This window comes from Lolium perenne, chromosome 3 (assembly GCF_019359855.2).
Source record: "Lolium perenne isolate Kyuss_39 chromosome 3, Kyuss_2.0, whole genome shotgun sequence".
NCBI classification, from domain to species: Eukaryota; Viridiplantae; Streptophyta; class Magnoliopsida; order Poales; family Poaceae; genus Lolium; species Lolium perenne.
In genome coordinates this window covers 177,749,551-177,820,631 of record NC_067246.2, presented here as the reverse complement: position 1 = coordinate 177,820,631, position 71,081 = coordinate 177,749,551, and the positions used below count along the sequence as shown (strand labels likewise).

Below are 71,081 nucleotides of genomic sequence, written 5' to 3'. Positions count from 1 at the left end.
ACCCTGCCGGAGAGGGGAATCATCTCCCGGAGGACTCTTCATCGCCATGATCGCCTCCGGAGTGATGTGTGAGTAGTTCACCCCTGGACTATGGGTCCATAGCAGCTAGATGGTTGTCTTCTCCTCATGTGTTATCATGTTTAGATCTTGTGAGTTGCCTATCATGAATAAGATCATCTATTTGTAATGCTACATGTTGCGTTTGTTGGGATCCGATGAATATGGAATACTATGTCAAGTTGATTATTGATCTATCATATATGTGTTGTTTATGATCTTGCATGCTCTCCGTTGCTAGTAGATGCTCCGGCCAAGTTGATACTTGTGACTCCAAGAGGGAGTATTTATGCTCGATAGTGGGTTCATGTCTCCATTAAATCTGGGGGAGTGACAGCAACCCCTAAGGTTGTGGATGTGTTGTTGCCACTAGGGATAAAACATCAATGCTATGTCTAAGGATATTTGTGTTGATTACATTATGTACCATACTTAATACAATTGTCTGTTGTTTGCAACTTAATACTGGAAGGGGTGCGGATGCTAACCCGAAGGTGGACTTTTTAGGCATAGATGCATGCTGGATAGCGGTCTATGTACTTTGTCGTAATGCCTAATTGAATTTCACGCTACTCATCATAATATGTTTGTGCATTGTCATGCCCTCTTTATTTGTCAATTGCCCAACTGTAATTTGTTCACCAACATGATATTTATCTTATTGGAGAGACACCACTAGTGAACTGTGGACCCCGGTCCATTCTTTACATCGAATACAATCTACTGCAATACTTCTTCTTACTGTTTTTTGCAAACATCATCTTCCACACTATACATCTAATCCTTTGTTACAGCAAGCCGATGAGATTGACAACCTCACTGTCACGTTGGGGCAAAGTACTTTGGTTGTGTTGTGCAGGTTCCACGTTGGCGCCGGAATCCCTGGTGTTGCGCCGCACTACACTCCGCCACCATCAACCTTCAACGTGCTTCTTGACTCCTACTGGTTCGATAACCTTGGTTTCTTACTGAGGGAAAACTCGCTGCTGTACCCATCATACCTTCCTCTTGGGGTTCCCAATGGACGTGTGCTTTACCATCACAAGCAAAGTGGCATCATGCTCTCATGCATTTCATAGAGCACATCTTGTGTAGAAGAAGGGAAACCAAACTATCATACACCTCTTGTGCATAAGAAGGGAAAAAAGAGGAGAAAGCTAAGTGTGGCTCACATGTACACAGATTGGGCAGGGCACGGGGATATACATGTGAGCTTTAGTCCCAGTTGGAGACGACAACCGGGACTAAAGGGGCCCATTTGGTCCCAGTTGTTGTCTCCAACCAGGACTAATGCCTTCCCTGACCCCGTGCGGCGTCATCGATGCTTGAACCGGGACTAATGCTCACATTAGTCCCGGTTCGTAAGATGGTCGGAACTGTTGCTCACAGAGCATCCGAACGGAAGCCATGTTTTCTACTAGTGAACTAAGCAATCCCGATCCAAATTAAACCTTAGCCTCGTTTTAGGTGTAAAAGACATTGACGTGGCAAGTATCAGCCGGGATTCCTGTCCGTTGTGGGCTAGGCACTGTGTAAGGGTATATTGCCCCTATGTTTCGTTTTGGTAATTAATGACAACCCCTATGGACTAATGTTTTCATTGAGTTTATATGAAGGAATATTTCATAGGTACTTCTTGTATTCCATGTGTTGGATTCAAGTATGGATGCCATGAAGATAAAGATACACCTTTTGTATTGTCATCAAGATCATCAATTTAAAAATACAAGGTTGAGTCGGGCAAGTTCAAGATGAGCATCTCAAGTGGATCACATTCTTGAAGCTTGCCGTCCATTTGGTGATATTGGACATGTGAAGATGTGCATCAATGGAGCTTTCCCATCATGGTGTATGGGGGAGCATTTGTGAGTCTTCACGAAGCAACGATGATCAAGTTGAGGCATTCCGGCTTGTGTGGAGCTTGAAGAGCTATCATCAAGATCAAGCGGGATGCGCAAGGCAAAGGTATGGCCTTGCTAGGTTTTCCTTTTACCGGTCTCAAGGTGGTTGATGGGAGACCGGATTATAGGATAGATAGCCGCACTATTAAGAGGGGCTTTCGGTTGGGTAACTTGATCACATCGTCTTAGGGAGCTCAATCCTTTGCGTACTTTGCATATCCCTATTTGCTTCTTGGTATTTCTCTGTGTGAGGTTCTTGAGCTTGTTGCTAGCTTTACAACAAGCCCAAGTTCATCGAAAACGGAATCCGCATGCATCTTCTATTGCGTTTTCGAGGTTGGGTGATTTTACCGGTTATTCATGATATAATGTTCTACCTTTTATATTCATGATAAAATCCCCTTCTACAGATTCTTGTGTTTACACTTTCTATAGGATATCATTTATTGTTATCTTTCAAACAAAATTGGTTTCATTCGAATCGGAGTTCGGGAGCATTTGTTTTTAAAGAAAAAGGAAAAAGGAGAAAAGAATAAAAAGAAACAAAAAGGGGGAAGGGGCCAGCCGGCCCACCCGGTCGAAACCGGCCCGGGCGCCTATGCCATCCGGACGGTGTCCCATGGGCCGAGCTGCCCCGTCCGGCCCAGACGCCGGCCGCCGACCGGCCCACCCGGCGCGCGCCCGGCCCGACCGGATCCCTGGCCTGCTCCCTTACACGCCGCCCACGCGCGGTAGGCGCGGCCGGCTCGCCCCGGCTGGGCCTTTCCCCTCCGCGCGGCCCATGCTGCGGATCCGGCTGCTGATCTGGCTGGGCCGGATACCAGGCCGGCCTCCTCAGCGCCATTTCCGGTCGGCCGGCTGGGCCTGTTTTCTGGCCAGTTTTCTGCCCATTTTTCCTACACATTTTACTGTCTTTTTCCCCCAACGGGTATATTTGCTCTTGGGCTATAAATAGCCCTTCTTCCACCGTGGGCAAGTCTAGTTCTTCTATTCTCTCACCTCCATTGTTGCCTTTGAAGAACTTGCTCTCTCTCTTGTCTCCCCCAATGATTCTTGCTCATTCTTAAGGGATCTAAGAGAGGAGATCTAGATCTACACTTCCACCAATCCATTTATCCTCTAAGTGAGGGGAACTCTTGGGATCTAGATCTTGGAGTCTTTTGTTGACTTTCCCCATTGTTCTTCCTCTCCAATCTGATCCTAGCATTTGTTGTTTGGGTGGGATTTGAGTGTGAAGGATTTGAACACCTCTAGTGTTCTTGCTTTGCATCATTGCATAGTGTTGAGCTCTCCACCACGATTAGTTCGAGTGAGACACCGTGAGCTTGTTACTCTTGGAGGGAGACCTCCTAGTTGGCTTGGCGGTTGGTGCTCCGGTGATCTCTTCAAGAAGATTGTGAAGAGGCCCGGGCTTCTCCTTCGTGGAGCTTGTGAAGTGGTTGTGGAGCTTACCATCTCCGGAGCGGAGGAAAATCTAACCATAAGGAAAGGGCCATTATCCTTCGTGGGTGTGGTTAGGAGAATAGGGTGAGCCTTTGTGGCGCGGGGAATCCTTCGTGGGACCTCCACTCCTCCAAACGTGACGTACCTTCTTGCAAAGGAAGGGAACACGGGAATACATCCTCGTCTCCGCGTGCCTCGGTTATTTCTATACCCGAGCTCTCTTTCCTTGTGATAGCCATCGTGCTTGAAGTACATATATCTTGCTATCACTTGTGCTACATATATCTTGTGCCTATCTTGCTTAGCTCTAGTTGCTATTGTTACACTTAGTTGAGCTTAGCATATTTAGGGTTTGTGCTTGTAAACTAAACATTAGTTTAATTCCGCATTCTTACAAGACAAATCCGCAAGAGTTTTTAATTGCCTATTCACCCCCCTCCCCCCTCTAGGCGACATCTCAATCTTTCAATTGGTATCAGAGCAAGGTCTCTCCTTGTTTAAGGCCTCACCGCCTTGAGAGTAAAGATGTCGGGTAGTAATTTAGTGCACAATGACACAATTATTTTTGTTGGCACAAATCATCTTTTGTGGCGAAATTTCTTGCTTTGCAATCTTCGGACCTTGTGTCCAAACATTGAGCAATTTCTAGATGTAGGTTTTTCTCCTCCGATGAATCCTCAAAATCTATCTTTAGAGGATGAGAAAAACTTACATCTTGAAGCTCAAGTATCTAATGAGCTTTTATTCTCCTTGAGGCCAGATTTTCGTAGGTTCTTGATATATAAAAAGCGAAAGTCGTCTCATGAGATGTGTATCAAGCTTAAGGAAATGTTTGGTGGATCCATTTCTCATTTGGTCGGTGGTGACTCCGAGGAGCTCTCTTCCCCTTCACATCATGAAGAGCTCCAAGTAGCTTCCACCTCCGGCCGTGATGAGTTATCATCTTCTTCCACTTCACCAACGTGTAGCAAGACACGAGGTAATGATATGGTGAGTGGTGAGGAAAATTGCAATGTTGATATTGTGCTCAATAGTGATGATTCTTCATCTCTATCCCATTGCAATGCTTCCTCTTTGGACTTGAACACATCTAGCATTGAAAATAATCTACATGCTTGTGTTGATAGTCCTTGCATATCATGTGTAAATTGCTTACATAGATCTCATGATGATATGCTTACCTTGTCTTGTTCCCATAATCAAAATGCTTCTATTCCCTCTAGTTGGTTGTTGAATAACAATGTAGAGGAAACCGAACACTCTATGGATCAAGACACGATTTCAAATGAGGATTCAAGAATATCTTCATCTTCATTCTCCGGTTTGCACATGTGCCTTATGGCAAAAGGATCAAAGGTATCTCCTACTTTGACTCCTAACACATCCTCTAACGATGAGAATGATTATGATGATAATGATGAAGAATATAATACCTTGGTGCATGATATGACAATGGTTTATGCTTCTCTTCATGGTAATAAAGAAGCTCGTGCTAATCTCGAACACTCTATGGAAACCTTGAATAAATATAGGGAAACCATAGTGGAGTTGGAGTCCCATGTTGAAAATGGGAAAATGAGATTCACTCTCCTCAAGCATGAGCTAAAAGATGAGAAGCATTCTAATTTTATGCTTACACAAAAAATTGAATCCTATATGCATGAAAATGAGAAATTTTTTGTTGATGCTTGTGCTACTAACTCCACTTCTTATGAAGCATCTATCTTAAAGGAGAATGTTGAGCTAAGGTCTCAACTTGAGTTGCTAATTAGCAATTATAGGGAATTGGACGAAAGTCATAAAAAGCTCTCGGGCTCTCATGATGATCTTCTGATTTCCTATGATGGGCTAAAGTTAGCTCATGAGGCAAGTATCACTAAGGTAACATCTTGTGAGCCTCATATGGATATTAGCACAACCTCTACTCAAAATGCTATATTGCCATGTGCTAGTCCTTGTAGTCCATCTAGTCAAACTAGTGACACATCTTGTGTTGGATTACTTTCTTTGCCTTGTTGCTCTAACAATGAAGCTTCTACTTCCTCTAGTACTTGTACTAACCATGTAGAGGAAATCAAAGAGCTCGAGGCCCAAGTCCTTTCTTTGAAGAAAGACTTGGAAAAGCGTCATGAAGGGAAATCCGCACTTGACAAGATGCTAAGTGTGTAACAATCCCCCAATGACAAGAGTGGACTTGGATTCAACTCCAATAACAAGAACAAGTCCAAGAGCAAGAGCAACAAGAAGAAGGGCCAAGACAAAGTCAATGATTCGGCCAAGATTGTTTGCTTCAAGTGCAAAGTTGAAGGGCACCATGTTAGATCATGTCCATTGAGGAAGAAGAAGCACTTAAGTGAGAAACAACAAGGGAAACGGCCACAAAGTCAAGGTCAAGCTCAAGCTCAACCTCAAGTTGAAGATAGGCCACTTCCCAAGAAGAATCAAGATATTGTTCCCCAAGAAAGAAATCAATAAAGAAGAAAAAGGGGAACACTTGCTACTTATGTTGTGAGAAGGGGCACTTTGCTTCTTCTTGCTTAGGTGGTACCTTATCTAACCCTATAATTGTTGATGATGATTATTCTCTAGGGAAGGATAAGGATGGCAATGTGTTCGCTAAGTAGTGGTCTCAAGAAAAGGACCATTTGGGTTGCCAAGCCTATTGTGACTAACCTCTTAGGACCCAACTTCGTTGGGGACCAACAAGCTCAAACTTGATCAATAGGTGCATGTGGAGGTCATTGGAGACTTGGCTACTTCATGAAGAATTAAGGGATCTTCATATATTATATTTTGACCAAGCCAAGTCGTATGGATTATCATTTATATCTTATATCCAATGTTCCTCTTTGAGGTAACTTATACTTCAACTCATCATATTTATTGTAAGTTACTTGCCCCTTTGCATGTTTGGTTTTGTACCAAATATGTGTGTGTATGTATTGTGTCTTACTTACCTATCTTATGTATTCAAGTATGTTTGTTTGACTCATCATATACTTGTGTATTGTTGTGAGCCTAATGCATCTTGATGACATCCTATTTGGCTCTCTTTGAATGATTAATGGAACATCACATTTTGGGGGAGTGATATGCATTGTGCATCTCTCTTTCTTTAAAATGTGTGTATGTGGGTACCACCACTTAGTATTGATATTGCAAGATTATCTAGTCACTATGTGGTATGTCATACTCATGAGAAATTCAAATTCTAAATGTCCATTAATCATCTCTAGTCGAATTTTAGTTGCCTCTTGTTTAGAAGAAATGTTTTATCACATTATGGGGGAGTAATATGTTGTGTACATATCACAAGCCTAGAAAATGTGAACATATGAGGTTATGCCACTTAGAGTTGATGCTCTTAATTATCTTGTTCCTAGGTGGCATGTTTTCTCAAACAAGCTCCACTTCTATTGAAAAACTTTTATTGCTCATCTTATGGATTCTTGTTTGAGTAAGAAATTTTTGGTACGATTTTTCCTCAAATACATATCTCTATATCTTATTTGGGACACCGATTGCTTCAAGTTATTCTAATCATTGTCGTGCGTGATTGTTTTACTAGTTGAAGCTATCAAGAATCTTCATCCGTGCATAGTGCTTAATTCTATATACTTATTCTGTGCCTTTTATTGTGAAGTTGATCCTTACTTTCATTGTCAATACTCCACCGGAAATTATTTCCAATATACTCATTGTCTTTGACAATTGATAACCTTGTATGTGGTTGAATTTTTGGATCATCTTGACCTTGGATTGTTTCTTATTGCCTTATTTTATTTCCAACAAATCCTTGTTGCTCCCATGTGTCTTCCTTGTACCTTTGAAAAAATCTTTTGATAAATTCTCTTGATTCATATCAAGTGTTTGTTTTGGAAGACAAACCTTTTCTTTACGGTACATTGTGCCATTGTGAAAAGTGTAGAGGGTTTGGTTTATTTGTTCGAACCTTGCTCTTTTTGGGAGTTTGCTATCTCATTCTTTCTTACATGATTTATTTGCTTGAATGAGATAAATCCTTCAGCATGTTTGCTTTATTTCATCCTTTATGCTCAATGGTTCCTTCTTAGTTCATTTGTTGAACTTTGTTGAACAAATCTTTTGTGATTTGCGTCTTTGATATAATTTGGACAACAAATTTGTTTGGTCACATATTTATGCCTTCTTCAATTCATTTGGTGTTTTGTCCAAAGTATATTTTTCTTGGATCTTTAAAGTCTTTATGTGTGCTTATATGTAATTTGCTTACATTTATAGCATGCTTTCTTTCTTTGATCCATTATATAGGGTATACTCCATGAAATCCTAAATGTCTAAGATGTGCATGAAATTCAAATTTCATCTAAATATGCACATATTTATATGGAGTGTGTCCTATATATTGTGGTTAGTCTAACCATGTTGGACCCAGTGAGTTTGGGGACCAAGATGTACTTGAATGTTGTTTTAGGTACATTGGAGATGCAATGGAGGCTTGTCTCATCTATAAGGAAGGTGCTGTCACCATATTATAATTGGAGTCAAGCTAGGATGATCGATGAAATCTTATCTACTACATCATGCCATTGCTATCTCGGTAACAAGTATCTTATTCATGCATTCTCATATAGCATCCAACCTCTTGTAGGTTGTATCTTGGCATGAAATTATTTATTTCGAAAATATTGCGGTTCTTGAAAAATCCTTTTTAAAGTAAAACTTCTTATTGTACATTTGAGTAATTTGAGAAGATGCATATGTTGGGAATATATATAAATCATGTTTATGATTCACCTACCCAAATATGTCCTCTCGCAATTTATTGCATATCAATTCCTCAAAGAACTCTTATGTGCAATTTTGATAAAAATTGCAAAATAAATCCCTATTTGTGATACTTGTTGCCTCTCTCAAAACATTCCAACTAGCTTTACTTCCCTTATCGTTAGTTGTGATGTTTTTGAGATTTTCTTGGTTGAAACTCATTCATATACCATAAGTGAAAATTGGAGCCATAGGCTATATATGCTTTTTAAGCAAACATCCTTTGGTATATTTTGTGACTTCATCTTGGATATCTTGTCTTATCTATTTTGTTAACCTCTTGTGTGTGCATGTTTCTTTATGGATCACTTTGTCACTTTAGAAACTCATTACATAAGAGCGTTAATCCATCACCTTGATATCCTTGTTCTTTGCCGACCATCTTTTATCCCTTTGTTTTTAGTGGTGTTGGTAAACAAGATTTATGAGTGCTTGGTTTATTTGTTTTTCTTCATGCACTCATATCTCGTAATTGTTGGGCTCAAGTTATTCTTGATAAGCATATTATCTTTATCTTGGTTGTGTTCTAAATGATATAGAGGGAGTAAGGATTCCATGTTTGTGCATATTGTATTCAAATGCAAACACTATAAATTATGCACGAACCTTGGGGAGCTTCCTTATTTTATTCAAAGCACTATATCTCTCTTATCATGATATCTTTGTTTGTACAATTGGATCTTTGATTGTTTGCTTTATTTGTGAAAACTTTCTCCATCATGTTATTCTTATGCAATCTTTGATCCTCAATATAGTTTGACTTCCTTCAAATATTCGTCATTGGATATGTGCACTTTATTCCACTCAAATTATGAGAAGTGCACACCTTGGGGAGGAAATCACATAATATTGGCTTTCTAAATTTTTCACCCATTTTGGCACTTGTTGCCAATAGGGGAGAAGTTTAGAGGGTTTAAGGGAATGGTTTTATACTTAAGTTTGGTTTGTGCTTAAGTGTTTTGCCACTCATGCATTCCATATTTATATGTCTTGCATAGTTGTATATATATATAGTGGAAATTGTCCCAAAGGTTAATCTTGACGATATATGCAATGAATTCATGTTCATCACACGTGCATACATTGTGGGGGAGTTTGCTCTATATATATTGGTTCTACTCGCATCCCTTGCATTAGTTGTAGTTGTGTGAGTAGAGTTGGTTTTGATATGGGATAGTAGCTTTGTGTTACTTGACCATATCAAATACAACCTCTTGTATACAACTTATTCTCGGATAAGTTGCGTACTTGTCTCTAATATTCATTATATAAACCCTCTTATTGTGGTTGTCATCAATTACCAAAATGGGGGAGATTGTAAGGGTATATTGCCCCTATGTTTGGTTTTGGTAATTAATGACAACCCCTATGGACTAATGTTTTCATTGAGTTTATATGAAGGAATATTTCATAGGTACTTCTTGTATTCCATGTGTTGGATTCAAGTATGGATGCCGTGAAGATAAAGATACACCTTGTGTATTGGCATCAAGATCATCGATTTAAAAATACAAGGTTGAGTCGGGCAAGTTCAAGATGAGCATCTCAAGTGGATCACATGCTTGAAGCTTGCCGTCCATTTGGTGATATTGGACATGTGAAGATGTGCATCAATGGAGCTTTCCCATCATGGTGTATGGGGGAGCATTTGTGAGTCTTCACGAAGCAACGATGATCAAGTTGAGGCATTCCGGCTTGTGTGGAGCTTGAAGAGCTATCATCAAGATCAAGCGGGATGCGCAAGGCAAAGGTATGGCCTTGCTAGGTTTTCCTTTTACCGGTCTCAAGGTGGTTGATGGGAGACCGGATTATAGGATAGATAGCCGCACTATTAAGAGGGGCTTTCGGTTGGGTAACTTGATCACATCGTCTTAGGGAGCTCAATCCTTTGCACACTTTGCATATCCCTATTTGCTTCTTGGTATTTCTCTGTGTGAGGTTCTTGATCTTGTTGCTAGCTTTACAACAAGCCCAAGTTCATCGAAAACGGAATCCGCATGCATCTTCTATTGCGTTTTCGAGGTTGGGGGATTTTACCGGTTATTGATGATATAAGGTTCTACCTTTTATATTCATGATAAAATCCCCTTCTACAGATTCTTGTGTTTACACTTTCTATAGTATATCATTTGTCGTTATCTTTCAAACAAAATTGGTTTCATTCGAATCGGAGTTCGGGAGCATTTGTTTTTAAAGAAAAAGGAAAAAGGAGAAAAGAATAAAAAGAAACAAAAAGGGGGAACGGGCCAGCCGGCCGGACCGGCCCAGCCGCCGGCCTACCCGGTCGAAACCGGCCCGGGCGCCTGTGCCATTCGGACGGTGTCCCGTGGCCGAGCTGCCCCGTCCCGCCCAGACGCCGCCGCCGCGACCGCCCACACGGCGTGCGCCCCGGCCCGATCGAATCCCTGGCCTGCTCCCTTACATGCCGCCCACGCGCGGTGGGCGCGGCCGGCTCGCCCCGGCTGGGCCTTTCCCCTCCGCGCGGCCCATGCTGCGGATCCGGCTGCTGATCCGCCTGGGCCGGATGCCAGGCCGGCCTCCTCAGCGCCATTTTCGGTCGGCCGGCTGGGCCTGTTTTCTGGCCAGTTTTCTGCCCGTTTTTCCTACACGTTTTTCTGTCTTTTTTCCCCAACGGGTATATTTGCTCTTGGGCTATAAATAGCACTTCTTCCACCGTGGGCAAGTCTAGTTCTTCTATTTTCTCACCTCCATTGTTGCCTTTGAAGAACTTGCTCTCTCTCTTGTCTCCCCCCATGATTCTTGCTCATTCTTGAGGGATCTAAGAGAGGAGATCTAGATCTACACTTCCACCAATCCATTTCTCCTCTAAGTGAGGGGAACTCTTGGGATCTGGATCTTGGAGTCTTTTGTTGACTTTCCCCATTAGTTTTCCTCTCCAATCTGATCCTAGCATTTGTTGTTTGGGTGGGATTTGAGTGTGAAGGATTTGAACACCTCTAGTGTTCTTGCTTTGCATCATTGCATAGTGTTGAGCTCTCCACCACGATTAGTTCGAGTGAGACACCGTGAGCTTGTTACTCTTGGAGGGAGACCTCCTAGTTGGCTTGGCGGTTGGTGCTCCGGTGATCTCTTCAAGAAGATTGTAAAGAGGCCCGGGCTTCTCCTTCGTGGAGCTTGTGAAGTGGTTGTGGAGCTTACCATCTCCGGAGCGGAGGAAAAGCTAACCATAAGGAAAGGGCCATTATCCTTCGTGGGTGTGGTTCGGAGAATAGGGTGAGCCTTCGTGGTGCGGGTAATCCTTCGTGGGACCTCCACTCCTCCAAACTTGACGTACCTTCTTGCAAAGGAAGGAAACACGGGAATACATCCTCGTCTCCGCGTGCCTCGGTTATTTCTATACCCGAGCTCTCTTTCCTTGTGATAGCCAACGTGCTTGAAGTACATATATCTTGCTATCACTTGTGCTACATATATCTTGTGCCTATCTTGCTTAGCTCTAGTTGCTATTGTTACACTTAGTTGAGCTTAGCATATTTAGGGTTTGTGCTTGTAAACTAAACGTTAGTTTAATTCCGCATTCTTACAAGACAAATCCGCAAGAGTTTTTAATTGCCTATTCACCCCTCCCTCTAGGCGACATCTCGATCTTTCACACTGAATGGGGGTTAACCGGTTGAACCTAATGCATTGGTCGCTCGCGAGCTAGATAGAGGAGAGGAAAGTGAAACGAAATTGGGGTTCTTACTGGGGAGCGGCGAAGCTGGGCGGTGGAGAGGCAGATATTGGCGGCGACATAGAGGAGAATCTCCTCCGGTGCATCAGCGGCGCCCAAATTCCGTCGAGCCACCGGAAGAAGGAGGGTAGATGAATCGTGGACGGCGTCGGTGGTGTATCAGGCTAACTCGATGGTGTATGAGCCGCCAGAGAGGTTTTGCAACTGCATTCCGCATAGGAAAGCACCCAGGTGGATCTCGTGGAGTGTTCTTAACCCTGCCAGGAGGTACTACGCTTGTATCGATGCACTGGTGAGCACCTTTGTGTCGGTAGCAATTTCTTGTTTGTTCCCCTTTATTTCTCCCTCTATCCAATTGATTTTTGTTGGTATTTTTGTTAGAATGGTCGTGGATGTGGATATGTGGAGTGGCATGACCCTCCATTGCTGAAGTCCTAGAGTGAATTACTTGGAGATTTGCGTGATGAATTTTGGAGGCTGCGAGGGCAACAAAATGTGCCTACGTCTAATGAAGAAAGAGGAAGAGAGGCAATGGTACTTGCTTTGCAAGAAGAGTTGAACGAGAAGAATACAGAGTTGGCTGCAATGAAGGGAAAATTTGAGAGCATTGTGTATTGTAATCCTATTTGTGCTAGGTTTAGTTGTAGGGAAGCTGGTGCCAGCTTAATGCTTAATTCTTGTCTGGCTAGTGACAATAATGCAATGTACTGATAAAGCAATGTGTTATGTTGTCAATGTACTGATGAGGCAAGTTATGTAATGTATGTCTATTGGCAATTATCAATGTTTCCTACTAGAAATCAAGTGAATTCCATAAGTGCAAAAGAAAGCTGGTACATTGGATTGATTGCAATATTACATTGTCTTTGGAAACTAACAAAAGAAATGCAGCATGCCACAATGCTTGCTTAATAACATAAACCTAGAATATGACGGAAAATCTAGGAGATCAATAATGTTTGCAATATTACACTAGCTGTGTTTCCAACATTGCAATATCAACAAAAGGGCATTTCCCAGTGCTGACTAGTAATTTCCACTGCAAGTGAAATACGTGTAGCTTGGCACTGAAGATGTAGACCTTTTTCTTACGCTTTTTGCTCCAGTTCCTCCTCCTGTAGCAGATGGTCCAAGGTGTGCTTGGGCAGCAGATGGTCTAGATTCTGAAGTTGCAAATCTTTTCCTTCGAGGTTTGAAACTGCTACCTATCTTGCTTGAGGAGTTGTTGTAGGTCCAGGTGTTAGAGAAGTTGCAGGTCTAACTTGTGGAGCAGGCGCAGGTGTAGAAGCAGATGCACTACTTTGTCCTTGTTTTATAGTCAAACATATTACAGTTGAGTTAAGCACCATAAATTTAACTCAATGATTCTAAATAGCAGAGATTACCTAGGATTGTAAAACATATTTAGTCAAACATACCTCAGTTGTCTTATCAACTTTCTTCAGATGAGCAATCCTTTTCTTGTCTCTCTCAGGATTTACACCAAACCCTGACTTGTTGTGCTCAGGATTTCCACAGAGAGAACATTTTATGATTGTGCCATGTTTGCTCTTTTTCTTGCCTTTAGGCTTCTCTGTTTCTTCTCTTTTGCTTTTTTAGGCCTTCCAGGCATTCTGACATAATAGGAGCCTGCGGCCTAGGATTTTCAGATACAGGCCACATCTCCTCACCTTCTGCCGGTTGCAAGAAATGACAATAAATATTTTTTAGCAAATTAACAGAGTAATAAGGATCCACGAAATCATCAATCTGTTTATAACACTTATATATAGCACTGATGGCATGGTGGCAAGATAGGCCTGCGAATTGTAAGTATCCACATGAGCATGTTTTCTCCTGAAGACCATGGTCAAAGAAAAGTGTGGTACTTCAATGGTATTGTTATACCTCGGATACTTTCTCTTTCTGTTCACCAATTGTCCATCACTGTGTTCCACATAGTTGTAGTCTTCATCACTTGAATCAGAATTCCAGTCCTCCTTTTCTCCTTCAAGCTGCTCCTCCAGATTGGCAATTAACTCAATTGGTACAGGACTTGTAGCATCTCTTCCAATCTAGCTCTTGGAATCTCTCATCCTTTTCTTAAACTTCCTTGCATGTCTCCTTAACTCAATAACCTCTGAATCTTTTCCATTGTCATCACTATGTGGAATGTACTCCACATCGCTCTCTGAATCTTCTCCATTGTCTGCATTTTCCGTGAGTAACAGAACTTGAGCATGTCATGTAGATTCTGGCATTTCTTCGTTAGCATGCACTATTGCACCTTGAGTAAGGTTGAGCACTTGATAAATAGGAGGTTTGGTCAACATTACTTCATCCTCGTCACTGTGAAGTAGCACTGACATGCTAATGCTTTCTCTCTTCTAGTTCATTGGACTGCAAACAATCTCTGTAATGACACGAGTGAGACCAGATATGTAAACATATGTGTCAGATTTAGCTGGTTCAGTTGTAGTTATAACAGCATTAGGTTCTTCTCCATCACTCAACTCACCAATCTCATCCTTCTCGAAATCACTACCAATGCTACTATCTTAGATGTTTTCTTCTCCATGGTACTCAATGTGGACATCAGCAACTCCACCAACACAAGTAAAATCATCCATCTTCAGACAAATGTTGTCAAACATCAACCCATCTGCAGTCCTTTCCCTAGAATCTGAAAATAGAAGTTCATTGATTCCTTTAGTTCAATGTGATATTTCTCAAATCCTTTCACCTCCTGCAGAGACAACTTATCACTCTATGTAAGAGCAAAATTCATATCCCAAGTTTTGTGTGTTTGATGACAACACTTGAGTAATCTCACCGTGTGCCTTGAGTATCATTGTTAGATTTGCAAGTACACGGTGACCTCGCCGGACGCGTCAAGATCGGAAGACTGAAGCGTAGTTGATAGGTTTTCTGGTTTTGTGTGTGTTTAGCGAGGTAACAAAGTTGGAGAGAAAAAGGGAAGAAAACCAGATTTAGCCAGGCCGGTACTACCGGTACCTGTAGCGGTAGTACCGCTACCCCTATAGGTACCGCTGTCGGTACCGCTCTGAGTCTGCGCTGATTCGCCCTCCAGAAACACGCTGCGGTACCCCTGCAGTACCTGGAGCGGTAGTACCGCTCACGAGCGGTAGTACCGCTCACGGTACCGCTTGAGGTACCGTAACGCGTTACGGTCGTACCGCTCCGGTACCGCCCTGGTACCGCTCTGGATCCAGTAAGGTCTGGACCCTATTGCGGTACCTCGAGCGGTACCACGGGCGGTAGTACCGCTCTGTGTCCTTTGACCAGATCTGGATCGAATTTGAACTCAGAGCGGTAGTACCGCTTACCCCAAAGCGGTAGTACCGCTTAGGCCAAATCTGGACATAACGGTTGGATTTGGAGGAGCCTATTTAAGGGCCCCTTCTTCCCCAACACGATTTTATCTCTTCCCCTTCTCTCTCCTCCATTGTTGCTGAGCTTAATCCTTGTGGATCTCCTTCCCCCTCCAACCAATCTTGCCCTAACTTTGAGGATAGGTGGAGGAGACCCCGATCTATAGTTCTACCAAGAGAGATTTCACAAATACTAGCTATTCCTTAGTGGATCTTGGTGGTAGGGTTCCTTTGGTGGATCTTGGAGAAGAGTTCCTTTGGTGGAGCATTGGTAGGGTTCCTTTGGTGGATCTTGGAGAAGAGTTCCTTTGGTGGAGCATTGGAAGAGTTCCTATGGTGGAGCATTGGTGATGGGTTCCTATGGTGGAGCATTGGAGATGTGCAGCTATGGAGTAGCTTGGTGATGTACTAGATCCATAGGGTGTTGGGAGCATCCTTGTGTGTGTGGAGCTCGCCCCAACCTTGTGAAGGAATCACCGCCTCGACCGGTGCCTTAGTGGAAGAGGGAGAGCACCTCCGTGGAGCTCTCTCGAGGAAGAGGGTGAGGCCTTCCTTCGTGGTGTGGCCGCCTAGTCTCTTGTGTGAGACTAGCACCTCCTCAACGCAGACGTACTTCCTTTAGTGGAAGGAACTGCGGGAAACAAACCTCGACTCACCTCGCGCCCCCCGGTTGTCTCGCTCCTTACTCTCGTTATCTTGTTGATTCCTTTATTTGTTGCACATGCTCTAGCATCATTGTAGGATCACCCCCATTGCTAAAAGTTACACCTTTACCTTCCGTTGCATAAAACTTGAAAAAGACTAAAACTTGTCGTAGCGCCATTCACCCCCCCCCCCCCTCTTGTTCGCTACGATCCATTCAAGTGGTATCAGAGCAAGGTTTTCTTGCTCGGGCTTTACCACCTAAGAAATGGCCGAACAAGAGACGGTTGCGAATGGGTCACCTTCCCTTGAGCCACCCGCTCCATCATCTCCCATCGATAGCACTACGGCTACGTTGGATGACCTCAAGAAATTGGAGTCATCCATCGTTGCCCAAATGAAGGCGATGATGATGGAGTTGGTGGTTCAAAAACCAAACCCTCCACCAAAAGCAAGTGCCGAGGATCCACCACCAAAAGCTAACACCCTTCCTCTTGTTGATTTTGTCGCGGAAGCGACAAAAGATACACAAAAGGAAGGGCTTGGGGATACCGGCACTTCAACAAAAGGGAAGGATGATGACACACCGGTTGAGGAACGTCAAGGGAGTTATCATGCGGTGCCACCACCAAATGATTACACCATCAACGTTCCGATACCGATGCCGCATATCTTGTCGCATGGTTCTCCACCGTTACTCGAGTCAAACAACTTTGAGAATTGGCAATTCTTAATGCGTTCACATGTGCACAACGCTTCTACCGAGCTTTGGCGTATCATTGAGGAGGGCTATTCACCACGAGATCCCAAGAAGATGACAAGAAGAGATGTGATGGATGACCAACTCAACGCCACCGCCATCAACATGATTCATATGGCCATCTCCCCCAAGGACCGCGCTCATATCCGCTCGCTCAAGACCGCCAAGGAAGCATGGGACAAACTTGAGAAGCTCTTCCTCGGCAATGCAAGCATCCAAAGCTCTCAGTTTGATGAAGTGAACAACATGGCCGACAATTTCGTCATGATTGAAGGAGAGACCCCCGAAGAGATGTATCGGCGCCTCATCGCTCTTGCCGTACAAATGCAAGATCTTGGAGCAACGTTCGTGGATGACCATTGGGTCAAGCGCAAGTTCTACAACGCTCTCCTCCCTTATGAGGAAGTGAAGTTGACGGCCATCCGCCAAAACGCCTCCTTCCGTGCTATAACATCCGATGAAGTCCTTAGCGAAGTCATCGCTTTGGACATCTCCAAGAAGAATGCGGAGGATCTTGTTGCTCGCACCCACAACTCCCGCAAGCCCAACCTTGCGTTGAAGATGAAGGTGCATGAAGCTAGTGAAAGTGATGAGGATCCCGTTGAGTGGGGTTCGGATGATCTCAAGCTCAACTACCATGAGCACATGGCTCTCGCCGCCAAGAAGTTTTGGGATGGAAACATGTCCCAAAACACAAGACCAAGAAGATCACGTGATTCTCCAAGAAGACCCTCCAAGAGCCCAAGAGAAAGGACAAGGGGAAGAACATGCTACAATTGCGGTGACAAGAATCATTTTGTCGCGGATTGTACGTTTGAGAGAAGAGAAGATCATGGTGGAAGGCTTATCCCAAAGGATAGGTACAAGCCACTCTCCAAAGGATTCTCCAAGTTCTCCCCAAGGTCCGATGATGACAAGGTCTCCTCCAACAAGAAGCCTAAAGCCTTCATCATCCGTGAAGAGTACACCTCCGATGAAGATGGGGAGCATGAGGACAAGCGCTCCAACAAGGAAGGAGAGGGAGTGGCCGCCATCGCCATTTCCACTCCCTCTACCTCCCTCTTAGACTCTCCAAATGAGAACCTCGTCACCAACAATGCACGGTGTCTCATGGCAAAGGTATCCATGGAGGTAAAATCCCCTTCCAAACCATCATCTTCGACTAACGCCTCATATATTGATGATGCCACTAGTCTCACCGTTAAACGTGAGATTATGGGTTTGGATTCCTTGGATTCTTTTCTCACTAACATGAAGGGGGACACCAAGATTCATGTTGGGGCTCTCTTAGCCCAACTTGGTGCGGCACAAGATCTTATCGAGAAGAGGGAGAAGTTGGAAAGGGAAGTGGCCTTTGAGCTTGCCAATCTCAAGGAGGAGCTTGATGATGAAAGGAATCTTCGCATGTCTCTTGAGCTAGTGTCATTGTGCTTGAAGACAAGAATGAAGCTATTGTTTCACGTCTCACCAAGGATCGAGATCATGCTCTTGAATTGGTTGGTGACCTCAAGAAGAAGATGCTCTTGCTCGAGGAAGCCAACAAAGCAAAAGACGATGAAGACCCCGATTCTTCCCATGATGAGCTTGTGGATCAAGTTACTTCCTTGAGGAGGCACAATGCTCTCCTCTTGGAAGTCAATGCTCTTCAAGAAGAATCCTTGGATGAGTACTACCGCTTGTTCAAAGAGAAGACCTCATGTTGCAACCATGAAGAAGAAATTGCCGCTCTTGAGATCACCAAGGCCAAGCTATTGAGTTTGAGTAGCAAGCAAGAAGAGTCGTTGGTGGAGTGTCTCCACATGAGCAAGGAGAAGGATACGTGTTGTGATCATGAGGAGCAAATAGCCGCCTTAAAGAGAAGGGAAGCCAAGCTCATGGAGATCAACTCCATGCAAGAAGAAACATTGAAGGAGTACTTTCCTTTGAGCAAGGACCGTGCATGTTGCACTCATGAGAGCGATATTGCCAAGATGGAAAATGACAAGCGCTTGCTCATGAAGTTGAACGCTCTCCAAGAAGAAGCTTTGATGGAACACTTCCGGGTGAACAAGGCAAAGGAGGTCCAAGTGTTTGATATTTGCCATCCACACCCGGAGCATGAAGATGAAGTCAATCGCTTGAAGGCCAAGGTTGATAGACTCCAAGTTCAAGCCAAGTATTTGGAAGGAATCATTGAAGCAAAAGATGGAGCCAAAGAGGGCTCGTGCAATGAAGGAGGAGTGGCTACCAAGCCAAAGAGAAAGAGGAAGAGGAGGACCAAGAAGAAGATGGACAAGAAGAACATGGAGACCAACCGTGAAGAGAGCAATGCTAGCTCAAGAAGGGATGGAGTATCCAACTCCGCCTCGACGGGTTTCGCCGGCTCTAACAACCCTTCTCATGTTCTTTTTGTTGATTACTATGGACATATTCGTGCTCGCTTTATTGGTCCTCCAAAGGACAATGTTGATTGGACTATTTGGGTTCCCAAACCCCTTGTTACTAACATGCTAGGACCCATTGAAAAATGGGTACCTAAATCCAAGACTTGATTCCTTGTAGGACTATGCTTCCGGTGGCGCTAAATGGGTGGTTGATAGTGGAGCCACAAGTCATATGACCGGAAGCAAGGATATTGTTGTCGACCTCGTGCCTTCTCTCTCTACCGTTTCATATGGCGACAACACGTGCTCTAAGGTATTGGGTCTTGGCAAGGTGGTGGTAACACCCGACATCTCACTTGTGAATGTCCTCCTTGTCGAGACCCTTGGTTACAACTTACTCTCCGTTCATCAAATTGCTCGTATGGGACTATGCACATTCTTTGATGAACATATGGTGGTCCTCTTGTGGAGCAAGACACTCAATGTAGCTTTTGTTGGATATGTAGAGAACGGTTTGTATGTTGTCGATTTCTCCGGAAAGACAACGTCTTCCGCTCTTTGCTTATTCGCCAAAGGTGACAAGGCTTGGTTATGGCATCGCCGACTAGCCCATGTCAACATGAGGACTTTGCAAAGTCTCCACAAGGGTGGCCACATTCTCGGACTAAAAGAAGATGTCTCTTTTTGCAAGGATCGTGTTTGTAGGGCTTGCGTACAAGGAAAAATGCATGGAGCTCCTCACAAGGCCAAGACCATCATCTCTACCACCAGATGCTTGGAGCTCCTACATGTTGATCTCTTTGGTCCGCCATCTCATGAAAGTCTTGGAGGGAAGAAGTATTGCCTCGTCATCGTTGATGACTATTCACGCTATTGTTGGGTATTCTTCTTCAAGTACAAGAGTGAGACTCAACGGACCATGATGGAGTTTGCCAACCAAGTTCAACGCAAGTACGACAACAAGATTCTTGCAATAAGGAGCGACAATGGAACGGAGTTCAAGAACTACACATTGGATGACTTCCTCGGCGAGGAAGGAATCGAACACCAATACTCCACGCCATATACTCCCCAACAAAATGGGGTCGCCGAAAGGAAGAATCGAACCTTGATCGAAGCCGCTCGAACCATGATGATGGAATACAAGTCCAACTACAATTTTTGGGCGGAAGCTATCTCTACCGCTTGCCATGCTACTAATCGCCTCTACCTTCGCAAAGGTCTTGAGAAGACACCATATGAGATCCTCACCGGCAACAAGCCTAATGTGTCATACTTCAAGGTCTTCGGATGCAAATGCTACATACTTATCAAGGACACGCGCCTATCCAAGTTTGATTCAAGAGCTCAAGAAGGAATTTTCGTTGGCTATGCTACGGATTCTCACGGCTATAGAGTCTTCAACAAGTCAAGTGGACGTGTTGTAGAATCTTGTGATGTGACGTTCGATGAAGATGATAGATCTTTGGAGGAGCGAAGTGCTTCTTATGAGAAAGGAGATGCAATTCCCCCGGATACCGTAGGAAGGATGGGCGTTGGCATTCTCCTACCTCAAACACTACCTTCTATGAGTACCGGGGAAGGACCAAGTTCCACCCAAGTGGAGCCATCTACACCACAAGGCCAAGCTTCTTCCGTTGATCTAACAAATGCAAGTCAACCTCTACAACAACCTCAAGTTCAACCTCAACCTCAAGATCAACCTCGACATCTACAACAACAATCAAGTCCAAGTTCACCTCAACAAGCTCAAGAACAACATACACCGCAAGCTCGTCTACCTCAACACCCAACATCAAGTGACCAAGGTCAAGCTTCAAGTTCTTCTCCGAGTGGCTCGGGGAGAGTCTTCATGGACAATAATACTCCCTATACCCCCGAGCCATCCGGATCTCATGACCATGTTGCCTCTTTCAACAACAATGGAGGTCAAGGCGAGGACCTAAACCGTGATGAAGGCCAAGAGGACTCACAAGAACCATCTCCTCAAGCCGACACTCGCCGTGAAGATCCTACTACAAGACACTTGCGTCTCAAGTCTCATTCCTTGCAAAACATCATTGGTGATCTAAAGAGAAATGTCACCACTCGGAGGCAACTTGCAAACTTTTGTGCACACCATGCCTTTGTCTCTAGGGTGGAACCACTCAAAGTTGATGATGCTCTCAACGATCCCGATTGGTTGAATGCAATGCAAGAGGAACTCAACAACTTCAAGAGGAATGATGTATGGACTCTCATGAAGCGACCCGATCATTGCTGCAATGTTATCGGCACCAAGTGGATCTTCAAGAACAAGCAAGATGAAAGTGGCACGGTCATCCGCAACAAAGCAAGATTGGTGGCACAAGGCTATTCTCAAGTCGAAGGCGTGGACTTTGGTGAAACCTTTGCACCCGTTGCAAGGCTCGAGTCCATCTGTATCCTTTTGGCCTTTGCCTCACATCATGGCTTTAAGTTGCAACAAATGGATGTTAAGAGTGCTTTTCTTAATGGTCCTCTACACGAGGAAGTATATGTGAAGCAACCCCCGGGGTTCAAGGAACCCCATTTTCCGGACCATGTCTTCAAGCTCAAAAAGGCCCTATATGGTCTCAAACAAGCTCCTAGAGCTTGGTATGAGCATATCAAGGAGTTGCTTGAAGACCGTGGTTTCCAAGTGGGGAAAATCGATCCCACTCTTTTTACTAAGAAGGTCAATGGGGAGCTTTTCGTATGCCAACTCTATGTAGATGACATCATATTTGGCTCTACTAACACAAAATTCAACGATGAGTTTGTTATGTTGATGACAAATAGGTTTGAGATGTCAATGATGGGTGAACTCAAGTACTTTCTTGGGTTCGAGATCAAGCAAATGCGACAAGGCACCTTCATCAATCAAGCAAAGTACCCCCAAGACATGCTCAAGCGCTTTGATATGAAGGACACCAAGGGGATCGGAACTCCGATGCAACTCAAGTGTCAACTCACTCTTGACGAGGGCGGCAAGGCGGTGGATACCAAGCTCTACCGTTCGATGATAGGTTCGCTTAGGGCAAACTGTACAGTTGTATATTCCCTTGTTTCCCTTTTTATATATATAAAAAAAATCACACCGTAGGGGCTTCCCCTACGGTAGAGTTGTCGAAAAAAATGATAGGTTCGCTTCTCTACCTTTGTGCCTCTCACCCGGATATAATGTTGAGCGTTGGTATGTGTGCACGGTTTCAAGCAAGTCCGAAGGAAAGCCACCTTGTGGCGGTCAAGAGGATCTTTCGATATTTAGTTGATACCCCACACTTCGGACTATGGTACCCAAGGGACACGGACTTCGCCTTGGTTGGTTTCACCGACTCCGATTGGGCGGGCGACAAGATTGATAGGAAGTCTACCTCCGGAGCATGTCACTTTCTTGGAAGATCTTTGGTGCGTTGGTCCTCGAAGAAGCAAAATTGTGTCTCCGTCTCCACCGCGGAAGCCGAGTATATGCCGCGGCGAGTAGTTGTGCTCAAATTTTATGGATGAGGCAAACCTTGCGGGATTATGGACTCGAGTATAGCAAGGTGCCTCTTTTGTGCGACAATGAGAGCGCAATCAAGATCGCCTACAATCCGGTTCTTTATGGCAAGACAAAGCACATTGAGATACGGAACCACTTCATCCGGGACCACATTGCTCGCGGAGATATTGTACTATCCTATATTGGCACCAAGGAGCAATTGGCGGACATCTTCACGAAGCCCTTGGATGAGAAGCGCTTTATTGAGTTGAGGCATGAGCTAAATATCATTGATCCGTCGAACTTTGCTTGACCGTCGTGCGCACATACCAATCTTACCGTCATATCTAGATGAAAGGCACGCATGGACATAGGGGGAGTGCGGTTTAAATCCATTGAGCTATCACTCCCCCCATAATGCATAAAGAAATCCAAAACACTTGCTATTTATCAATTAAGTGACTTATGAGCTTCATGTTGAGTTGTAGTCCGTGAGTCCTAGATACATCTACGCGACCTCACAACTACTATACTCTTACACGGTGGCTTCGGCCACCAACACCCCCTTTTTGAGGTTTTTTGGTTCTTCATGACCTTGTTTTGTCTTTCTTCTTTGCTTTCTTCTTCTTGTTTTAAGAACCTTCATCAAGCTTGTTTTCTCGTGATTTTTGCAAGCTTGGTTGTATGTTCTTTTTCTCCATCTCTCTAGTTTCGGTACCCTCCTTTTTGGTGTTCCGATGCCAAAGGAGGAGAAGTTCCTAGGTGGATGGAGACCCTTGTTGTTTGTAGCCGTTTGGTTCTAGTTGCTTATCTTGTCTTATGGCTACATCAACAACCCTATGGAGGCATCCTATTGTGAGTTTGGGTATTCTCAAGGCTATGGTATGATAACTTCACCCAAATCTCCGTATATGATCTTATGTTGCCTCCATATTGTGCATATGCCTCTTGAACATGTCATCTATCTATGTTGCATATGTGCTTGGTTTGTAAAAACTAGGGGGAGTGATGTCTCTATAACATGTGTATTTGTATTCAAATACATATTCATGATATGCACATGCGTAGGGGGAGCTCCGTCTAGTTTTTGCAAATCTAATGTTCTCATCATAATATCATTTGTTATTGTCAACTCTTGTGTTGTCATCAAACACCAAAAAGGGGGAGATTGTAAGAGCAAAATTCATATCCCAAGTTTTGTGTGTTTGATGACAACACTTGAGTAATCTCACCGTGTGCCTTGAGTATCATTGTTAGATTTGCAAGTACACGGTGACCTCGCCGGACGCGTCAAGATCGGAAGACTGAAGCGTAGTTGATAGGTTTTCTGGTTTTGTGTGTGTTTAGCGAGGTAACAAAGTTGGAGAGAAAAAGGGAAGAAAACCAGATTTAGCCAGGCCGGTACTACCGGTACCTGTAGCGGTAGTACCGCTACCCCTATAGGTACCGCTGTCGGTACCGCTCTGAGTCTGCGCTGATTCGCCCTCCAGAAACACGCTGCGGTACCCCTGCAGTACCTGGAGCGGTAGTACCGCTCACGAGCGGTAGTACCGCTCACGGTACCGCTTGAGGTACCGTAACGCGTTACGGTCGTACCGCTCCGGTACCGCCCTGGTACCGCTCTGGATCCAGTAAGGTCTGGACCCTATTGCGGTACCTCGAGCGGTACCACGGGCGGTAGTACCGCTCTGTGTCCTTTGACCAGATCTGGATCGAATTTGAACTCAGAGCGGTAGTACCGCTTACCCCAAAGCGGTAGTACCGCTTAGGCCAAATCTGGACATAACGGTTGGATTTGGAGGAGCCTATTTAAGGGCCCCTTCTTCCCCAACACGATTTTATCTCTTCCCCTTCTCTCTCCTCCATTGTTGCTGAGCTTAATCCTTGTGGATCTCCTTCCCCCTCCAACCAATCTTGCCCTAACTTTGAGGATAGGTGGAGGAGACCCCGATCTATAGTTCTACCAAGAGAGATTTCACAAATACTAGCTATTCCTTAGTGGATCTTGGTGGTAGGGTTCCTTTGGTGGATCTTGGAGAAGAGTTCCTTTGGTGGAGCATTGGTAGGGTTCCTTTGGTGGATCTTGGAGAAGAGTTCCTTTGGTGGAGCATTGGAAGAGTTCCTATGGTGGAGCATTGGTGATGGGTTCCTATGGTGGAGCATTGGAGATGTGCAGCTATGGAGTCTAGCTTGGTGAAGTACTAGATCCATAGGGTGTTGGGAGCATCCTTGTGTGTGTGGAGCTCGCCCCAACCTTATGAAGGAATCACCGCCTCGACCGGTGCCTTAGTGGAAGAGGGAGAGCACCTCCGTGGAGCTCTCTCGAGGAAGAGGGTGAGTCCTTCCTTCGTGGTGTGGCCGCCTAGTCTCTTGTGTGAGACTAGCACCTCCTCAACGCAGACGTACTTCCTTTAGTGGAAGGAACTGCGGGAAACAAACCTCGACTCGCCTCGCGCCCCCCGGTTGTCTCGCTCCTTACTCTCGTTATCTTGTTGATTCCTTTATTTGTTGCACATGCTCTAGCATCATTGTAGGATCACCCCCATTGCTAAAAGTTACACCTTTACCTTCCGTTGCATAAAACTTGAAAAAGACTAAAACTTGCCGTAGCGCCATTCACCCCCCCCCCCTTCTTGTTCGCTACGATCCATTCACTCTATATCTCTGAAATGGCATCATCTCCTCCAACATAGTCGCAATTGGGCCCAATACGGACGAACTCCCCTTCTTAGTGAAATCTCACTACCAAAATCTCAGACAGGTCCATGATTTAACTGAAATATAAGAAAATTTGTGCACGAAATTAACACAACAATGCAATTTTAAACACAAACATCACCGAAATCGCACAAAAATCTACCCCTTTATGTCTCCAAAATCATCCTCAAATTGCTCTCGGTAAACCCTAACTCTACTGGCACAACTACAGGACAACAACGACCAACGGAAGAGGAGAGGGTGCACGAAGTTACCTTCGTCTACAAGGCATCGTCGCGCCGTCTTGATCGTCGCACCGTCCACGATCAACCGCAGGTCGCCATTGCCGTCACCAGAGAAGGAAGGCCACGAGACGCAGGGGTGCAGAGAGGACGAGGTGGACTCTTGGGCCTCTCTTGCAAAGTAATCGATGTGGATTGGCGGGCCAACCTGGGCCGGTCCGAATACTCAAATGCACTCATGCTCCCAATAGGCACCAAGCGCACTGAGTCTCGCTCGCCTTTGCCACATCGCCAATCACCATTTGGATTGCACCTCAGGGTTTGATTAGGACCTAAATTGCTTAGTTTAGGGTACAAATGACATGGATTGTGAGTTGAGGATTTAAATCATCGAACCACTACAAGTTCAAGGTTTAAAATAGACTTTTTCATTAGAATCGGGACCTCATCAGACTAGGGGTCTGTTTGTTTGGGTTTCTACTTCTACTTTTAGGGTCCAAAAGCAGCAACCCAAGCAAACAACAACAAATAGGAAAGCATTTCTCCATAGCGCTTCCGTGAATGAACTGGAAACGAGAAACTGGGTCTGGACCTGCTTCCCGAGCCCCACTGGACCAGTACGATCCCTTACACTTTGAAGAAATTACGAGAAAATTTCCACCCCCGTATATAAACAAGGCCTCCAGTGGAAAAAACCCCCCGGTCGCTAGCCCCGTCTCCACTAGTAGGAAAAGGGTCATCTGTGGCGCACCAAATACCACATTCTATGCCGCATGTGTGGTGCGATCGATGAGAGTGTGGTGTGTTGGAGAGGAGGAGAGAGTATGGAGAGCCTTCTCCTCACCACCAATTATGTATCAACCAAAGTAAGTGCAATAAGTACCAAAACAAGTGAAAAGTATGGCCAAAATGGGATGAGAGAGAAGGGGGAGACGAGCTGGATGGAGGAGGAAGAAGAATGACTTGGGTAGTGTGGTAGGTGGGGGTGGTACTTTTCTAGATATAGTTCCCTACTTCTATGGCGCACCAGGACCAATGCGCCACATAATGTCTTATTTCTGTGGCACACCAGGCAAAGTGCACCACATAATACCTTTGCGACGAACAATACTATACAGAGCATGATATTGTTCACTTAAGGGAGTATTGTCTAACCAAACATCTTCCCAGAAACGTATATGTGCTCGATTCTGAATAGTGAAAGTACCATGGCGAAAGAAGACATTTTTTTGTCGCCATGAGACCAACCCAGAAGTGAGAATCCCCAGGTTTCCAAACCACTTGGGATAACGTCTTCAAGCCAATATACTTTCTCTGAAGAATAGTTTGCCAAATCCCATCCTCGGTAAGAAGCTTAAAAATCCAGTTACCCAGCAGATCTGAATTCTTGACCTCCAGGTCATGAACTCCAAGTCCGCCTTGATCTTTGGGACTACAAACTATACTCCATTTAACCAGTCGGTATTTCTTTTTCTCGATGTCCCCTTGCCAAAAGAATCTGGATCGATAATAATCGAGTTTATGCAGAATTCCTTTCGGTAGCAGAAAAAATGATAACATATACAGTACCATATTTGTAAGTACCGAATTAATGAGTACCAATCTTTCTCCCAGAGACAAATTTACCCTTCCAACTACTAAGCCGTTTTTGTAATCTTTCTTCATGCTGACTACTACTTTGCATGGCCACGTCCACCAGAAAAGGGATTAATTTCACCAAGGTTTCAGCCATGGGAGTTGAAGTGCTTGAAGGAAATAGGATAGGGCCCACCCACATGCATAGCCATTAGAGATAACGTGCAAGATAAATACACTAGTTGTTTTTGTTTAGATTTCTTAGTTCCAGTCGGTTTGCTTATTTCCTTTTACGTGTGTTCAGGCTATAAAAACCAAGGGCTACGACCATTCTAAGGTTAGGTTATGTTTTTGAGATTAAACATGATGTGTTGTCTAGGGTAAAATTTCCTTTCGAGTTTCGAGGGAGCTGTCTAATAACCTCCGTGATTGCGATTTCTCCATTGAAGTTGTTGTCGAGTGTGGTGTCGATTTACTTCTGCGCAATGTTCATCTGTGTCTAAGATTGCACGATTAGATCTTGTTTCTGGTCGGGTATTTCTGCTATTTATCTTATCAATCGCCGTGAAAGAGCCAAAAACCCTATTGAACCACGTTGATCCTTGTTAGCATGTCTAGCACTCCATAACTTTATCCGCGATAGTTAATTGTTTGATCTACACTTCTATCGATATGATAATGATGAGAACTATATGTCTCCGGAGCATGTTAGTTCCACATCAGCGAGCAATGTAGGCAATGCTTTGGAAGGGGATCATGTTAGCATGAACAACACTGGTGACAACATGGTAGATGTTTTGTTCGCAGCAAGGGGAGTTGTCTAGACGTGAGAACATTTCTAGCTCTTTAGGGTTTATGTGGAGAAGTCTTGTAATATATATGTAGACGTGTGGAACTTGTTGCTCTTTTGGGTTTATATGAATAATTCTTGTAATATAAATTTCATGACATTCTCGTATTATCTTTAAATATATGCGATATTTTATATTTAATATGAACATGTCAAAATTAACCCTTAAGCATGATAATAATGTTATAAACAATCAGAATTAGCTAATTCATGTCAAATTGATAGTTTATACAACTTTTTAAAACTTCAAGATCATTTCAAATATTTTATCCTTCGTACCAACAACAGCCGTTATTAAAAGCACTCCGGCCAAATATCAAATCTCTGCTTTTCACCTTCGCACCTTCTTTTTCACAGCTCACTGGCAAGGCGGCAGCCCAAACAAACATGGCCTAGGACCAGTAGTCCAGTACGCACTGACGCATGACTGCACCAGGGGTCGGGTCGGGTGGATCGTCGTGCTCGCACCCACATCGCCATTTTGCCACCGCGAATCCGCGACCACCAGCAGCTTCGTCGTTCCGTAGCTCAAATCTTATCCCGCTTCAGCAACCATGGCCGCGGCCTTCCTCCTCTGCCCCAGGCTCGCGCTGCCCCTGCGCCGAGGATCCCGCCTCCTCGTGTCCTGCTCCGCCTCAGCCTCCGCCTCCTCGTCAGGTGTTGGCCTCGTTCTTGGGTTCCATCAGAGCCCTTTCCCCCCAACTGGAGACGCAGCTGCGCAGTGAATGATTCAATGTAATTAACAGATTGTTCGTGCCTCGCAGATGCTGCTGGAGGGGTGGGATTCCAGGGAAAGGTGGGATTCTTGGGCCTCGGGATCATGGGCGCCCCCATGGCATCAAACCTCATCAAGGCTGGGTGATTCCCCCATTTCCTTCCGCCGACAGTTCCTTTCCTTCTTGTTGCTGACAGACAGTTTTACCCTTCAGTACCTTATCTTCTTGTCTTGGGGTTGGGACAGAGGGCACACGAAAAAAATTTAAGTACATTTTTCATCGGGATGGATTAGTAGTTTCTCTACAATTTCGTGGTGATCAACTCTATGGTTCTATGTTTATGCTTGCACTGTGGTCACGACCCATGGCTGGTGTTTGAGTCATCTCATGGTGATTTGCAGTTATGATGTTACTGTTTGGAACAGGACCGAGAGCAAGTGTGATCCTCTTCTCAGCCTCGGTGCCAAGTATGTCTGATCTCAAATATAACCATCTTTTACTTACGAAATGTATGCCACTTCCAAAACAACTACCTCGGCCATTGCCTTATCTATATTCGTAGTACTCTCAAGTCTCAAGTCTGAAGCTTGTGGAACGGCCGAAACCACAGCACCTCATTATTGAAACTGGATAATGCTATAAAAACTCTGACATATTCACTATTTAACACAATTTACATTTTTTCTCTGAATACCTTGTCATTTACTACTTTCTTTTGAAAATATTATGTTTCCCTAAATCGTAAACTCCACTCAAAACTGTTGTCACTTTTGGGAAATTCTTGTCAATTGTACTAGTAGTCTATTACAACCCAAGTTGAGACAGTATTGTACTCCTATGTAACAAAGGATGTGTGCAGCATTCCATTTGATGCTCATACAAGAAGATGGCTTCCTACAGGTTTGAATCTTCACCTGCCGGAATTGCATCATCTTGCGATGTGACCTTTGCGATGCTTGCTGATCCTGAAAGCGCGGTACAACTTTTTTCCTTTCAGAGTTCTTGTTGCCTGTCTTCTATTCATGAAGGCTCAGCGCGATGACTGATCTAATCATGTCTATAAACGGTTTCTTCCACAGGCTGAGGTTGCATGCGGGACCAATGGAGCCGCAGAAGGGATGGCCCCAGGTAAAGGGTAAGTGGTAACCAATTGCGCTAGATAAAAATGTTACAGAAAGCTGTCAGCATATGCAGAATAGTAGAAGTAGAAGTTGAAATCATCATGGTTGTCTGTCATAGGGATGTTGTCAATGTTTCGCTCATAGTTTCTCTTGCTTGCCTGTCATAGTTATGTTGATGTGTCAACGGTCGACGACGCAACATCTAAGTTGATCGGCAAATATATTACAAGTACTGGGGCATCTTTTCTTGAGGTAGTGTTTGGCCCCTGTTGTTGCTTGTACTCTTTTTGTATTTCTGATTTTCTTGTCAGAATGTGTCACTGGTAATGTAATTTCGGTGCTTGTACTATTGGTCATGTGCTCACTTGATGACTTCAGTAGGCTCCAGTTTCAGGCTCGAAAAAACCAGCGGAAGATGGACTGCTGATCTTTCTTACCGCAGGTAAAATATCTGTCGCCATGCTTGATAGTTAAGAAAATGTAGTAGGTGCAACCTTTTTTTATCTCATTACCTGAAAAACTGCCGATATGGTTTCCCAAGGTGATGAATCCTTGTACAAGAGAGTGGCACCCCTACTTGATGTCATGGGAAAGGTTAACATCTCTCGTCAGAAATTAGCACTTGAATTTGGTACCTCATGCTGATCAGGCTATGTGCTTACGTTTCCTTACTCTGAAACCAGTCAAGATTTTATCTTGGGGATGTCGGGAACGGCGCAACAATGAAGCTCGTGGTTAATATGGTCATGGGGAGGTAAGATGAAACCTCATTTATCTGAAATCATATTTGCTTATGTCATATGGAGATTATCAAAACTTTGGATCCTTTTCTTTTTCACCTGATCCATGTAGTGAAACACTGCAGCATGATGGTCTCCTTTGCAGAAGGGCTCCTCCTGAGTGAAAAGGTCGGGTTAGACCCGAATACTGTCGTCGAGGTAGCTCTACTGAAACAAAACGGGGAAAACCTGAAATATCCTAACAAGAAAAGAACCTAACACAGGATGCTCTTCTCCTCCAACAGGTTATATCTCAAGGCGCTATCAATGCCCCCATGTTCTCCCTGAAGGGCCCTTCCATGGTTAAAGCTGCATACCCTACGGCATTTCCCCTGAAACATCAGCAGAAGGTAGCGCCTGCTCGCTTCACACGTTCGGTGCATACAGCATTGAAACAGACATTGCCATTTCGCGCCTCAACTGATTCTGGCACTGAGGAAAAAACTTTGCTCATGCATGACAGGATCTGAGGCTGGCGCTGGCCCTGGCAGAATCGGTGTCCCAGTCCATTCCTACAGCTGCCGCTGCAAATGAGCTGTACAAGGTTGCGAAATCGCTCGGCCTCGCCGACCACGACTTCTCAGCGGTCATTGAGGCGCTCAAGGCGAAAGTGCAGAGCTCGCAGCAGTAGAGATTGTTTGTTCAGCTGGCCTAGTTGAGCTGTGGCCTTTTTGTTTATTTTCCGATCTTGTTCAGACAGTTGTGCCTGTTTATACAGGCAGAATTTATACATAAATATAAAATGAGTGGCGGGACTGGATTGAATATCTCTTTGAGTAACCTGTGCCTGAAGGGTGGAAGGTTTGGTTACAGGAGCCAGTCGTCAGAAATGGTAAAGATAACCAAGGAAATTAATGGTCCAAGCTAACTAGCTGACCATCACCTTTTCGAACGGTGAGCAAATCGTCAAATTTTCGTTTTTGGTCTGTACGTAAATACTGTATGTCTCTTGAAGCTCTGATTTATATAGACCAAGTTTGCATTGTAAGCAAGACTCACTGACATCACAAAGAACGCGCTACCTGTGGAGGGAGGGAAGACAGACCATGAGGGTGAAGAGGTCGGAGCCGGTGCTCGTGCACGCTGCTGCCGCCGCCGCTGCCGACGAAGAAGAGTACTACTACCTCTCCAACCTCGACCAGAATGTGGCCGTGCTCATGAAGACCGTGCACGTCTTCAGGCCGTCCGGCGGGAGCGACGACGCGGCCACTGTGGTCATGGCAGCCCTTGGCAGGGTGCTCGTGCACTACTATCCGTTCGAGGGCAGCCTAGTCGTCAGCGCCGACGATGGGAGGCTCTCGGTGCGCAACGACCGCCGCGGCGTGCCGTTCGTGGTGGCGGACGCCGACTGCGAGCTCGAGGAGATCGGGGACGTCGTCAAAGCGCCCGACGCCGCGGTTCAGGCGCAGCTCGTGTTCGTCGTCCGTGGTAGTAACTCGGAGGAGAAGGCGCCTCTGCTGACCGTGCAGCTCACCAGGTTCAGGTGCGGCGGCTTCGTGCTCGGGCTGGCCATGAACCACTGCCTGGCGGATGGCGTGGCCGCGGCGGAGTTCCTCCGCTCCTGGGCCGAGACGGCCCGCGGCGTGCCACTCTCCGCGCCACCTTTCCTCGACCGCACCGTGCTGCGCGCCAGGACGAGCCCCACGGTCGCCTTCCCGCACGAGGAGTTCGCCGAGATGGAGGACGTGTCCGGCCTCGCCGACCTCCGCGACGAACCGCGCGTGCACCGGGCCTTCACCATCGACGCCGCCAGGATCGCGCGGCTGAAGCGGGAGGCCGCCGCGCGCTCGACCTTCGTCGCGCTGACGGCGTTCGTCTGGCGCGCGACGGCCCGGGCCATGAGGATGCGGCCAGAGCAGAGGAGCAGGCTCATGTTCGCCGTCGACGTCAGGCGGCGCGTCGACCCGCCGCTGCCCCGCGGCTTCTGCGGGAACGCCGTCGTCTTCGCCTGCTGCGTGTCAGCCGCTGGTGACCTCCTCGCCGGGCCGGTGTCCGAGGCGGCAAGGTCGGTCCAGGACGCCATCGGGCGCACGGACGACGCGTTCGTCCGTTCCGCCATCGACCACATCGAGGTCGCCAGGGCACGGGCGCCGTCGATGACGGCGACGACGCTGGTGACGGCGTGGAACCGTCTGGGGTTCGACACGGCGGACTTCGGGTGGGGCGAGGCGGCGCAATGTGGCCCAGCGGAGGTGCCGCGCGGGGAGGTGGTCATGTTTATGCGCGACGCGCGGGACGGCAGCATGGTGGTGTTGCTTGGCCTGCCGCAATCCTGCATGGAAGCATTCCAAGATATGGTACATCTGCTCTGAAGAGTGGTGTTGTTAACCATTCTTGTTTGTTCACAAATCACAACGCACCACCATATGTATGCGCATTGCAACTCATCATCAGCTCATTCCCATTATCCCATAGAAGAGGCGACCTGCATCTGGTAGACTTCACATGCTCAAAATCAGCCCCCAACTCATTAAAATCTAAGAGGTAACCTTTTTTTTTTTTTGAAACAAGGCAAAAGACTTGCCATTTTCATTGATAAAGAAGAAGTTTTAGAGTTTTACATTCCCATACTTGGCCAAAATGCCAAGCCAAAAAACCTAACACCTACTCTCGCGGTATTACATTACTCAATGCTTTCGCTCCCGCCATACTCCACATAGCAACCTCGTCTTTGATCTTCGTTATTACCATGTCCGTGGTGGAAGCTTTGTTTCGGAAAACACGTGCATTTCGCTCCTTCCATATTTCCCATGATATCAACATAGCAAGAGAAGCCATGGCCTTTCTACCTTGCCTTTGCTTATGGATCTCCTCCGTCCACCATTCTTTGACATTTCCTCTAGAATGCCAAGCACTTGGGTCAACATCATGTAGCCCTAGCCAACTTCTCACACTTGACCAAACTCTAATGGTGAAACGACACTTGAAGAGCAAGTGGGAGGCGGATTCATGAACTTTCGTTGCAAAGCTTACACCTTCGACAATTTGGCCATCCCCTTCTTTGGAGCCTATCCGCCGTCCAAACTCTATTTTGGATAATCAACCACGCGAATGTTTTGCATTTAGGTGGAGCCCAAGGTTTCCAAACAATGGAAGGCAAAGATGATTTTGTGTGACCCAAGAATTGCATATTGTATGCCGATTTGGAGGAGTAGCATCCACTATTGGTGACCTTCCAAGAGATGGAATTCAAGGTGTTGGAGTTCAATTGCACCGGTTGAATCATTTCCCAAAGGGTTGCAAATTGCGTGATGTGCTCAAGTGTTAGACCATCATTGGTGTTGATCTTAGAGATCCAAAAATTGGCATCCAAAGCCTTGCCAACGGAACACCTTTTTCCTTGTGATATTTTGTAGACGAGGGGTGCGATGTCTTTCGGTCTTTTCCCATCAAGCCAAGGGTCCTCCCAAAAAATTGCCTTCTTTCCATTTCCAATGGAGATCTTTGTCGCCGCGGCGAATAGCTCTTTATCTTGGTTGTTGCATGGGTTTCCAAGGCCAACCCACGGTCTTGCCTCATCACTCCATTCATGCCAAAGCCATCTCATGCGAAGAGACGAAGCGAATTTAGCGAGGTTTAGAATCCCAAGACCTCTGTATTCCTTGGGCTTACACACCATATCCCAACTAACTTTGCATTTTCCTCCGCTGACTTTATCACTTGCCGCCCAAAGAAAGGCTCTTCGAATGCTATCAATTTTCATGAGCACCTCAACCGGCACATTGAGGACGGTAATGTAGTAGATGGTGATGCTAGTGAGGACGGACTTAACAAGGGTGGACCGGCCAGCCATGGTAACATGTTTCCCAATCCATGGCAAGAGCTTGGCGGCCACTTTATCTTCTAACGGTTGGAAGTGTATCCTTTTTAACCTAGTGAACGAAAGAGGAAGTCCGAGGTACTTCATTGGGAAGCTTGTACGGGAAGCCGGAAAGGCTTGAAGGATGTCATTGAGATCAAGCTCCGTACATCTAATCGCCGCCACTTGACTTTTTGTGCAATTAGTGACAAGACCGGTTACATCTCCAAAGTGTTGCAAGGTGGTAGAAAGGTAGTTGATGTCATCCTTGTTGGGAACCATGAAAATAGCGGCGTCATTGGCATAAAGAGAGGTGCGGACCGTGGGAGCCCTCCCCCTCAACTTATGGAGATGCCCTTGTTCGGTGGCCTTCCGAAGAATGTGATGAAGTGGGTCAATGGCCAACACAAAGAGGAGAGGAGACAACAGGTCCCCTTGTCGGAGCCCCCTTCCATGCTTGATGGGGTCTCCGGCGATGCCATTGAGAAGCACTATTGAAGATGAGGTTGATAGGAGGGCAGCGATCCAATCCCGAAATTTGCTTGGGAAGCCCAAGTGTTGGAGCAAATCCATCAAGTAGTCCCATCTAACCGAGTCGAAAGCTTTTTTGATGTCAAGCTTGAATAGAAGCGTTGGCGTTTTGGACCTATGTAGTTTCCTTGCCAAGTTCCGAACATACAAGAAGTTGTCATGGATACTCCTTTTCTTAATGAAGGCACTTTGGGCATTTGAGACAAGCATATTCATGTAGGGTGCAAGACGAGTAGCCAACATCTTGGATATTAATTTTGCGATGGCATGAATGAGGCTTATTGGGCGGAAGTCGGTGATCTCCTCCGCTCCTTCTTTCTTTGGAATGAGAGCAATGTTAGCGGAGTTGAGCCAATGAAGGTGATTGGTGCGCAAGCTCGAAAATTGGTTGACCACCGCCATGACATCATCCTTTATTGTGCCCCAACAAGGTTTAAAAAAAGCCCCCGTAAAGCCATCCGGGCCCGGGGCTTTATCACAAGCGGTCCCATCCACCGCGGCTTTGACTTCCTCTTCTATGAACTCCCCACTGAGGAGTGATAAGTCACACTGTATGGAAGGAATCGTTGTCCAATTGAAGTTTTTAGATCGCGGAGGGCCCCTTTTGATTATGCTTTTGAAGTGGTTGTGTATGATGCTCTTCTTTTGGTTATGCTCCGTGACCCACCCATTATTGTGCTTGAGGCGTAGAATGTGATTTTTCCATCTTCGTGCATTGACACGTAGATGGAAAAATCTAGTGTTCGCATCCCCCTCTTTTAACGTTGTTATCCTTGAGGCTTGTCTCTTTCTTGATCTCTCTAGGGCCGCCAACCCTATGACTCTCTTCTTCAATCTTGATCTAAGCTCTCTTTCTTCATTGGAGAGCAATCTATTTTCTTGCGCCATATCAAGTTGGAGGATGACCTCCAACGCCATTTGAAGCTCAACCTTAGCTTTGGAGAAAAGCCCTTTGCTCCACTTCCTCAATTTCTTCACGGTGTTCTTTAGTTTGTGAAAAAGGCGTTGACACGGTTCGACATGATTGGTATTATCATTCCAAGCTCCATTGACAACCTCCACAAATCCCGGCATTTTTATCCAAAAGTTTTCGAAGCGGAAGGATTTTGGCTTTTTAGGGCCACTTTCATTTGCAAGAAGGAGAGGGCAATGGTCGGATAAAGACAATGAGAGGGCGTGTAAAATGTGGTTGGAGAAAGTGACATCCCAATCTTCATTGCAAAAGAAGGCATCAAGCTTGCTCATAGTAGGGTCTTGTTGTTCGTTGCTCCATGTGAATTTGCGGTTTTGAAGATGTATCTCCTTGAGAGTTGGCTCTATTTTTATCTCTAGCGCGATAAATTTGGTTGAAATCGCCATTAACTAATCATAACAGTGCAATCATAACAGTGCACAACCTTCTACCTTGTTTGATCCTACTACAACAGGTCTAATCTTTTGTCTCCGCAAACACGCGGCTCGGGTTCCGCATTCACAAGCGTTTCAAGAAATGCATGAAAAAAAATTCTGTCAACATCTCGAAACTCCGCAACTCGGCCTATCCCAGAATAACAGATCAGTATCGCCGAGCCGTAACTCTGTTATCGTCAACGAGGACACCAGGAATCAAAATGTTTCATGTCGCACCACAGCAAGAATGACAATCGATGGCAAAGCCCTGCTCAGGTTGGCCATGAAATGTTTTCGACGAATCAGGTTTGCTTGGGGTCGGAGCTCTTGCTCTCCAGTTTGTCCAGAAACTTGTTGCAGGTGTCCATGGTGTGCGCGTCTAGCAGGGAGTGGTTCCAGAGCTTGATCATGACGAACCGCCAACTCCTGTTCATCCAGCGTTAAAAAAGGTTACAAATCAAGCCATGGGCATGTAGGGTGAGGTGTTCATAGCGGATTTCTCAAGCAGTCGTTTACCATCGTAGAGTGGGGTTGTGCACAAGTTCTTGCCCATGATGCTGGGAGAATGCCTCGCAAGCCCAAGGTATATGGGCATCCGCAAGTACCCTGCAGTTGACGTTTACAGTATGAAAACTAGAATATGCATATCCAGGAAGGATACAAGACAGCTACTAGTTCCAATGGCTACATATATGTTGCCAAATCAAGAAGAATGGAGCACGACTATTAGTTCCAATGGCTTTTTACTACGGAAAGAACACAACAAATTTAAGAATTTAAATTTTATAAGGTTCAAAATTCCGAGAGCAGTGCTCTAAATCCTCGTTAGTAAAATGGGAAAAAAAATCTGGTGACATATCCATAAGCAACAACATTTAATGGCATGTACTCCCAAATTCCACATTACTAGTAACACGGTATTACTTCAAAGTTTTATAATTTTACCTGGATCAACCTAATGTTCTATGACTTCTATCCAATCATACAAGTACTACAACTGCCACTACGTATCAGCATTCAGTAATCTAAATTGACTTGGCAAAACTCAGCAAAAATTTGGTTACTCTGTCGATACCTTCCAGGAAATTATTAGTCTGAGCAAGAGTTGCTTTATAGGGGGAAAAATGGCTAAAACATGACTTATCAGTAAAAACTATTAGAGTTAGTTCACCAAGGCCAAGTTGTGTACCACCGAAAATAATAAAAGTTGAAGCAGGTCAAATTTCTCGTATGTACTGTGATATCCAGAACTAAGAAGGAAATGTTGGGGACAGGCCTGACCTTTGTTTCCGAACAAATGAATTCCACATATGCATAATTTGCTTCTCGTCTTTTGTAACATCAGAAAAACCATCAAGCAACTGCATCTCAGCAAAATTAAGATAACCAGAATCAAATATTTATACAGGTGAATGTAGAAACATGCAAATATTATAAGTTTGAGTGGAGCAAGAAGTTTATCGCATTTTACTGTCATATCTTCAAAGTCAGCGATGTCATCATCAATTTCGTCCTCACTGTCATGATCTGCCAAAACCTCTTCTAGTTCCATTCTCTACAAAATGTTAAATTGCGGTCAAGCTAAATTTCGTATCTAGCCTACTCCAACTTGCTCGGGACAAAAGGCTTTGACATTGTTGTTGTTGTGAATTAATATTGGAATATCTAGCAAAGAACAGTGTCAAATAACAACAGTAGTACACTACCACTAAGAATAACATTCAATTAATATTGACAAGTGAAAAGAAATGATTAAACTATGCCCTGAAGATAAACAGGTGTCAGCAAACTTTCATTCATCTCCACATGCTTCATCTAGAAATACCAGTGTTGGCCATTAAACTTATGGATATAAAATTCAGGATCTGATAATGTAGACAAATTATAATATTTAAATACCCTCCATATGTGCAGGCGTTAAATTATAGACATGCATGTGTGTTTCAATAGGTACATGCAACCAGGGAAGAGAAGTGAAAGCCTCTTTTGCAACAAGCATAGACACGCATGCTCAATGACATACACAAAATATAGCTGAGTGCTGCATGATTGTAATCACCTGCGCCTTCTGAGAATGGAAGAACTCACGTTTTTGCAGCAGTAGACGACTGCCAGATGGTATGCGCACAAACAAACAACAAGTTAGTTGAACAACTTCCATCAGAAGAGCCTCAAGAAACAATTAAATGGAATGTAACAGGATATCAAGAACATAAATAGAATGGACTACTTTCTGGGGTGAGTTCGATCAACAGAGAGCTTCCTTGACTTCCCAAACTCTAGAACTCCTGGTGTTGAATGATTGCTACCATGTAATGCGGGATGAGAATCAATTGAAGATTGTGGCACAGAAATCCCTGAAAAATTCAGGTAAAATCAGGAAGAACATATGCAACAGATTTCAGGCAAAATACGAATCATTTATCTACCAGAATAAGGAAAGACTAAAATGGGGACAGGACATCCCAGAGACTGAGAGTGGCTGAGCATAAGAAAACAGAAATGGAGGCAATCCTGTAGGTTTTCCACTACATTGCTAGCAGGATCATAATGACAAATCAAGTAACCAGTTCACCAGACAGTAGCTAGCCAGGAGACCATATAACCACAATCAACACTGAAGTAATGATTGGAGAACTGAACTTTCTAGGGTTCCTAGCATGCAATGCATAAAGTGATAATAGAGTTAGTTATGGGCAACATAGTCAAACAAAAAATTATCAATCAAATTTGAAAACTCAAAGGAGACGACATGTCCAATTGAAGGATGGGAGCTGTTCCATCAGTTTAACAATCTGACATTAGTTCATCAAGGTGGCAAGGAATAAAAGATAGAACAAAAATCGTATTTGCCACCGACTGTTGAATGAAAATCCCAATCTGTCAAAGAAGAAAACGTGCTTCCTTCAGTGCTACCCATTTCCAAAACCTTGAAAAAATTCCTCACCACCATCCGTGCCCCATCCATTTGCAGTAAAGTGGATTGCTAAGCGAACATATTGACCTTCTGTGGCTAACTCAATAGCACAAGGAAAAAAAAAGGTGGCACATCTCGACGCCTGCAGACCAGTAGCATAAGCAATAGCACGGCAAGCTCTAGCTCAACTGAGCCACTACGAAGTCATCGTTGCACGCCTGGACCTTACTACTGTGTGCTGCTGCGCTCACGCTTCCAGATGGTGGATGCAGACGATGCCATGAACTAAGTTGTTTGGAGGTTCATTTGGGATTCAAAAGGGGCAAGGGAAAAAATCACAGGATTCTCGAGGGAAAGATACACATTTCAGCAAATAAACATTTTTGGGGGAGTTGGTGACAACGGGGCTCACGACAATGGCAGATAATGGTAAAGGTTTTAGAAATGGGTGGCACTGAAAGACAGATTTTATTGGTGAAAACTGAGGATCATGTCAACATACGATGGCATATAATATATTTTCTTTGAGGAGCACACATCAAACATGATAGGAATTGTGAAACACTATGGGTGTTTCCATTTGAATGTAGTTTGTTACCTATGCCAAGAGCCAATAAGATATGAAATGTACCATTTTCGTTCGGGACATAATCCACCCCAGACCCTTTATAGGCATCTTTGGATGATCCTGCTTCCAGAGTATGTGCATGTACATGACCCATATTTTCTGGTGATCTTGGTTCCACATTATCATTGTCCGCAGGAACAGTCTTTCCAGGTGATCCTAGTTCCATGATATGTGTATGTACATGCTTGGTCTTCTCGACTGTTGTTTCTAACCTTCTACACCTTTTCTTAACCCTTGATCTAATGGAACACAGTTAGGCAAATTGAGCAGAGAATTTAGCATTGTTAAAACTAATGGGGTATGAGCGCACCGGTAGAAAAATATTTTCTTGATTCGTTCATCTTCTTCTCCTGCCCTACTTACAAGCTGGAAATTGAACAGGGAATTAGTTTTCCAAATTCAAAGTAGCATTTTGACGAAAACGCAGCCCAGACCATGCCGGGCAGGATTCCGTCTGGTCTAGGTGCAGCATTTCCTTTTGAATTCAGAGGAAACAGAACAAGGACCAATATTGAGATTGCATTCGTGTAATATCCATAGACATTTCTGATAATTGAAACACTAGTAAAGTCCTGAATTCAGTGACAACGTCTCCAAATATACCAACATCATTTTATTTTTCAGTTACTGAATGGTAGAGTACATTCGACATCCTACGTCACAATTTACCTCCGCTCTCATGGTATCAATCTTCAAATGAACATTAACAGTTTGGTGGTTTTCACATACCTGCGTCGACAAGAAGATAGAATTAATTATCAAACCTGTGTGATTGAACAAGAGTTTGCGATGGAGAGTTCAGAGGATAACAAACCGCAAACTCAAAGTGGAATAGCTCATGTGATGAGATTAAATGACATTCCAGACCCTAGTACCACAAAAAGAATCACAATATGAGATATGGAACAGAAGGCTATTGGTTAAACAAAAAGGTTTAGTCGAGGAGAAAGAAAACAAAAACCGAGTTTCCTCACTAGAAATGATAAATATCAATGTTGCAGTGCAAGACAACAAAATAATCAGTGCCATAAATTTAGTCAGGTGATATGATCTTTAGAACCATCCCTTAGCAGCAACCAGAAACAGATGATGATATATAAAATAAAAGACGTCTTGCCCCAAATTTTACCTTGAAGCTTCCACACTTTACCAAGCAAATGGAGCAAGAAAAATCTTCTGTAACTGGTAAGAAGGAATAAACACATCAATAAGAAATAGGAACCCATGATAGCGAAGAAGAAAAAAGCTATCTAGGCTAAAAAGTATATCCATTACGGTGATGCGTAACTAAAGTAAAATAGGTAACTTCTTGCAAAAAGAAAAGAGTTAAACAGAAAAGTAAACTCTGGGTCTTGACCATGAACAGCAGTCAAAGAAAGTAGCAACATATGACAATGCAGATCTAGCTTGATGTCAGAAAGATGAAGAATAAACTAGGGATGACACATGGAAAAAATTCTAAGACATATTTCGTTAGTTCTAAAAATCAAACAGGTGCAGGCGCGCAGCAAAATCGCTATAGTTAGTAATGAAATGGCAACTTCAACTCCATGACCGTAGCTTATCCCCACCGGTTTCCATAAGCAAAATCCCAAAAGAAGGGGGCCTTAATCTCATTTGGTTGAAGTAAAGCTCTTTTTAAGCTATAAGCAAGAAAATACAAATATATTCTCTCTACTAGTCTCTATGCGTTCCTTTTTTTTCTCCCTGCTGCTATATCTTCCTAGTTTCTGCAATTCACCCTATATCAGCACCTGTTGTTCATCCACTTCCAGCCTAACTTCTTCCCAAACCAAACCACAAGTCCATAACAAAATGTCCTTACTCACGTACACAACATGGAATACAAAAGAAAAGTAACTAGGTTCTGCTCCAAAACAAGATACATGGACTGGGAACACATGGTTTTGTTCCCAAACAAGATACATGGAATGAAAAAAAACATTGGACCCATGACAAATGGCAGTACCCGCAAAACCAGTGAGAACGAAATTGAGAAGAGACCAAGGTGGGAAGAGAGAAAGGACAAACCTTCGCTTTGTAGGATCTCATTGCAGTGATTGTAGTTAAAGAGCACATTGCCTGTTCTTAACCTGTAGAATCAATATTTGCAGCAAAATTGGTTACGTCAAATATGAAATGTATCTAACAAAAAATGGAACTCGACTACTCAAGCAAGGTGCAAACATGAGATAACTAGGCCTCTTGTAACCAATGGCCAGATCCAACCGGGTTCAGGATAGAGTGATAGACCGACTTCTGCCGGTCTATATGCGCTCAATGTCGGAGTGCAACACATCCTAGGAGTGTCCATTGGTTTCTTCCATTGTATATTTTACTAGTTAACGATAATGCAGCACAAGCAGGTAAAAAATCGTATAAGCCTGTGCCTCAGCGCGATACTTGAGAGCAAGCACTTGCAATCTACTCAACCTAGTTGATACAGACGCTTTTAGGATAACCACCAAAGGACAGCATGTAATGATTTGCAGCTCCTCTTGATATTCCAAACTCCTAAGAGCAAATAAAATCTCACGTTTGAGGGATAAAGCACATAAGCATTAAAGACTAGAACATGCATTTCCTATAATGAAAGGTAATAAACAGAATTAGGGAACAAAGAATTATTAATTTCAGAAAGTGAGCTGTGCATGCTCGGTTACTGTTACCTTATGATATGTGGTAATGACGAAGGTGGGACATTGTCATATGAGTAACTGTTATAACGAGATGAATTCATGCCTATTGCACCAGCCTCTTGTGCATCTATCCTTGCTTGTAGTTCATATGAACCCTGTAACACAAACGGTCGAGGTTCTAAGCAAAGCTACTGGAAATAGCTCATAATTTTCAGCAAACTGAGGTGCTGCTATACTCAACAATATTTAACCGACAAATTTGGAAGCAACAATAACAATATTATGAAAGAAACAGACAGGAGCTTACTGTAGCATCTGCTTTTCGAGAACAAAATGTAAAACAACTGCCATGCTCAAGAAATGTTGGCTGTGCGCATACCAAAAGAAGAAAAGCAGAGTCAACAAAAAAATATATAGAAAGCAAAGACAATAGAGAAATCTGAAGACCTGGTGATGAAAACAAAAAGAAATGTTCAAGAGACATATATACTTCATAAATTGCACTGTGCTGTTAATTTCGAGAGTTTATCACGTGCACCAATAAGTTAATTGCAAAATAAGCTTTTCATTGTGGGCAATTTGCCACTGTCATTGGATGCTAATTTAGTACAAATGGTTAGTCTTGTACTGTTTTACAAGCCTATCCCACTACTTTAGCTAGCATTGAAAATTTTCAATATTGAATAGGTGTTAATTTGCACATCTATAAAAGCACGGTTGGAATTTGCACCAATGCTGAAGCTCAGACAGTTTTTGTGTCAAATATAAAAGTAAAGGCAGTCAAATACTCACAACTGTTAAAAGTACAAGTAGCAATATGCATAACAAATCGTGAAAACTCAAACAGGTGGCAAAGTGCAAATGAATGCAGTCAGGTGATTTCTTTTCCTGAAATAAGTGTCATATAACAGTGGTGGCTCATCTCTCCCATGATCATGAACCCGAGGAAGATAAAATACTGAGAAAAATGCAATAAAATTTCAGAATATGCAAGACATACTTCTATGAAGCCTGGGCACATCCTTATTTCTGAAGTCAATTCCATAGTACGCCCCAAACTTAAAGTTACGGTATCAAGAGATGAGCAGAGTAAATCAATTGGTATTTTACCCCAGGAACATTGGCCTCCAAGCTCTGATAAAATGCACCAGATGTACAAGAATTAGTTCATCAATACGACCACAAATTATTGTTGGTTCCTGACATGTAAAACTAGTGCTTATGTTTAATAAATTTCAAAGGAGCAAGCTAAGTGTGGAAGCTACAACAAGGAGAATCCCCTGAACATGGTGAAAGACGAATTTATATTGCCCACAACGGAGAGGGCCTATTGACTTGCCTATCCTTGTCAAAAACTAGCCACACGCCTTTCAGGATAGCTTATTGCTTTGATCATCTTAACTACTCCAAAAGAAAGGCAAACATAGATAATTATCATCCAATTAACAAAATACATTTTTTAGTTACAAATGGACGAATGGCATATTTACTGGTTTTCAAGTGCAGAGTCAAAGCTATACATACAGTTTTTATCTTCCCCAAGAAGGCTTGGCAAGTTTCTGTTCACAGTGTACCACCTGGGTCTGTTGGTAGTTTAAATATTTGACTGTTTGCCATTAATTCAGAATGTGTGCTAGATACAGAACATTGTTCGGCTTAAGCACTAAAGTGTGGTTTCCCCCTTCCAGCGTTTGGATGCAAAGGTTGAGCAAAGGCTTCTAACATCCAGGCCGGTCAATAATTTGGTGTTTCAGACAAACAAATAGATCAACCCCAGTATAACAAACAAATATATTGTATTAAGTGCTGAAAGTCTGCCACACATTGTCAGCCATAACTTACTTTGAGGGGAAGAATACTCCATATGGTTCTCTGAGAAGTTTTCACTAAGATTTTGTCCACATTGGCCTTTGAAAATGAAGAGAAAACTGGAATCAAATTGATGACAGCAAAGGAATTTCATCCACAAATAATCACAAAGGATGCACACCATACCATAGCTAATTAGGATAATGTGAAGGTTACAAACTTGGGAGGTAGCTAAACTCTTGAAATCAGGGATGGTGAATGTGGCTTTAGTGTGGTCACTATCTTCAGATTCACTAAACGAAGTCAGTAGACAAGCCCGGCTGAACCGATACACTGGAGAATGCTGCAATATGAAGCTACAAATGAGAAAAGAGACCATCTGACAGACACATACTACAATCTTCCATGAACTAAAAGAAGTGCTTACCCCATCACGTGAATCATTACTGGTGGCTCTAGCAAACAGAGCATGGAGAGGAAAGATACCATGTGATGGCAATTCAGTATTTGCGCTTCCAGAAACTGATACCGATATCTGTATCCTACAGTTATTAGCACAAACACAGGTCGGTAATTGCCCAAAAAACAAGTTTCAACTTTCAACCATGTTACTGGTATATCACGAAGTTTACTCTTCCAAAAAAGTTTCAAGGCTTTGTTAAACCGACAAACCATTCAGGTCTAGTATAAAATTGATTCATGAAAAATACTAAGAAGCACCAGATTCCACCTCAAGACGCTCAGCTAAATATATGAAATAATGCATCCATAGAGTGAGAAATAGTTCAGTTTTGAATTGTTTAAAAATTTACCTCTTTTTCCGTTTTGCGCCTATCTTATAACGAAGGCATCTTTGAAGGGAAGTGGGCTGCAAAATTCAACTTTGTCACTAGTATCTAAAAACAAATTAACATAGACCATGTTAGAATGTGTAATAAAACTTTACATTTTTAATGGCTCTATTTTGAATAACATTGTACAGCTCAATTGGTTTGAGGTATAGGGTAAGTTCCTCATCTGGAGATAACTGAGCTCTTGACTCCTGACCGCACGTCTGGTCTGCAGACCTGGGGTAACTACATCCACATCCATTGTTCCTACACAAAGACAATTGCATCAAGGAAAAAAGAAGAATCTATCTCACATCAAGAACAAGGAACCCATCCACTAAACAACAAAATAACTTGACTAGTTCCCATTACTAGCCAGTAGCCAAGGTAACACGCAGATTTCCAACGAGTAATCATTAACTGCCAAAGATAATCATTTACTGTCAAAATTCACATTGAACCATATATATACTTAAAGACATCAGACCGAATATACTTCACGGTGCAATACACAGTTATTCAGACATTATGTACAATTTATCCAATGGTTTATTAATAGTGTGCCTTTTCAGTCGCAAAAGATCATGGAATTTGAATACCAAACCTATTTACCAGACATCGACAGACCCTTGCAGTTTGTGAAATGCTATACAGAGATTCTCAAAGCAAAAGAAACATATAAGACAAACATAAACAGTAAACTTAGCAAAGCGGGTAGCGGATTACGCTGGATCATGATTAGGTAAAGTTAGACCAGGCATCCTCGCTGTGAAGAACTTCGATTCCCTCGTAGTCACAGGAAACCACCGAAATCAGCACACACAAGCACATACAACAAGTGTCTGCACAAAGAATCCTATGCACAGATCAGTCAAATGGCATAAAAGACTCCAACTAAATATCCATTAACTGGATCCGGTCATGAAGGTAGATCTGACTGCTCGCAGCAGGAAATAAGATCAAGCTGCAACTTACCGAATCAAAGACTTACCAAGAAAAGAAGTGTTGCCCCGGCTAGATCTCTGGTAGCGGGCAGAGGAGATCAATGGCCCTTTTCTAGGCTCCGATGGAAGAACGCGGCGGTGAAGTGGTTGGGATTCGATGGAGGTGGGGGTGGGGGAGGGGGGCTCAATTTTCTTAATTTCTTTCCTGCACTCTGTCGGATCCAACTGGAGTGCGAAACAGAGCCCCAGTGGGGAAAGGGGTGTGGATCCAGCGGGGTTGCATGTATTTTTCGGCCATCCAATTTGAGGAAACAACAATCAAAATAAAGGTTCCAGTATGAAAACAAGCATGTGCTAAATTTGGAGGTGCTGCCAGCTGTACTAGATAATGTATTGCTGCCGCGTATCCCCGTGTGTACATGTCAACCCAGGGGGTGGAGCGGGATTTTCATATGGATAGTTTTAAATCAATCAATAACAATTTATTACTGTTTATTATATATATATATATATATTATTGTCATTTCCTGTTTGACAATTCAGACTATTGTTAGCATACATATCCGGTGCATTACTGCTTTTCAAATTCACATTTGTGGTAAACCGGTGCATCAACATCAACATCAATAATAATTCAATTGTTTAGGGGTTTTGACCGATGCATCAACAATTTTCAAATTCTAAACATAGATAATTCAAATTAACACACTCAGCCCCGAATAAATACGGTTTTTTGTGGTTTCTGCTAGAGTTTCTCTAAGCCCTTGAGGATATACACTCAGTCACGAGGTTCAGCTAATGTTTTGTGTTTCATCATTTCAACTAACACACTCAGCCCCGAATAAATACGCAGCATTGCCTCAGGCTCGACTCCAAGTTTTTTCTTATCATTCTACAGACCCTCATACTAAGCAAATTAATAAGTTACCTGGATTCCTCATATGTCGAAAGTGTGTCCGTGCGACTAAAAATGGCCATTTGGTTCACTGCTTCCTACACACATGTCTATCCTTTGTCCTTCTTTCTACGACATCGAAATTTGTGCAACAAGTAGGCAGGATCAAGGAAGAAATTATTTCCATTCAACGGTTAGTCTACTAACTCGCAATGAACGGATTTCCCGATGAAAGCAAAACAAAAAAAAGGTATAAATGTTGCCTCCTAAATGAACAGGTGTCAAGCAGAGAACTACATCTACATTGCAAGCTGCAATTTACTTTTGTTGGTTATATGCCACAAAGCTCCTACTTGATAGATACATCTACTGTTCTATTACTCGATGCATGCATTGTAATCTGAAATTTGCTTGTGTTAGATTGCTTCTACTTGCGCAATGGATGCACCTGGTACAGTGAAGAAGTTAAAGGAGAGAAAAAAGGCAGGCAATAAGAAGGCGGCCACCGGCTGTAAGGCCATCTCCAACGGGGTGACCCAAATCGGCGCGCCCGCGCGTCCGTTTGGGTGGGCGCGCGGACAGTGGCCGGCGTCCGCCCGGCCGTTTGGGTCACACGCTGCACCCAACGCTGCGGCCACCCATTTTGCCAACGCGGCCCAGATATGGTCTATTTCTTTGGGAAATAGGCCATTTGGCCACAAAAATTTATAAGTAACATCTAAAAACATAGAATAATATCAAATAAAATGTAGCATGAGTAGGAAACGAAATGTGACATAGTTTGAACAAGGAAAAAATATAAAAATTACAAATTGAGATTGTCAACTCAATTTGTGCGGTCTAGGATCTCCTTCTGCCTCCTTTCGAACCAAGCTCTCTTCACCTCGTTCATGGCGGTCAAGTCGGCGGTCATGATCATGTGGTCTTCGGCTTGGCGTTTCAGCTCAACTTCTTTCTCCTTCAGCTCCACCTCTTTGGCCCTTGACGCTGCAATGAGCTCCAATTCTTTCTCTTTGAGCTCCACTTCCCTAGCCCTCGTCTTGGCATTGGCCTCATTAATGTCAAGCTTCCTCATTTGAACATCGTAGTAGTTCTTCATGGCCTCTTCCTTCTCCCGGCGCTTCCTCTCTTCCCTCTTGTCTGTGGACACCTCTTTTTCAGCATACAAGTCCTTCAAGGTACCGACCAAATGCATGGCCGAAGCATCACGCTTCATGTCGGACTTGGTTGCCTTGTGGCCTCTTGGACGGCTTGCACGAGAAATGGAGCTTCCGCAAGGCTGACCACCATCAAGGTCAATGACGGTGGCATCTTTGGCAGTCTCTTGCTGACAATCAAGCTCGCCATGTACGCCTCGTACCCCTCGTCAAACTTGGGGGTGCCCCGGAGATCCTTCCAACAATGAGGGAAGGCAAAGGTCCTTCCTTCATTCACAGTTTTGAAGTAATCCAAAGCTTGCCACACCTAGAACAAAATGAGACATACAATTACAAATGTATGTGCAAACAACCAAAGAACAAGTTGAGGTTGAGAATCATACCAAGTCCTTGACGCCGATGCCACTAACGGGCACCCGCTTCACGTGATCATACGCCGCCTAGAACTTGTTGCATTCCGCTTGAATTGTTCCTCACCTCTTTTGGATGGAGCACTTATTGCGGTCGCTGTCAAATCGGTGCTCCCCGTACCGGCGGTGCTCATGGAAGTAGTCATGGATCCGGCGCCAGAATGTGCCCCCCTTCTGCTCGGCACCTTTAAGTGGATCTTTCCCAATGGCCAACCACCCCTCGCCCGATTTTGTCCCCTAACTCCGTGTAGTTGCTGGTTCTTTTGCTAACCCGGAGACCTCGAGCTTCTGCAGCTGCGGCTTGTGTGAGCTCGTCAGCGAACAACGGCTCCTCGTCGATGTTCATGGTGCCGGCATTGCCAATGTTGTCCTCCTCTATGTCAATGGAAGCTAGCGGGGGAGCCTGCTCGGTCGACGGAGGTGCCATGGTGGTCGGCATCGTCGGCGCGTAAGAAGGAGGGGCCTGCACCGTGGCCGTTGTCTGCAAAGATGGCGGCGCACACTCACCCGACAATTCTTCGAACAGGGTGCGGGCATCGGCCTCGGGGCCTTGGAGTGCGCCGTTGGCGCACGGTTGAGGTCAATAGATGAAGGCGACGGCCTCGTCATGAACTCATCCACCTCCGGTGACCCATCCCATGGAGGGTACAAGAACTGCTCTGCCGGCACCATCATTGCGTACACGCCGGGCGGGTACCCAAACGGGGCAGACGGTGGGGCTGTTGACTGGGAAGGAAGCGGCCGGGTCACGGAGGAGCCGGAGCTTCCCGTCGAGGCTGCGCTGGCGCCCGTCGCGGCCTTCGCTTTCGTTTGGAGGAGTTGGAGCTGCTCGGCCGCCCTCTGTCGCTCCTCCGTGGCGGCGGCCTCCCTCTTTCGTTGATCGAGCGCCCTGCACCGCTCAGCACGCTTCTTGTTCTTGACTGCCCTCTGCTCCGCGGTGAGCTCGGGCTTCGCCTTCTTCGTCGCCACCGCGGGCTGCGCGACCACCGGGACCTCCTCCGCGACAGGAGGGACAACGACGGCGAGCTCGGCCTCGTCTCCGATGGTGGCGGCGGTGGCAGCTTCGTTGGCTATCCTCTAGGTTTGGGGGGACTAGAGTGGAGTGGCTGTGGTTTGGGAAGCAGACATGCGGGCCAGGAGAGGACGCGAGAGGCCGGCCCTCAGTGTCCACGGCCACGCAAACCAGACACAGATTTAGGCCGTCTTTAGGTCGTCCTAGACGCCGCGGCCATCCATTTTTGGAATGCGTCCGCACGTTGGGCCACGAATTTGTTCAGTTTGACTCGGGCGCGAGATGGATCACCCGTTGGAGATGGTCTAAGTACAATGGAACGGCTCTTCGACAGGCGGTAGTGGAATATCCTAACCTTAAGGTAATTGCTAGGTGTAGTAAAGGAAAGCGAGGGCCACCAGCCAGTAAAAAGTCCCGGTGAATTAGCTGCCGGCACAGCAAGCTATGCAATAGCATCTCCACTTTTCAGTTCGACAACAATCATCGTACCAACTGGCAGGAATTACTAGCAACCAACATTGCGATTTGCAGGCGTAAAGCTTGATAATTCGAAGAGGGGGACTGACATTACCGACCTAGGTCTCACAGGACCGCCGACGGGGCTCCCGCTCACAGCCGCCGTCCGCGTCGCCGCCGGCGCCGGCAGCGGAAAGGAAGCGTCACGTGAGGCGGGATGCGGAACAAAGGTGCCGCCGGAGGGAGGCGGCGTGGGGCGGCGCCGGAGTAAACGAGGGGAGCTCCTGTGCTCTTTCGGGGAAGATTTGATTTTGAGGGGCAAGACGCACGGACGGCTCCGGAGCTAACGGAGGGGCCCGTCCCTTTTTTTTCGGGGAATTGGGAGAGCTTTATATTCAGCTATTTTTTGACATGAGCTTTATATATTCAGCTAATAATACCGATTATTAGTGAATCAATAGACTGACGACCAGAGAATGCGAGGAAGAATCGACCCACCTACTCGTCACCATCAAAGTACAGTCAAGCTTGCACAAAGATCAGAATCACCATCTCGTTGGATGATTAGGATTTACTCCCTTTCACACACGTGTTGATCGTTGGCCTCTGCAAGTGTCGGGTAGAGCTTCTGGCTCCGCTTACCAGTTTCTGAATTGTTTAATCTTTGTAATAGGACGCTCTCCGAGGGTCACGCTTTGTGACCTTCCTCCCTGTACCTTTTTCCCTATTGTAATGAAATAGCAGCTCACTTGCTGTCATTCAAAAAAAAAGTTTCTGAATTGTTTAAATACGAGGCAGTGGGACTTAGTTGTATTGCATGTCTAGCCTAGCACTTGGCGAAGCTAAGTAAATACTACTTTCGATTTATACTACTCGATACTAATATATATGTATGTAGACACATTCTACACACATTGTTGTAGATACATTTATTTTAACATCAACTAATATAGATCGGTGGGAGTACATAAAGTGAAGCAATGGAGAAAGTAAAGAAAAAGTAAACCCAATTTTTTCCATAATCTTGTTTTTCAAAGAGAGTAAGGGCATAAACCGCCTAATTGACACCAACGAGTAAAATCTTTTTGTGCTATTGACAGGGTAGAAACTGTTGCCATTAAGAAATTACATAAATAAACGTTAAAAAATAAAGCGGGCTGGGCCCTAGGCTGGTCAACAATCATAGGGGTCGCCCACGGCCAGTTTGATGCTCCCACAACATCCAACAAGGCAACGAGTTCGAAGGTGGTTGGGGCTAGGTTGGGGCTTGCATGGTCCCATGGAGAATGTAGCGGCGCCATGTGCAAGGCCTCCATGGACGCCCGGAGGGCCTCCTACTCTGACAGGCTAGAAGGCATGACCGTCGCGGCATAGCACGGTGGCGCTTGTGGTGGTGGTTATTCGTGCGAGGCATTCATGTCCAGCCTCAACACTTTGAGGCTTTCGCCTCATCCACGCCTTCTGGCGCGAGGGGAAGGTCGTTGAGGCTTTCTCCTCATCTACACCTTCTAGCGTGAGGGGAAGGTCGTCCACCCGACCCTCCTCCTTATCCTTCTCTGTCAGATAGACGATGTAGCAGGCCCGAGTGTAGGGAAGCAAACACTCGATATGTCCATGTTGTTTTCACGCTGACGCATTGTCTCCCTAAATTTTTGGGTCACAAATGCGTCGGCGCGAACAGCTAATTATTTTGCGTCGGGATGCTAGGATAGGGTTTTGCCCAAAAAAAATCGAGAATACACCCTGAAAGGTGTACTAATCATATAGAAGAAAGGGCAAGAAAGCCTGAGTCATGTGTATCACTGTCAACAAGGGGTGACAGCTCCCCTTCTGAACGAAAGCCTAATCTCCATCCCCCCACGAGAAACGAAAGCCTAATCTTCATCCCTCCACGAGAACGAAAGCCTAAATTTTATTCAACGGACACAAATAGACACATTTGGTCTAATAGAAAATTAGTGGAAATTGAGGACCAACAAGGCCAGGGCACCAACGAAATGTTAAAAAATGTTGTCCACTCGGCTATGGCTTTGGTATTGTGTTTGGCAACCTACAAGACAAGTTAATTTCTTCAATTTTCTGAAGAAAAATACAAACACAAAAAAAAATTGAGCATAAGAGGGCCAGAGAAGCAGACTTCGCAGCTACCAAATGCGTCTCAGACTTCAGAATAGAGCATGCCTTATTCCTACAAATACAAGGCAGGTCTGAACGGTAACAATTATTGAGATGTAGAGTTGAAAACTACAGACGGCATGCGAGAACAAAGCTCATACTCAAACACTAGCTACATGTGCCTGCTACAATGTGTGAATTTTCTTCCATGTGTGCCCTATTCACCAGAGGAACATCAATAGCATTCGTACAAACAATCAATGTGCCCTCGTGTTGATGCAGCAGCGTAGCATCATATTCTTCATGATGCTCATCAGCTGATGATTTGATGGAAAAACCTGCTAGTTTCGTAACTATACACAACGCAAACCTGTGGATGTCCCATGTGCTAAGATCCGATACCAGCAACACCCGTGGCTTGCGCTGCGGCTTTTTGTGCTGCCGCTGCAGCCGCAGCTGCAGCTGCGGCAGCTGGTGATGGGGGTGAAGCTGGTGTCTTCTGTGGGGCTTCAACACCATGCTCCTGCGGCTGTTTGTTATCTGCCTGGGCTAATAAGTTCTTTATCTGGGCTCCGCTGAGCGTCTCGTGCTCAAGAAGTGCATTGGCTAGAGTATGCAGCTCCTTGTTGTGTTTCGTCAGGATAGTCTTTGCATTGTTGTATGCCCTCTCCAAGAAATTCTTCACCTCCTCCTCAATTAGAAGCCTCGTTTCTGAGCTCATAGTCTTTCCATCATCTTCATAGTTGTACGAAACAAGACCGACCTGCTTGCTCATACCATATTGAGTAACCATTGCTCTTGCCATCGAAGTTGCTTGCTCGAAGTCAGATGAAGCACCAGATGTCACCTCGCTCTCCCCAAATATAAGCTCCTCTGCCACCCGCCCTCCCATACAGACATCCAAGCTTGCTAGCATTTGTTTCCTTGACACGCTAGTCTCATCTTTGTCAGGGAGTTGAGCCACCATCCCAAGGGCCATCCCCCTGGGCACAATGGTAGCTTTGTGGACAGGGTGAGCACCATCGGTGTGGATGGCAACAAGGGAATGCCCTCCCTCATGGTACGCTGTCAGCTTCCTGCTCTCATCCGAGATCACTGCCGACTTGCGCTCACTACCCATCATGATCCGGTCCTTGGCATACTCCAGATCAGTCATTGTAACAGATTTCGCTCCATCCATGGCAGCCCTAAGAGCAGCCACATTCACCAGGTTAGCAAGGTCAGCACCTGAAAAGCCTGGTGTTCCCCTGGCAATGGTCATCAAATCCACATCATCACCCTTTAAGACCTACAATTATGTGTAAAGGGATATCAGATCACATTTTGACACAAAAAGCATGCAAACAGAAATTTCCCAAAAATACCTTTGTCATGTGGACCTCTAAAATTTGACGTCTGCCCTCAACATCTGGATTAGGAACAACAATATGACGGTCAAAGCGCCCAGGTCTGACTAGTGCTTTATCTAATGACTCGGGGAAGTTAGTTGCAGCGATGACAATTATCCCCTCATTCTGCTTAAAGCCATCCAGCTCGACAAGTAACTGATTCAAGGTCATCTTCATATACTGCTGGTCCTTTGGATTTCTACTCCCACCAATTGCATCAATTTCATCCATGAATATGATACAAGGCGATCGTTTTTTGGCTGCAGCAAAAAGATCCCTCACTCTTCTAGCTCCTACACCTACAAACATCTCCTCAAACTCACTACCACTGCATGAGAAAAAAGGAACACTGGCTTCACCAGCAATAGCCCTTGCTAACATGGTCTTGCCAGTGCCAGGAGGGCCAACAAGCAGGACACCTTTTGGCAGTTTTCCACCTAGACGTGTAAAACGCTGGAAAACATGCAGGCAGCTTGTGAGTATCAAAAGAACAGACATTACAACAAAATTGGAGGTTAACTCTAAGAAATGGATAGAGTAACGATACACAAAAACAGAGGCTGAACATATTAGACAGACATAAACCACAACACTAACCCAAGACAATAAGACAACTCTGTTGATGAAATCAAACAACATGTTGAATTGAGCAAGCTATTCACAGATCAAATGAGGTAAAGAACAAAAGGAGATTTAGCAACATAATTCACTTCAAAAGTTGAACATGGTGCAAAGCAGTTCACATTATGGCCTGGCGAAACGGCAATTAAACCTTTTGAATTGTCAGTAGTTTATTACAAAACGAGTAGCTAATGGAAAAAAATAAAAATGGGTTTACCTTTGGATCTCGGAGGTAGTGAACTATTTCCTCAAGTTCAGCTTTGGCTTCATCAACACCTTTTACATCACTAAATTTCGTACTAGATTCCATGCTTGGTTGAACCTCTTCATTTAGACCAAGGCCTACAAACATTTACCAGTATTTTTTAATGGAATGAAGTCCAAACTGGAATTAAGAAATTAGTCATTCAGATCTTTAAGAAAACAAAACCTTTGCTGATTCCTCTATCCTCAATGAGAGCACCGATGCCCGAAATTAATAGGAAAGTTAGTGCAATACTTCGGAAGGTGCGCCAAAGTTGGTCCTTAAATTGACCTGTTTCTGCTGTAACCATGTGAATAGGCGCATTCGCAGTGCCAATAATTCCATCTTTTGTCACTTGACCAGCGCTCTTTGATGCTGGCACGCTACCAAGGCTTCCTTCTGCCCTTTCTGAAGCAGCAAGACCTGACATGTATTCCATGCACGGATTTTAAGCCACGTTAACAAGAAAACTAGCCATTCAGGAACGATGCTCAGGAGCTGTTAGATGGAACCTAACTGCAAATTCATATCTACAGAAAACTGAAACAGATTTAACTGCGGTATAAGTGACTGATAATCAACAGGCCATTAAGAAATAAAAAATTAAAGTAATCGGGAATTTGGGACTACAGTATAAGATATAGAAACATCTATATGCCATCAGAAGAAGAATAGGTATGAACAATTTGCAATTGCATGTCTGATCTAGTATGCATAATCACATTCAGTTTTTAAAACATACAACCGCGGCTTAGTCAATGAAGAAGTTTGTGGTGGGATTTATACTATACCCTTAAAGATGCAAACTGACACATTCATTGGACAACTTATATCGTGGTAAAGACCCTAAACAGGAGTTATCTAGACGTTTGTGCTGTGCATGTGGGGTTTATAATTTAAAACTAGAAGATACATTTTTTGAGTCATTGGTGTAGAGCATTTGGATTGATGGCATACTGACACTTTTTGAGCACTTCTTTTTCACCCAAGTTACTAAAAAAATCAAATATTGCAATATGCTGCAGCCTGTCTGTCTTCTGTAGGAAAAAATGTAACCTGCAGACCTTATTAGACTAGTGACAAAATGAAACTACAATCGACATGTAAATAACAAGTAAAATGTGCTTAAGTTGCTATAGTGCAGATGAAACATGAATTAATATAAAAATAAACCATGTGCTCAGCCAACTGATGCAACTCATAACTACTTAAAAAGGGGAATTCGGAAACAGCAGCATGTCCCACACAAAGCAGCTGAATCAAACCAACCAATCGAACAAACCATAGATAAAATAGTTTGAGGATATTAGTACCTCTTTGCAATGTTTTTAGCAAGGTGCTATCATCCAGCCTATCAACCTTAACAAGAGCTTTTACGTATTCTGAAAGTGCTGAAGAATTCGAATGCAGTAAAGGCTGGCTTTCAAATATTTGTATCACACGCTCTGGGTCACTTCTGTATATCTCTTTTAGCAGAGAAGCTTCACTTTGGGAGCCCAGATCTCGCATGCTGCGTGAAAGGCCACCAAAATAGCTTGAATGAAACCTATCATGTAAGTTCCTGCGTGCGCCACCTGCATTAATAATCGCCATAAAAAATCAATAAAGGAGCGCAAAGAAATTTATCCACGGGAGAAAGGCAGCAACAACACTAACTACAAAACATAAAAAATATATACCATAAATGCTCTCATTGACTATTTTAATGCAATTTCATAAAAGAAAAGGGGCAGACAGATGAAAAAATGTGTTTAATATCAAACAGGCACTCGCATTTATAACAAAGTAGAGGAAGTTACTATTTGAGCCAATATATTATTCGTTGTACAAAGACCGTGTACCTGCAAAGATGTCACTTCCAATTGACCTCAGAGGGGAAGAAGCTGCGGACTCATTATAAATTGCATACGCTGATCGGTTCCGTGCAGCCTGAGATAAAAAAAAATGTATACCTAAGTTAAGTCTTGCTATAACATAAATATAAATAGCAACAAGAAGAACAGAACAAGGCAAATAAATAAGCAAATTATTCAACACAACTCTCAATATACCCAGCAACTCTCAATATTTAACCACGGGGGGGGGGGGGGGGGGGCATGGGACTTGGGCACCCGGGACATGCAAACGTAGTAGCCTATGTATAGATTCGTCCGGGATCCAGCAAGTACAAACTCAGCCACGCCTCCAAATGTCCGTTTCTCCAGCCACAGCACCAATAACCCCCAACCTACAAAACCTAAACAACTTCCCCAAATTCCCAATCCTTCATGGCAGTTTACCTCCGCAGCACGGATATGGGGTACAGTGGCGGAGCCAGCATATCAACTATGTGTAGTCGGCTTGAATCTGTGTAGTCAAATATATATGTTTGTATAAATTTTTAATCAGTTTCTGCATATTTGTAGCTTATATTGCCAAAAAACTGTGTAGTCAATTGACTACACAGCTAAGGCTTGGCTCCGCCACTGATGGGGTACAGATGGCATGTCCGTGTCGGATACTGTATCCGATACGGATTCGGCTCCGATACCTTATCCCTACGGTTTTAGCCGTATCAGTAAATAAATGAATTAAAAATAACTGGTGATAATTGGGATGCCTATTCCGATAATTAAAAAACCCTACCCCCTTGGTAACCCTCTCCTCGTCACATACCACCTTTCCGCCACATTGGCAGTCAGCAAGGAGCCAGGAAGCAGCATCTCACCACCTTGACGGCAAGAAGCAGGCAAGCAGCAGCTCATCGTCTCCTTCCTCTGTTCCTCCTCGCCAGCAGCCGTAGCAGCCTAGCAGGCAGCAGTCTCCTACTCTCCTTCCTCCTCTGATCCTCTCATGCATCGTACTCTCCCTCTCCCTCTCTTTACTCCGCGGAGTCCATTTTTTGTTGAAACTATCATGGTATCAAACAGCTGCTTGCATCGTACTCTCCCTCTCCCTCTCTTTACTCCGCGGAGTCCATTTTTTGTTGAAACTATCATGGTATCAAACAGCTGCTACATATATTTATTTTCTGATTTCAAAAAGCTATTAAAACGTATCCTCGTATCGGCGCTATTTCAAAATGCCGTATCTCCGTATCTGTATCGGTGCCACGTAGAGTTTACACAGCAGCAAGCTCAACCATGGCATGAGGTGCACCTTCATCCGCATCTGACACATGGCGGTTGAAGCTGCTAATGCTAGATAAGGCAGAGATGTCCAGCCTCATTATTGTTTGTAGTTCTTGATTACTAGCTATCCTACTATTTTTCCTCCGATGATGATTAAGGTGAAATGGGCATATTGGGCACGATGAGATGAGCGTTTTATGTTGGCACATTTGAAGAAATTTTGGTTCATTGTATTGTCAGTTTGTGTACTTGGTTCTTCCAGCCAAGTAACCAAGGTGCCAGAGCGCATCACATTGGTCATAGACAGTCAATCGAGTGCTGGGGCTGGTGGCTGCACAAAGAAAGAATGAAAGAACAGAGTGCTGCAACCTGTGATACCAACTGTAACTTACCCAGAGGAATCGAGCTACATTAATTAATCCTATATTTACTATGACTTGGTATGAAGTACTACTTTCTAGAATTATTACAGGCTCGTAGCTTTTGGCCCGGGGTTTGTCGAATCCTTGCTCTGAGATTTCACCATATATCTGCTATCTCCATGCTCGCAATATCTACAAGGAATACGTACTGCACTCTAGCATACATCATGCCAGCAGAATAACGCGAGAACGGTCTCCAGACTTAAACCTAGCAATATCCTAGATACTCCCATATAGGTCGGTCGTCACAGTAATAATCTGATAACCTCTCATGCAACGGAACAAATGGCAGTAAATTAAGGAAGCTGGTGTGTTCTTGATGGATTAATAACCCTGAAATCCGCAAGCGTTGGAGATAAACTGGATCACACTTACCGAATCGCAGCCTACAACCAGCAGTCTTATCATCTAATACAGCAGTACTAATGGGAACCACGGCTTCTACATCCCCCACCGCCGGCCCGCGAAGGGAGAAGCGCGGAAGAAAAGCAAGAAGGGGAGTTATTAGAGAACGCACCAGGGAGAGGACGCGCCGCCACGCCATGGGCCCGAATCTCCAATCCGCCGCCGCCGCCTCCTCTCCCGACGAGATCCCGAGTTGAAAGCAGGTGGGCACGCGGAAAGGCGGAAGGATTGGATTGGGAGTCGGGGTCGGTGTTGACGGGAGGGCTCAGACAGAGAGACGGCGCGCGGAGGCGGGGGATTCAGCGGCGGCGAGGTGCGCCGCGGCGGCGGTCGGGTGGAACGGCGCAAGGAAACGGCCCACGTCACGCGGCGGTCGGGTGGACAAGGGAGACAAGTGCGATGATTTTTCTTTGCTTCTCTACTTCTAGTACTCTTCTGCCCTTTTTTTTTCAAGGTAAAACAAAGCAAAACGGGAAAACTAGGGGATATCGTTAATTTGCGGGCAGCGCTCAGCGTCGGTCGGCCGACGTCGGCCGAGGTGGCCTGCTGAAAGCGGTTGCTGTCCCGGCTGTTGGATCGCGATCTACCGGTCAAAAATAGCAGCAGCAAACGTTTTTGTATTTTGCTCCCTAGTTTTTGGAAAATCAACCCGCGGTCCTAAGCCTATCAGTTTAAATCGAACACGTGTTTCCCTTTGCCCCCAAACTTTCAGATATTTACAACAAAACCCGCTGTTTAGTATAGCAACAAAAATCCGCCGCTTTGTGTACAAAAATAAAAAGTATTACAACAAAGTTTTCACAGTAAATCTTCACATATATGTACAACAAATCATCAATATATTTACAATAATAATTAACAACAAAAACAATATTTTTTATTTGGGTGTTTACAATAATAATCAGTTTCCATGCAATAATATCTTTACAACAAATCGGAAACATACTTACAACAATAATTAATAACAAAAACCAACATTATTTTATTTGGATGTTTACAATAAAAGTCTGCTTTCATTCCAGAAATATCTTTAGAACAAACCAGTAAAATATTTACAACAATAATTAGCAACACAGGCCACAAATAATTTGGGTGTTTACAATAAAAGTCGCAAACATCATCCACAAAAACAACAGACTATTTAATTTGCTACAGATAGAATTATAACAAAAATCACCTACTATTTTATCCAAAGTCACAAATGGTTACAACAAAATAAAAAATCACTTTGTTATTAGCATCAAAAAAAAATTGTCTCTTTACAACAATTGTTAACAACGAATCCTACAAAAATTATGGATTGTTTACACCAAATAGTTCATCATCTCACTTATGTGTTTTGCAGCGAAACCAATGTTGGGCCGAAAAAAGAAGGCCCATTAAGCCGGCGCGGGAGCGAGGCCGGACGACCGATCGCTGGCGCGCGATCGGTCGCCGGATCCAAAGCGTTTTCCTTAATTTGCGGTACACCGGCCAGATATTACTTCCTCTGTCTTAAAATAATTTGATCCATATTTTCTAGATACTAATTTAATTACATGCTAAAAATATACCTCAACATACAACGCGTACCTAAACAAAAATCAACTTATTTTAGGACCAACAGAGTACAATTTCGTGGCACATTTCACACAACACACCGCATATACAAAAACAGGAAGTCTGGCACATTGTTCTACGATAACCATGCTCCCACAAATATAATCATACCACATCGAGTAGTGTCCAGAAATAATGGTGTCTCATAGTGAAATTTTTCTTTTTACATTATAGGGGGTGTCTTCACCTAGGACATTATCAAGAAATCGGGGTGCAAGCGGATTTATGCACTCAGGGCTTAGTAGTTAGAACTTTTGTTTTCCTTCTTTCCAGTTCACCTTCTTCTCACACCTAACCCACACCTACTTCGTGGTGCCTCGCCGAAGATGCAATGGCCCCAGGACCCAGATATCCCAGCTGCTCATGTCGCCTTGGTTTCCCTCGCACCAGCCCTAACCTGGCCGGCCCTGACGCATCGCCATAAGCATAGAAGCCATTCCCTTACTCATGTGGCTAGCTCTCCCTAGTTGCGCCCCGATCTCCCCCACCTAATTCCATAGAGGTGCTCACTTGCACAAGATCAAACTTGATCGGGGTTTGATCAAGTTTTGCTAGGAATCGATCAGAATTGCGGTGAAACGTCATGGATTAGTGGAGATTTGGTCGGAACCGGGAAGACGCGGCGGAGTTTAGCTGAAGTTGGTGACGGTCTAGCGGTGGTGCATCTTGAAATTTCACTCCAACCCACTTATGCGGTTTTCAGTTTGTCATAAATTCACCCCTCCTACTGCAAAAATATGCGGGGTGGGGCGCTCGGTTTTCGGTTTACCGCGAAAAAATGGTTCGAGTTCTCTGAAAACGTAAAATGACCCTTTTATAGTTTGCCTAATTTTACACGATATGCTAGAGTTGCTATTATGATTCTCCCGAAACACTCTTCGGCTTCATACGCACAAATAGGTTTTGGAAAAAGATTAGGCCTTTCTCGTGGTGGGAAACATTAGGCGCCCCTCGTGTCATTGGTTCAAAGAAATTTTATTTATGATATCGCAGAAGAACCTAGACAATACGTTCTCTATAAAAACATATGAATTGTGTGGATTGGAGATTCAAAACAAAAGTTTTGTGGTCTACTCTGAATGAATTGTTTTAGAAAATACTTATTCTAACCAGGCTTATTTTTATTTTCCTTTTTTGTAGACAACCAAGGGGAAACATAACCATTCACAAAAATTCCCATGTTTTCCGTGTGTTCAACCAAGCAATATGTATTGCACACCAGTTTGTGTTCAGTTAATGCATGATTTCACATGTCATGGCGTCTAATGTTGAGGGTGCTCCTCGGCAATGCCCACTTTGAGGGGCTTAGGGTTGACGGAATTATGTAGGCTAACACGAGATATTGGATACCAAACAAACGGGGGGGGGGGGGGATTTACCCAGGTTCGAGGCCCTCGATGAGCTAAAACCCTTACTTCCTGCTTGTCCGATCTTGATTATTGTGAATATTGGATTACAATGGGTAGCCGAAGGCTATGACTAAGAACTCGACGAGAAGCTAGATTTGTGTATGACCTAACTCTCGACTTGCGGTGTCTATGGCTAGATTGATTGTGTATGCTTTGGTAGCCCCTCTCCTGGCCCTTATATTGTGAGCCAGGTCTCGAGAGGTCTGCTCTAGTACGACTAGGTTACAAAGAGTGCTATAACTAAACTTTCCTTGTTCCTTCATCTCCTTGCCTTGTGCTTCAAGAATTCTTTACGGGAACTGACATAACGGCTCACCTTGGTTAGCAGATGATCTTCATGGGCCCCTGGCTGGCCCGTAGGAGGTAGCACAATATTGGTTACCCGAAGGGTAATGCCCATATCATAAGCCCTCGAGTGACTGGCCAAAGCATAACTTCGGGCAGGGACTAAAAGTTGTCTTCTGTCGAATCTTCTATTGACCTTGAAAACTTCATTTTTATCGGGTGCGCGACAAGCGCTCCCAATGGGAGTAGCCCCCGAGTCTAGGCACGGGTGCTTGCAACCGTGTGTAGACTCAAGTTGTACTACTCGAATGTTTTGCGTCTGTCGATGTTTTCTTTGTACCGTTGTGGTCATCCAATAACTTCCGTATATCGGGTCTTCAATATCCTCGGGTCAAGCCATGCTTGTTAATAGAGTGCAAGGGATGTGGAGTAACGTGCCCAGCTTCAATTGATGTTGGTTAACTGTCGAATAGCAAAACAACACTACTCTACTCAGGATCAAGTCCCCGTGCATGATCCTGGTTCTCGTAATTTCTCCGGGTCCATCATTTCTATCGGGTGCGCAACAAGCGCTCCCGATGGGAGTAGCCCCCGAGTCTAGGAACGGGTGTTTGCAATCGCGCGTAGACTCAAGTTGTTCCATGATGACGCGTGAAGCACACGTCCGTTGGGAACCCCAAGAGGAAGGTGTGATGCGTACAGCAGCGAGTTTTCCCTCAGTAAGAAATCAAAGTTATCGAACCAGTAGGAGATGAAGGCCACATGAAGGTTGTTGGTGAAGGAGTGTAGTGCGGCGCAACACCAGGGATTCCGGTGCCAACGTGGTACCTGCACAACACAATCAAAATACTTTGCCCCAACTTAACAGTGAGGTTGTCAATCTCACCGGCTTGCTGTAAACAAAGGATTAAACGTATGGTGTGGAGAATGATGTTTGCTTGCAAAGAACAACAGAGAACAATGATTGCAGTAGGTTGTATTTCAGATGTAAAAGAATGGACCAGGGTCCACAGTTCACTAGTGGTGTCTCGCCAATAAGATAAATAACATGTTGGGTGAACAAATTACAGTTGGGAAATTGACAAATAGAGAGGGCATAACAATGCACATACATATCATGATGACTACTATGAGATTTACTTAGGGCATTACGACAAAGAACATAGACCGCTATCCAGCATGCATATATGCCTAAAAAGTCCACATTCGGGTTAGCATCCGCACCCCTTCCAGTATTAAGTTGCAAACAACAGACAATCGCATTAAGTACTGTGCGTAATGTAAACAATACAAATATCCTTAGACAAAGCATTGATGTTTTATCCCTAGTGGCAACAGCACATCCACAACCTTAGAACTTTCTTTCACTGTCCCAGATTCAATGGAGGCATGAACCCACTATCTAGCATAAATACCCCCTCTTGGAGTTACAAGTATCAACTTGGCCAGAGCCTCTACTAGCAACGGAGAGCATGCAAGATCATAAACAACACATATATGATAGATCGATAATCAACTTGACATAGTATTCTGTATTCATCGGATCCCAACAAACACAACATGTAGCATTACAATAAGATGACCTTGATCATGATAGGCAGCTCACAAGATCTAAACATGATGGCATAATAGGAGAAGACAACCATCTAGCTACTGCTATGGACCCATAGTCCAAGGATGAACTACTCACGCATCAGTCCGGAGGCGGGCATGGTGATGTAGAGCCCTCCGGTGATGATTCCCCTCTCCGGCAGGGTGCCGGAGGCGATCTTCAGAACCCCCCGAGATGGGGTTGACGGCGGCGGCGTCTCAATAACTTTTCTCGTATCGTGGCTCTCGGTAATAGGGTTTTCGCGACGGAAGGATTATATAGGCGAAGGGGCAGAGTCGGGGGACGCCCGAGGGGCCCACCCCATATGGCGGCGCGACCAGGGGTGGGGCCGCGCCCCCTATGGCGTGGCCGCCTCGTGGCCCCTCTTCGTCTCCTCTTCGGTGTTCTGGAAAACTCCGTGGAAAATAAGACCGTGGGCTTTTGTTTCGTCCAATTCCGAGAATATTTCCTGTGTAGGATTTCTGAAACCAAAAACAGCAGAAAACAGGAACTGGCGCTTCGGCATCTTGTTAATAAGTTAGTGCCGGAAAATGCATAAAAATGATATAAAATGTATATAAAACATGTGAGTATTGTCATAAAATTAGCATGGAACATAAGAAAATATAGATACGTTTGAGACGTATCATTCCACTCGAATGTTGTGGATTTCTTCGGATGCTTCTTGAGGAGTCGATACCTTTGTAGATTTCTTAGCAGCCCCCGAGTCTAAGTTCGACTAGCAATAGCTAATCGTATACTTTTGACAAGAACACTATTGCTATTTAACAGATGCTTTTCTTTCCTTTTTCTTTTATAGGATCTCCAAACAATTATCACAACTTTGGAAGCTTTTGCTTCTCAATTCACCTCGCTTGAGGCCGACAAGACTCGACTTGAAAAATAAGTTGAGTCTACTGATACGTCTCCGACGTATCGATAATTTCTTATGGTCCATGCTACATTATTGATGATATCTACATGTTTTATGCACACTTTATGTCATATTCGTGCATTTTCTGGAACTAACCTATTAACAAGATGCCGAAGAGCCAGTTGCTGTTTTTGGTTTCAGAAATCCTAGTAAGGAAATATTCTCGGAATTGGACGAAATCAACGCCCAGGGTCCTATTTTGCCACGAAGCTTCCAGAAGACCGAAGAGTCAACGAAGTGGGGCCACGAGGTGGCCAGGAGGGCAGGCGGCGCGGCCCCACCCTTGGCCGCGCCGCCCTGTCTCCTGGGCCCCTCGCGACGCCCCCTGACCTACCCTTCCGCCTACAAATAGCCTTCATCGCGAAACCCCGCATCGAGAGCCACGATACGGAAAACCTTCCAGAGACGCCGCCGCCGCCAATCCCATCTCGGGGGATTCAGGAGATCGCCTCCGGCACCCTGCCGGAGAGGGGAATCATCTCCCGGAGGACTCTACGCCGCCATGGTCGCCTCCGGAGTGATGTGTGAGTAGTCTACCCCTGGACTATGGGTCCATAGCAGTAGCTAGATGGTTGTCTTCTCCTCATTGTGCTTAATTGTCGGGTCTTGTGAGCTGCCGAACATGATCAAGATCATCTATCTGTAATTCTATATGTTCTGTTTGTTGGGATCCGATGAATAGAGAATACTATGTTATGTTGATTATCAATTCATGTCTATGTGTTGTTTATGATCTTGCATGCTCTCCGTTATTAGTAGAGGCTCTGGCCAAGTTTTTACTCTTAACTCCAAGAGGGGGTATTTATGCTCGATAGTGGGTTCATGTCTCCGTGAATCTGGGGAAGTGACAGAAATCTCTAAGATTATGGATGTGTTGTTGCCACTAGGGATAAAACATTGGTGCTATGTTCGAGGATGTAGTTACTGATAACATTACGCGCAATACTTAATGCAATTGTCTGTTGTTAGCAACTTAATACTGGAAGGGGTTCGGATGATAACCTGAAGGTGGACTTTTTAGGCATAGATGCATGCTGGATAGCGGTCTATGTACTTTGTCGTAATGCCCAATTAAATCTCACTATACTCATCATAATATGTATGTGCATGGTCATGCCCTCTTTATTTGTCAATTGCCCAACTGTAATTTGTTCACCCAACATGCTGTTTATCTTATGGGAGAGACACATCTAGTGAACTGTGGACCCCGGTCCAATTCTCTTTACTGAAATACAATCTACTGCAATACTTGTTCTACTGTTCTCTGCAAACAATCATCATCCACACTATACATCTAATCCTTTGTTACAGCAAGCCGGTGAGATTGACAACCTCACTGTTTCGTTGGGGCAAAGTACTTGGTTTGTGTTGTGGAGGTTCCACGTTGGCGCCGGAATCCCTGGTGTTGCGCCGCACTACATCTCGCCGCCATCAACCTTCAACGTGCTTCTTGGCTCCTACTGGTTCGATAAACCTTGGTTTCATACTGAGGGAAAACTTGCCGCTGTACGCATCACACCTTCCTCTTGGGGTTCCCAACGGACGCGTGCTGTACGCGTATCATCTACGTCTTCAAAGCTTGACAATGAGGTGAGAATAGCTGCTGAAGCTCGCCAGCACACAGATTCTCGGAAGGAAGAGCTTAAGCAGCTAAGAAGTAAACTGAAGGAGGAGGAAGCTCTAAGGGCCGCATCCGAAGCTGAGAGGGACAACCTCCTTCATCAATCAACATTGGCTCTGCTCAGTAAACCTCCTTGACTCATCTCTTAGTTTTCTCCTTTTTGATTTCGTTGTTTACTCATATGTTTCCGTGTATTGTTTGCAGAATGTGCCGATATTCCTTCTGATTCCTTGGACAAGCTTCCAGGTAATTCTTCTGCTAATGCCCTATCAATGACTATCGAGTCTGGCAAGGTTGTAGAGGCTCCTCTTCGGAAGAACAAGAAAGTCTTGTCAAGGATGCATGCTATGATCTTTCCTAAGGCGAGCCAAGAGAAGACCCTGGACCAGCTGATGGATGCCTTTGCAGTCGGCACCAAGGATAACATCGAGGTATTCAAACGTATCTCGCGTACCAATGGTGCTCTTCTCGCTTTACAACTTATGATGGGATATGGCTTCAAAGCTGATATGGAACAAATGACAAAGGAATTGCCAAAGGACCAGGATGGGCAATTTGTTGATTTGAGCATTCATAAATTGTCAGCTCGCAAATTGCGCTGCAACTCCTTGCACTTGTTTCGGCAAACAAATCTCCTGCTGGCCCTAGCTTATCAACCCAGACTCAGGCTCCTTAGATTCTTCTGTCTATCGAGTTGTAATTTTCTTTGTTTACTTTCATACAATACCTTTAAAAGGTTCCTTATTGTAACGAATCATGTATTGGCAATGTTGTCAGTACTTCCACTATCTCTCCTCCATTGTTGACTTTGAAGAACTTGCCCTTTCTCTTGATTCCCCCCATGATTCTTGCTCATTCTTGAGGGATCTAAGAGAGGAGATCTAGATCTACAATCCCCACCAATCCATTTCTCCTCTAAGTGAGGGGAACCCTTTGGATCTAGATCATGGAGTCATTTGTTGATTTCCTCTTTGTTCTTCCTCTCTAATCTCATCCTAGCATTTGTTTCTTTGGTGGGATTTGAGTGTGAAGGATTTGAACACCTCTAGTGTTCTTGCTTTGCATCATTGTATAGTGTTGAGCTCTTGATACGTCTCCAACGTATCGATAATTTCTTATGTTCCATGTTTGTTTTATGATGATACACACATGTTTTATATACACTTTATGTCATATTTATGCATTTTCCGGCACTAACCTATTAACAAGATGCCGAAGAGCCAGTTGCTATTTTCTGCTGTTTTTGGTTTCAGAAATCCTAGTAAGGAAATATTCTCGGAATTGGACGAAATCAACGCCCAGGATCTTATTTTTCCACGAAGCTTCCAGAAGTCCGAAAGGGAAACGAAGTGGGGCGACGAGGCGGCCACACAGTAGGGTGGCGCGGCTAGGGCTTGGGCCGCGCGGCCCTAGCGTGTGGGCCCCTCGTGGCGCCCCCTGACCTACCATTCCGCCTACATAAGCCTTCGTCGAGAATAACTCCAGTACCGAGAGCAACAATACGGAAAACCTTCCAGAGACGCCGCCGCCAATCCCATCTCGGGGGATTCAGGAGATCGCCTCCGGCACCCTACCGGAGAGGGGAATCATCTCCCGGAGGACTCTTCACCGCCATGGTCGCCTCCGGAGTGATGTGTGAGTAGTTCACCCCTGGACTATGGGTCCATAGCAGTAGCTAGATGGTCGTCTTCTCATAATTGTGCTATCATTGTTAGATCTTGTGAGCTGCCTAACATGATCAAGATCATCTATTTGTAATGCTACATGTTGTGTTTGTTGGGATCCGATGAATATTGAATGCTATGTTATGTTGATTATCAATCTATCATCTATGTGTTGTTTATGATCTTGCATGCTCTCCGTTATTAGTAGAGGCTCTGGCCAAGTCGTTACTTGTAACTCCAAGAGGGAGTATTTATGCTCGATAGTGGGTTCATGACTCCATTAAATCTGGGACAGTGACAGAAAGTTCTAAGATTGTGGATGTGCTGTTGCCACTAGGGATAAAACATCAATGCTATGTCTAAGGATGTATTTGTTGATTACATTACGCACCATACTTAATGCAATTGTCTGTTGTTTGCAACTTAATACTGGAGGGGGTTCGGATGATAACCTGAAGGTGGACTTTTTAGGCATAGATGCATGCTGGATAGCGGTCTATGTACTTTGTCGTAATGCCCAATTAAATCTCACACTACTCATCATAACATGTATGTGCATGGTTATGCCCTCTTTATTTGTCAATTGCCCAACTGTAATTTGTTCACCCAACATGCTATTTATCTTATGGGAGAGACACCACTAGTGAACTGTGGACCCCGGTCCATTCTTTACATCGAATACAATCTACTGCAATACTCGTTCTACTGTTTTCTGCAAACATCATCATCCACACTATACATCTAATCCTTTGTTACAGCAAGCCGGTGAGATTGACAACCTCACTGTTAAGTTGGGGCAAAGTACTTTGGTTGTGTTGTGCAGGTTCCACGTTGGCGCCGAAATCCCTGGTGTTGCGCCGCACTACACTTTGTCGCCATCAACCTTCAACGTGCTTCTTGGCTCCTACTGGTTCGATAACCTTGGTTTCTTACTGAGGGAAAACTTGCCGCTATACGCATCATACCTTCCTCTTGGGGTTCCCAACGGACGTGTGCTTTACCGTCACAAGCAGCACTTTTTCTGGCGCCATTGCCGGGGACCTGAAGAAAAGTTACACCACAGAGATCTCTAACTCCCACGTCAACTTTGCGCCAGCAGCACTTTTTCTGGCGCCGTTGCCGGTGAGATCAAGACACGCTGCAAGGGGAGTCTCCACTTCCAATCTCTTTATTTTGTTTTTGTCTTGCTTTATTTTATTTACTTCTTTGTTTGCTGCACTAAAACAAAATACAAAAAAAATAGTTGCTAGCTTTACTTTACTTGCTATCTTGTTTGCGTTCTCAAAATTAAAAACACAAAAAAAATTAGCTACTTGCATTTACATTATTTGCTTTTTGTTTACTTCATCATGTTTCCTCCTAAGTTTATTCTTAAAGATGTACCGGTAGGCCGAGGGTCTATCCTTGGGAAAGATAATATAGAAGATTTTTTCACTCATATTAGTACGGTTGAAGATTTTGAAGATAGACACTTGGTAGAACTTGCTCCTACATATGAAATTGATGTTGCTTCTTTAGTACACGCGTTAGAAGCTAGATTTGTTAATCTCAATCCCGTGATTCAACATATGTTTCTTACACTCAGTGATATGGAAGAAGGAGAAAAGAAAGATTTTGTGTTAGAAACCCTTATTAAAGAATTTGGTGGTGTAGCAAGAGAAGCTAGAAAAGTCTTTGCTAAATATAATATGCTTGGCTCTTATACCAACTTTGCTAGTACCCTTGAAAAGATGGAAAAAGATAGACAAAAGTAAACTAATCAAGTAAATTATGAGGGGGATATTAAAACATCAATACCTTGCAAGCTCTTAGGAATGTGCGAGGCACTAGAAAATAACTATGCTTGGCTTGTCCCTGAAAATTTGTTTGATGAGAATAGCAAGCCTAAGACTAATGAAAAGGGATCCTCTGAAACTTACATAGATAAGATACAGTGCATAGTTGAGAAAACTCCAAACCCCGCTGTTGATGCATCATCTCTTGATAACACTTGATTCACACTTTCTGCGCCTAGCTGAAAGGCGTTAAAGAAAAGCGCTTATGGGAGGCAACCCATGATTTTACTTCTACACTTTTGTTTTATATTTGAGTCTTGGAAGTTGTTACCACTGTAGCAACCTCTCCTTATCTTAGTTTTGTTGCATTGTTGTGCCAAGTAAAGTCTTTGATAGTAAGGTTCATACTAGATTTGGATTACTGCGCAGAAACAGATTTCTTGCTGTCACAAATCTGGGTTGAATTCTCTGTAGGTAACTCAGAAAATTCTGCCAATTTACATGAGTGATCCTCAGATATGTATGCAACTTTCATTAAATTTGAGCATTTTCATTTGAGCAAGTCTGGTGCACCTAAAAAATTCGTCTTTACGTATTGTTCTGTTTTGACAGATTCTGCCTTTTATTTCGCATTGCCTGTTTTGCTATGTTTGATGGATTTCTTTATTCCATTAACTTTCAGTAGCTTTGTGCAATGTCCAGAAGTGTTAAGAATGATTATGTCACCTCTGAACATGTGAACTTTGATTATGCACTAACCCTCTAATGAGTTGTTTTGAGTTTGGTGTGGAGGAAGTTTTCAAGGATCAAGAGAGGAGGATGATACAATATGATCAAGGAGAGTGAAAGCTCTAAGCTTGGGGATGCCCCGGTGGTTCATCCCTGCACATTTCAAGAAGACTCAAGCATCTAAGCTTGGGGATGCCCAAGGCATCCCCTTCTTCATCGACAACATTATCAGGTTCCTCTAGTGAAACTATATTTTTATTCCATCACATCTTATGTGCTTTACTTGGAGCGTCTGTATGTTTTTGTTTTTGTTTTGTTTGAATAAAGTTGGATCCTAGCATTCATTGTGTGGGAGATAGACACGCTCCGTTGTTGCATATGGACAAATATGTCCTTAGCTTTACTCATAATGTTCATGGCGAAGGTTGAATCTGCTTCGTTAATTGTTATATTGTTGGAAACGGGAAATGCTACATGTAGTAATTGGTATAATATCTTGAATAATTTGATACTTGGCAATTGTTTTGCTCATAAGGATCATGTTTAAGCTCTTGCATCATATACTTTGCACCTATTAGTGAAGAAATACATAGAGCTTGCTAAAATTTGGTTTGCATGATTGGTCTCTCTAAGGTCTAGATATTTTCTAGTAAGGGTTTGAACAACAAGGAAGACAGTGTAGAGTCTTATAATGCTTGCAATATGTTTTTATGTGAGTTTTGCTGTACCGGTTCATACTTATGTTTGCTTCAAATAACCTTGGTAGCCTAAGCCTTGTATTGAGAGGGATTACTTCTCATGCATCCAAAATCCTTGAGCCAAAAACTATGCCACTTGTGTCCACCATACCTACCTACTACATGGTATTTCTCCGCCATTCCAAAGTAAATTGCTTGAGTGCTACCTTTAAAATTCCATTCTTTGCCTTTGCAATATATAGCTCATGGGACAAATAGCTTAAAAACTATTGTGGTATTGAATATGTACTTATGTATCTTATTTCTTATTAAGTTGCTTGTTGAGCGATAACCATGTTCCTGGGGACGCCATCAACTACCCTTTGTTGAATATCATGTGAGTTGCTATGCATGTTCGTCTTGTCTGAAGTAAGGGTGATTTGTCATGGGTTGAATGGTTTGAGCATGCATATTGTTAGAGAAGAACATTGGGCCGCTAACTAAAGCCATGATCCATGGTGGAAGTGTGGTGACCCAGCGTACCACTGCATGGTGTAGTACACAAGTCGTTGACATAA

The 71,081-nt window shown here is 44.2% G+C and overlaps 4 protein-coding genes across 11 annotated transcripts; 2 read left to right on the top strand and 2 right to left on the bottom strand.

Annotated features, from left to right (window-relative positions):
• The first annotated feature begins 28,285 nt into the window (after positions 1–28,285).
• Positions 28,286–31,265, top strand: LOC127342710 (glyoxylate/succinic semialdehyde reductase 2, chloroplastic). Its single transcript, XM_051368712.2, has 12 exons — positions 28,286–28,539; positions 28,647–28,740; positions 29,000–29,065; positions 29,499–29,574; positions 29,678–29,733; positions 29,887–29,971; positions 30,101–30,161; positions 30,261–30,313; positions 30,403–30,473; positions 30,585–30,657; positions 30,744–30,848; positions 30,962–31,265. Exons 1-12 carry the CDS (start codon positions 28,437–28,439, stop codon positions 31,127–31,129), a joined length of 1,011 nt encoding a protein of 336 aa, XP_051224672.1. The 5' UTR covers positions 28,286–28,436; the 3' UTR covers positions 31,130–31,265.
• Positions 31,266–31,406: 141 nt separating this feature from the next.
• LOC127342709 (fatty alcohol:caffeoyl-CoA acyltransferase-like) lies at positions 31,407–33,056 on the top strand. The gene has a single exon (XM_051368711.2). It carries the CDS (start codon positions 31,545–31,547, stop codon positions 32,808–32,810), a length of 1,266 nt encoding a protein of 421 aa, XP_051224671.1. The 5' UTR covers positions 31,407–31,544; the 3' UTR covers positions 32,811–33,056.
• A 3,113-nt stretch (positions 33,057–36,169) lies between these two features.
• LOC127342706 (polycomb group protein EMF2B) lies at positions 36,170–50,280 on the bottom strand. 8 transcript variants are annotated; one of them, XM_051368702.2, is made up of 23 exons: positions 48,420–50,280; positions 46,032–48,343; positions 45,767–45,882; positions 45,157–45,307; positions 45,023–45,078; positions 44,638–44,752; positions 44,397–44,553; positions 44,244–44,309; positions 43,402–43,535; positions 42,709–42,768; positions 42,432–42,556; positions 41,794–41,855; positions 40,892–40,944; positions 40,577–40,630; positions 40,432–40,491; positions 40,073–40,128; positions 39,733–40,001; positions 38,448–38,574; positions 38,277–38,325; positions 37,689–37,772; positions 37,499–37,578; positions 36,734–36,823; positions 36,170–36,643 (listed from the first exon to the last, which is right to left on the bottom strand). In XM_051368702.2, exons 3-23 carry the CDS (start codon positions 45,799–45,801, stop codon positions 36,520–36,522), a joined length of 2,007 nt encoding a protein of 668 aa, XP_051224662.1. In that variant the 5' UTR covers positions 45,802–45,882; positions 46,032–48,343; positions 48,420–50,280; the 3' UTR covers positions 36,170–36,519. The 8 variants fall into 8 exon arrangements, with proteins under 8 accessions (XP_051224662.1, XP_051224664.1, XP_051224663.1 ...); XM_051368704.2 differs by having other exon boundaries at positions 50,034–50,280; XM_051368703.2 differs by having other exon boundaries at positions 45,767–45,896; positions 46,032–50,280.
• Positions 50,281–52,122: 1,842 nt separating this feature from the next.
• Positions 52,123–58,631, bottom strand: LOC127342705 (ATP-dependent zinc metalloprotease FTSH 5, mitochondrial). Its single transcript, XM_051368700.2, has 7 exons — positions 58,332–58,631; positions 56,124–56,211; positions 55,596–55,856; positions 54,469–54,705; positions 54,256–54,380; positions 53,394–53,870; positions 52,123–53,317 (listed from the first exon to the last, which is right to left on the bottom strand). The coding sequence occupies exons 1-7, from the start codon at positions 58,356–58,358 to the stop codon at positions 52,418–52,420; spliced, it is 2,115 nt and encodes a 704-aa protein (XP_051224660.1). The 5' UTR covers positions 58,359–58,631; the 3' UTR covers positions 52,123–52,417.
• Positions 58,632–71,081: the final 12,450 nt, after the last annotated feature.

Coding starts and splice junctions, on each gene's coding strand:
- LOC127342709 (XM_051368711.2), top strand. CDS start 31,545: ATGAGGGTGAAGAGGTCGGAGCCGGTGCTCGTGCACGCTGCTGCCGCC.
- LOC127342705 (XM_051368700.2), bottom strand. CDS start 58,358: ATGGCGTGGCGGCGCGTCCTCTCCCTG. Junction 56,212..58,331: donor GGCGGCGCGTCCTCTCCCTG/GTGCGTTCTCTA, acceptor TTTTTATCTCAG/GCTGCACGGAACCGATCAGC. Junction 54,706..55,595: donor GCTAAAAACATTGCAAAGAG/GTACTAATATCC, acceptor AATACATGTCAG/GTCTTGCTGCTTCAGAAAGG.
- LOC127342710 (XM_051368712.2), top strand. CDS start 28,437: ATGGCCGCGGCCTTCCTCCTCTGCCCCAGGCTCGCGCTGCCCCTGCGC. Junction 29,066..29,498: donor CTTCTCAGCCTCGGTGCCAA/GTATGTCTGATC, acceptor GGCTTCCTACAG/GTTTGAATCTTCACCTGCCG. Junction 30,658..30,743: donor ACCCGAATACTGTCGTCGAG/GTAGCTCTACTG, acceptor CTCCTCCAACAG/GTTATATCTCAAGGCGCTAT.
- LOC127342706 (XM_051368703.2), bottom strand. CDS start 45,801: ATGCCTGGTCTAACTTTACCTAATCATGATCCAGC. Junction 38,575..39,732: donor CTTATTGGCTCTTGGCATAG/GTAACAAACTAC, acceptor TGAATTTTTCAG/GGATTTCTGTGCCACAATCT. Junction 37,773..38,276: donor TCCATTCTCAGAAGGCGCAG/GTGATTACAATC, acceptor AACATTTTGTAG/AGAATGGAACTAGAAGAGGT.